This window comes from Falco biarmicus, chromosome 8, assembly GCF_023638135.1.
Source record: "Falco biarmicus isolate bFalBia1 chromosome 8, bFalBia1.pri, whole genome shotgun sequence".
Taxonomy (NCBI): domain Eukaryota; kingdom Metazoa; phylum Chordata; class Aves; order Falconiformes; family Falconidae; genus Falco; species Falco biarmicus.
The window spans coordinates 34,332,810-34,393,757 of NC_079295.1; the positions used below are offsets into that span (position 1 = coordinate 34,332,810).

Genomic DNA, 60,948 nt, shown 5'->3' on the forward strand with positions numbered 1-60,948 from the left:
GCAGTGCTAGCCTGTCCTCCATGGGAGCGCTTCACGCAGTAATTTTTAATCAGCTCGATCGTTCACAACCCATACATTTTTAAGAATCCTATTTGGCTGCCGGCGTGCCCTGGCTCACTAAACGCAGCAGCAGAAGAGACAGGCAGAAGCCCACCCTGGGCTGGACGAGGTCCCACCAAAGCCTTCCTGGCAGTAGATCAGACCCCACAGATGTTTAATTCAAGTATTCCTTGAGGAAGAACCTATTTGCTGGAGCGCAAACCACCTCAAACTGGGGTTCCCCCTTCTGTGTATGGCTGCATCCCAGTGGCATCCAGTGGCTCCAGGCAGATGGGAAGAGGCAGGAGGAGAAGGGAAGAGCCCTGTCCTCTTCAATGGGCTCTGTGGAGATCGGTGGGAGCAGGAAATGCAGTAAGCTGATGGGTTCATGCTCATACAAGACAAGGCACCAGGCTGGTATGTTAATGATAACATGGTACAGATGATTTGTGTTAGTCAGGTTGAGTCGCTGGAGCAGAAATCCATAGTGAAGAATTCCTGGGGTCAGGCCTGGCTTTTTCACAGCTCCTGGGTGGCTGGGCTCAGGTACTTAAAATGGCTCCGAGCAAGAAAAAATGCCCCAGCTCCACATGCTGTCGGGCTGATGTCCCAGGAAAACTGCCTGTTCCACACGTGTTGGTGCATGGGCGAGAGCAGGGGAGCTGCACCCAGGAACCCAGCGCTGAGACATGGGCTTTAATTTCTTCCTTTATATATCCATCATCTATTAATTCCATAAAAAGAGCTGTGCTCTTGGGAGATAGCAAATGTAAAGTATTATTGCTAAAAACGAGCTACTTAAAAAAATAGTGCTGGAACTTCAGCACAAATCAAATATCCACCTAGATTTCAGTGAAGGTGTGCTGATTTGCACACACAGAAGCCCCTGTCCCTTATGTTTAGGCTTACTGTATTTCAGAGAGAAGAGATGGCAAAATAATTACTGACTGTTTTCCAGAAAAAACACATTGAATCATCATATGGAAGCAGTTCCTAACTTCAGCCGTACGCCTGACGTTCTGGCGCTGGAGCTTGCTGAAGGTACTGTGCTTCTCCTGTTACCACTGAGCAGCTCCGCTGGTTCAACGCAGAAGCCAAAGCAGGAAAACAGATAAAAAAAAGAAATCTGAGTTATTACCTGTAAAAACATTGCATGGGGAAATGAAGAAAAAATGAAAACACACATCTCTGCTCTTCAAATATTATGCAGAGCACCCCCTGTTTAGCTGAAACCTGAAAATTACAGATACATGTATTGATTTTTTTACTAATACACTGCATAGCTGTGATTCCCTTATTATAAATCTTTTCCTAAGCACAAAAGTGAGCAAAGGGAGGGGGAAGGGGTTGTAGGGTAACGAGACTAATCAGGACTTCACCATCAAAGCAAATACATCCAATTAACAGCTATTAAAGAAGAATTTTATGGCACCGTGCACAGTGAAGGCCATTATATCCAGTGGAATTAATCTTAATTATTTGTACCTGTGTACATACATGCAAAGGGAAGCATCTCACATTAATCTACATTAAACTTAATACACAGTTGGTATATTATGCTCTGAGTCAAAATTGACTGCTGGTTCTGTATATGTATCTGTGATGCTATCTTCAGTATTTACAGTGTGACTAAAGGCACAATTTGCTCCATACAGAGCAACTCAGCAGTTAAAATCTTTCCTGTGATTTTTAAAAAGCCAAAAAACAGACTGGTATAGGCAGATAATATCTTCTCAGAAGTCTTTCTTAAAAAAAAAAAAAAAAAAAAAGACCCACAAAAAGCCCAGAAGAAGCTGTACAGATTTATTGTTCAGCTTAAAGGGAAACCGAACAAATATAAATCTGCAGCTTTCTGAGGTTTAAATAACAGCAATTACTACCCCCAAAATATTGCATTTCATGCACTGTGGACAATTTTGTTAAAACTACCCACAATGTTTTGGACTGCGGGGATTTTTTTTTCCAGGTTTTTACAGAAGTTGACAGTAAATTATGTTGGTTGGTTGTTCACTTGGTTTGCATTATTTGATAGGGCTAGCTGTAGAGGTCTGTGCTGCGGTAACAATAATGAATGATGTGCTTTTTGCTTTAAATTCCTGCCTAATGAATATAGACATAGGCAAACAGCTACCTAGGATTGCAAAATATAACTAACCACAAAGCAGAGCTCCAGCTGGTGTTCCCTCCTACTGCATGTTCAAGGGCATTTTCCTTATGAAGAAATAGCTTTGGAGTCCTGAGAAGCAACAAGAGAAACTGATGTTCATTGTGCCCAGAAAAAGCGCTTCTGCTGTGGTGGTGATCAAGTACGCAACTGCTTAATAGCCTTATAATTGTCTATGCCTAACAGTGGGGTTTATTCAGTTCATAATATGCAAAACCCTGACTGTGCAGAAGCCAGTAGGTCCCAGTTTCACGCTGTGTCTCAGGTGAGGATCCCCAGAGCAGCTGTTACCTACTTTAGTAAACACTTGTCCTGTGTCAAAGCCTAAGTGCTGGATTTGGGTGATGTTTTAATATATGTTATTAACCTTCAATATCTATCAAGATTTTAAAATCCCATGGAGACACTATACAAAATATTTCTCTTTGGGCTAATCATAGCTAGCAGCAAGTTAAAGCCCTTTCCACTCCAGCATTTGCAGATGTGCCAAAATATGCATTGAAGTACTATTGTGCACTTCAGTTGTCATTAGTGAGGATTTTGAGTTAACATTTGTAACTATGAATCTCTGGTAGTAAAACTGGTAGATTCACAAAAATTTAAAGAAAAGGCTTGAAAATGTCTCATGCAGTCAGGCTACTTTTACTCCTTCACAATATTTAGTCTGTTCTTGAACGGTTTAGGAGGTGTTATATTTCACTTTGTGCTTCTTAAAGGTTGATGCATTTTTACCAGATATTAAACCATCACAGCTGAAGTGGTTTCTTCTGCCTGGGCCGCTCCTGGGGGTTGCTGCAAGTAGACCTGCACAGGACACACAGCGCTCCTGAACTGCAGTCTGGCATTTTAGTATGCAATCAAATTCAGATGTCAATTTAGGTTTTGCACTGTCAGGGAATATCAAAAGGGGTGGTGTCACTGCATTTGCTTTAATTCAGATGCTTACTGAAGTCTGAAGTTACTATCTTTTACTCTGCTTGTACAACAAACCTGTGGCTTTTCCCCCAAGTCCACGCTACTTTGCTGTCTTTGCACATTAACCATAAATCCAGAGATTATGTTGCTTCTGGGTTTCTCCGTCAGGAAAGGGTGACACTATAACACAACAAACTAGAAAGTCTCCCAGCCCAGGGGCATCCAAGCAGAAAGGAAACGAAATGGAGAAGCTCCTGCAAAGGTGGGAACAGAAGATTAATGGGGATGAAAGAACACAAGCTTAGAAGAAAAAATGGGAGAGTTGTCTGCCAAAGACCAACGTGCTCAGAATGATCTCAGTGACCCTTTTTGAGAGGCTATCAGAAAATACACCACCCCCCACTGTAAAACAGTAAGATCAGAGCCGTGATGCTCTTCAGAGCAGTTCTGCACTAGGATAAGCTTGCAAGTTAAGATGATGCAGGTGGTGATGAACCTCTGAGAAGGCCAGTGGGCTCTGTGAAGGAATGCAAGCTGGAGGCAGATGAGGTATGCATCAGTACAAATACCATCATCAGCTACATTTCTGAGGTCTGCAAAGTATAACAGAGATGTCTGTTTGTGCGAAAAGTTGTTAGCAAGCCTCAAACCACCAAATACACGGGTGGGGATGGAGAAAAGATTTGTATACAAAGCTGTGACTTTGTAAGTAAAGAAAAAAATAAACCACAAATGGATGTTTCTGAAAATATCTCAATCCTAAAAGATTAGCCTCAGCAGAAGTGTCACTGCAGAAACCATCTGCATGTTGAAGAGGTTGCCTAGCAAAGGGTTTTTTCCTCATTATTATTTTCTACTTAGATTGCTAAGAAAAGATGTCTCAGGAGAAATAACAGTAGGGTCTTAAAAATAGTTCCAAATCTGCCATTAAAAATTCAGCACAGATATTGTCTAAGCCATCTGTACTCGTGTCGCTTTGACGCCACCACATTGAACATGCTGAGATTCTCTGCTGAGGCTGAGTTTAATGCTGAGCCCCTGCTGAAGTATTTGATGGAATCAGTGGGCCAGCGGGCAGCGCGGTGCTGGGGGAGCAGCTACCTGGTGTCGGGCGCGCTGCGGCGTGCTGGTGCGGTGAGCCCGCCAGGTCCTCCTGGCAAGGTGGAACAGGGCAAGGAACAGTGCTAGAGAGAGGTGATCCATAGGGGTGGCCACAAGGATGAGGAATTGCACTGAAGCTGGACGAAGCAACCCAGAGGGGTTCGCATGAGGAACTCCAGCAATAACAGTGACAAGGGGGTGGGCTGAAACCTAATGTTTTCTGTGCTTCTCCTCCGTGCTGTGGTACGTGTGTTGTTATGCTGTGACCGCCACTGCTGCATTTTGCCCTTTTCTGAAATCGGACAGATAGTCTTCGCTGTGTGCTATTTTTCCTTTCATGTTTTCCCCTCTGGAAACTGGGTGCTCCTGCTGCAAACACGTTCTCTCCCCACCTAGTCTTCCTCTCCAGCTATTTTCCTTTCTCACTGCTTGTCCCATCAAAGGCCTCCACTGCTGCCTTCCCCTCCCCTGGACCTGCTGCTTCTCACCTCACAGGATCTGAAGAACACAAAGAGCTTGACGAAGAGCACCCTCTTGGAAACAGGGATGGAACCAGCTAGCAAGTTTTGTAGGCTGTTGCTGTATTACACAGTTTGCATATTCGGCATTATTCTGCTGTGATTTGCGTGCCTGGACCATGGCAGAAACACCCTCTGAATCTGTTCCTGCAGTGCCATGTCCAGCCAACACTTGGCTGATCCTCAGCCATCACACTTCTGCAGAGTAGGACGCAGCACTTCTGTGGTGCAGTTGTTTATTTATATTTGTATTATTTACTGAAGCAAATGTTGTTTCGATACATTTAGTGGGGGTGAAGGAAGCAAGCAGAAACCTGTGTTAAATTATGAATGTCTACATTTGGAGGAAAGCGAGTAAAATATTGACATTGGTTAAGAATTTTCATAATTCATCTTATTGTGTAGAATATAAATGGACGTGGGTAAAACCTCAGCCCTGGTGAAGCCAATGCAAAACTACTACTGACTCCTTAAGATACCCAGCAGAAGCTATAATTTTAGGTGGATAGAAAGCACGGCAAAGATTTATTGTGTCCTAAATTCTCCATCACTATGGTCTCTAAGCACTTCTCAAATAATATGACTCATTGTTTCTCTTGACCTTCCCCTGGGGAAAGCAGAGAATGCACCATGAAATGGTTTCTTCTGCCACCAGCTGTATTTCAGGGTGGAGCTGCTGCACATCCTATTTGTTTCTGTGAGAGAGAAGGCAAGTTGCAGACGTCTACGCCTTGCACCTTTGGAAGGGCAGGTATTTGCGCCTTTGATGTCCATCCATTCCCAGAGGAGTTCACTTCCCAGGCTCAGGCTGGCCCTGCCAACACTCGTCCTGGCAAAGAGAGAGCCAGGAGGCTGCCTGGATATGAATTCCAGCCTGCCAGAGGCGCGGGGTGGGCAGGCACTGCCTCCGTCTCCAGCCTTGGGCCGGTCTGTTGTATACCCTGGTCACAAGCCACCGAGCACTTTAAAGTCTCGGGCCTGTTTAATAACATCAGCGAGTGCGTAAAATCTTTTTGTGGTCCCGCAGAATAATTAAACTTCCATCAGTGCTGCTGATCTTGCCAATACAACAATACCAGCTACTGCATGCCAAAACAATAAAATAGCTGTTTCCATGAGCAGCCAGATATAATTTGAACTCTTCGGTTCTTTCCAGTTATTTACAAGTATTGTATTTCACAAACAGACCACCTCTTTCGTAATGTTCTTTAGGAAAGCTGTGTATTATATTGGCATAACAGCTTTCTTCAGGGAGAGCATTTTGTTTTAATAAAATGTGTGCCACCATATTTAATCAATCAGATTGATTGACACCAGCACTAGCTGCGTCTCCCAGCAGATGCTGCTGCTACCTCATTCTTATTCCAGTTTCATTTCTCAATCAAATCCATGTGTAAAAAACATAATGTGCTGCCAACATAATGTAATAAAACTTCAACTGAAATGCGCACCACCACAACTGAAACTGATAAGTCAAAGTATGGGGAAAGTTAACTTTTGCAAAATCATTTTTGACATGAAAATATTAAAGTTTTACAGTTCAGATATGCTTAGACTAACCCTAACATGAACACAAAAGTTTCACAAGTGTTAAAAAAATCCTATAGAAAGAATCCTTTCTAAAAGTTTGCAGCTTTTAGCTCATTCCCAGTGCATTCTACTCTTTGGAGTTAGTGTCATTCCAGTTGGATTTAAGCATGGGTTGCCCAAGTGAGATGATTTGCAACTTTTACCTGAACAGCTCCGGTGCCTGTGTTGGGGTGACACTGGTTAGCGCTGATGCACGGCTCTGTGTCAAAGGCTGAACGAGCAGGTTTGGAAGTTAATGATTCATACAAGCATAGGGGCCACCCTAACCGGTAGATGTCACACACAGGATGAAACTACTCTCAACTCTAACAGGGTTCGTGCTAAATAACCTGCACACCTCACGTTACCCACATGGTAGGTATGGCTCACAGAGCAGTTTCCTGGGGAATTTATCTTCACTGTACTCACAGGAGCTGGTTTCAGACCACTGGTGTTGAGACTCCTCTTGATACAGATGGGTCCCCCAAATTCCTGTGGAGGTTACACCTCAAACCTCCACAGTTGGCCTTCAGCCTGCCAGCAATCCCCTGAAGCCTAGACGGGGAATTACAGGTAAGTATGTGATTGCTTGGCTGATTATATACTATGTGTACAATTTTTTCATGTGTAATTGCTGAAGGAGGTATGAAAAGAGGTCCAGACCAGATTTTTAAGGCCCTAAAATAAATGACTTCCCCCTCATTGGTTTTATACTTCTCCCAGTGATGATATGATAGGAAACACATGCCATAAATTCATGTGCCACCACTTTCCATACTTCTGCTCAAAAGAACAGAGGTTTTAATCTGAGAAAATGCCTGGTGCTTCAGAACCTCCTTCAGTCAAGTTCAGATTGAAAGGTTTCATTAAATGCTGTCCTGCTGGACAGTGCTGTGGACAGCCCATGTAGCAACTGTGTTTACAGACAGAGGGAGAGATGGGGAAATTTTAGGCTGCAAGGAAATTGCCACAGCTGAAAGTATATTCCAACTGTTCCTTTAGGAAAAATGGTAAATATATAGATACAAATAACACTTGGAGAAATTGCAGGTCTCCAATATTATCAGCCTCTCGGGTTTTATCTCCCCAGAACACAGTGAACCCAGTTGGCAAGTGGGTTGGGTGATGCCCACCAGCAGCACCGTGGGTTGTACTGAGCCGTGCCAGCCAGTTGAGATCCTGCCTTTATTCCCGTTGGATTCAGCACATTATGCTGCTGAATCAGCCCATTTCGCTTACAGATAATGTTTCCAAAGAAGGTTCCTTCAATATGGCCAAATGTCTGGAGGTGCTCCAGCCTCACAGCACACTGGCAGTCACACACAGGCTCCATCAAATGGGGGTGAGGATGGTGGCAGGTGTTGTTCAAGCTGACCTCAAACCCAAGGCTGAGACTGGTGGGGTTTGACCACTTGATGCTTGAGATGGGTTGACGTTTTCCCTTGAAGCCCAGCAGTGCCAGAGCTGCCATCCCACCACCGTTCTCCTCCTCCTCCTGTGCCTTCCCAGAGAGGGGCTGGGGCTCCCTGCCTGCCAGACACATGGGCAGCCTTGAATCGATTCCAAAAGAGAGCCATGGGAATGATTCAGTGTTAGGAAAATCCTGGTTTGCCGTGCAAAGTTCAGACCATGTAATTTAGTAAAATGCAAATTCAGCAATAGTTTAGTTATTGTCTACACATAATACAGGGGGAGGAAATTTCTGATGGTAGAGGGCTCTTCAAGGTAACAGGCTGAAGTACAGAAGTATCTGGTAGCTGCAACCTGAAGCTAAACATATTTGGACTAGAAATAAACTGAAATTTTAGTTTAGTTTAGTTTAGTTTAGTGAAGAAAAAACCTAATCCCCGGGACTTCCTTGTTTTAGAAATGAGTTGGATCCCATAGCCCTCAGCAGCAGAATAAATCAGGGTAGAAAGGATTGGGCCATTCCAATTGGATTGTAAAGAACTTCATTTAAATGAGATACACTTTTTTTAAAAAAATAAACTTGTTTGAAACAAGCTATAGTAAAACCTTTGTTTTGGAGTAATTCAGTAAACAGTAAAAAACTGTTGTCTTGGAGTAATTCAGATACATAAAATAACACACTGCATCAATGAGATAAAAGTGGTTTAAATTTCATAAACCTGCTTTTTAACATGTAGTCCGAGGAAGCAACTTGAACTTCCGAAAACAGCTCAAGCTGTAGAGACATGTCACAAAACCATGCAAGGCACTGCCTGCATCCTTTTTTTGAAAGCTTAGAAGTCCTCAAAAGTCCATTATTTACTCCCAGCTGAGTTCCGGACCTCTAGGACATCTCACCCCACCATCGAGACCCCGTTGGAGGGTACTGACCAGACATCCTTTGGTTCCCTCTCCCCTTGCACAATGAGCACCCTGAGTTGGACCCCTTTTGCCCATGGACAGTTCACGACTTGCTGCCTCCCCCAGCCCACTGGCTCTGCAGCATTGGAGTGCTCAGCTCTGAAGACCTCGTCCCTATTCATCAGATCCAAGCAGACATTTCTGCCAGGAAAAACAAAGAAAACTGCCCATTTTGTGAACAAGACACCCTGAAGCGGGTGATGTATCGCATGTTTGAGGAAAGGTAGAGCTAATGGAGCCAGAGCAGAGCTTTCCTGGAGATGGTACAGTTAAAACACTCCCATGTGGAAAAAAGAAGAAACCTTTCTAAGAAGTTTTCCTCGGCACTGCTGCTGAAAGGAGCGTTGTGCCTCCACGTTACCAAGTGTAGCTGCTGGAGCAGGGTTTTTCATGGCATTTGGAGTGTGCCTGAAGCAGAACCTGGCTCTCGGCATGGCGTCAGGAGACAGAACTGATGGCCAGGTCCCAGGGAGAAATGGCTCTATTAAAAGTTGGATTAGAAAGAGAACATAGCAACGTGGCCCTTGAGCCCAAAATATTTAGATTAAATTTTATCCAAATCTGTGCTAAGCCTTTTTCTGGCACAGCCCCGGCAATGTCATTCCAGGTAGTCACATTACATATTATTCCAGATAGTACCAATGGAATATAATTACATTTGGACTCAATACTGCCATTTTCTGATAAGCAAGGCAGCCACTTATCTTAGTATCTGAGCGTGTTATCTTCTCCTAAGGGTGGCAATTTGCACCAGAAACCATAAAGCCTGTCCCCACCCTTACTGAATTACCCCTTCCAGAAGCATTCCAAACGAGGCACAGTTTGCCAACGTGTATGTGGAGGAATTAAACCCCAGAGGATGAAGTTCAGCGGTTGAAACACAGGTCTTCATTGCTAGGTGGGATGCTCTCGGGAACATCAGACATGGGTATGGGGTCGGCAGGTAGGAGAGGTGACCTCCATGAGACCCCACCTTCTGCAGCGGAGGCCAGGGCTGGCAGCTGAGTGAGTCCAACGGAGCATGACACACCTGTGTTACAGCAACTGGATCCCCTTAAAAGTGACTAAAGCTTGCTTGAACTCTTCTCCAGTATGAGAACTGTTTATGCAGCATGAGGCTGCTCTGCAGCAGCCTTCCAGAGCAGAAGCTGGACATGGACCCTGCTTATGGTCTTCATCTACGCCAAAGCACCTTTGGTACTGATGGACCCTTTAAAAAGGGAGTGAGAATCGGCATCCTTTGCAGGAGGGATGGACATTGCTTGCCTGACCCTGACACTGCAGTCTCTGCCACCTCTTCATAAGGATGCTTGTTTGACTAATACCTTTTCCATTAATGTCTCTGTGACCTTTTCTGGATTTTGTTTAACATATAGTTCAAGCTTGCCAAAGACAAGCATATTTTCATGTGTACCTTTGTTGCTGAACAACAAAGCCCGTGCATCTTAGTTTGCTGCTGCTGCTACCTGTTGCTTCTTGGTCTTTTTATATGCAATTTTTTAAAAAAAATTATGCTTCCTTTTTGCCAACTTTTTTTTTTAGTATACATAGAGGCAACAGCACTTCTGCTTTCCACGAGCTTCTAAGCCCTGAAGCAGTGCTACCACTGCACTAATGGCCATGTTTTCTGGTGGAAGTGGGGGGATGCTCTGCTGAGGGAGAGCAGATCTGTGCTCTGGATGCCCGTGGTCAAACTGAGGAGGACACATTTTTCCTGTCTTGTGCTCCCTCTCACTGCCCTTCCCTGCCCTTCCCCAGTGCTGGGCCACAGGCGGTGACTCCTCCCCAAGAGCTGGAGAGCTGTGACCCCATGATTTGACTCTGGATGACAGAGAGGAAAAAAAAAGAGCCATAGGAGTGGGTGCTGAGGGCAGAGGGAATGGTGCTGCTGCTCCTCTCCCTGTGGCCGGCCAGCACCGTGCCTGCCCCGGCGGCCCCAGGCCTTCCCGGCACACTCTGTTCCCGCTGCCTCCCCTCCACTGCTCTGCCACAGGATTTTTGTGTTCAATTGGTTTTGGCCACTTTCCAAGATTTCCCTCAGGAATGCAACTGGAAGGAGGGAAACGGCAGTTTTTAACACTTCATATTTCAGCCTCAGCAAAATGAAATTTTAGTGGAGCACAAACATGGTGGCTGAGCACCTCTGTGGCCTGAGGGCTGCCTGCTCAGCAGACACAGCAGGCACACCACGAGCCCAGTGTCAACATCATGAAGGGAAGAGACATAGGACAGTTTTGTGAGGGGACATGTTGCAAAGCCTGGAAAAAATATTTCATCACACACTCTCCTCTAATACGCATGAGAGAAGTCCAAAAAAAATGTGGACATTAATGTTTCAGAAAGTTTTGAAAGCTCAGACTAATAGAAATATCCCCACGTTCTGGAAACTTTTCAGTTCCTACTCAGGATCCGTGGCCTGACTCCACTTCTAATACATTTGTTACTGCACAGACATTAAACGTCCTGGCCTTTTGCCTTCCTCACTGAGCGTCTCCTTGGCACGGTGGTGTTCTGCAGTTGGGTTGCAGAGCCTTACGCACACAGTGCTCACCCAAAATCTGGCTGCTGGGTTGTTTACAGCCCTCCCCATTCTACAAGGCAGGGTGACAGTTGCTAGCTGTGCTGGTGGCTTTTGTGATGAGCAAACTGCTCTGAATTTGGCTGGAAATGTAGAATTCACACACACTAAAACCCCTGAACAACATCAGATGTGAACACTCCTTTTAAATGCCCTGCAGCTTGGCATGGGTTTCTCCTACATCTGCATGAAGAAGTTGCTGCATGGCCCAGGACTAGGGGGGAGCTGGGATGGCAGCCGTGCTGCAGTCATCGTTTTGGAATATTGCTGGATTTGAGGGTGAATTTACAAAGACTTTGGCAAAGTATGGAAAGAAGGAAACTTTGAGGTATCTGGCCAATTTTGGGAATGTCCCACCAAGGAGAAGCCCTTCAGACTGAGGTGTTGGTGTTGAATTATGTTGGTTTTATGCAGATTTACACTTTCCCAAATAACTTGAGGAGCAGTTGAGTAATACCAGGAGAGGGCAGGGAGGTGGAGGTTAGACTAAAGTATCCTCATCCCTGCTCACGGACAGACGTGAATTGCATGGCCAGCTTATACTAAAGACTTTTTTATATTAAAAGTTTTGTTTTCTCCTACCCAAGGTATCTTTCCTGATGTTTTTCTTGCTTCATCCAGTTGTTATGGCTTATCATTTATGTCAAAAAACTGTGTGAGACTTACATATTCATAAGAATGGAAGTGTAACAGAGCCATGAGTTGGATAAAATTATAGGTGCTATATGGCATAAGCCAGAAATTTTCTCATTCACATCTACGACAGGAGAGTATTTTGGCCAGCAAACCTCTGTATCAAATAGAAGTTCCTTGCCATGATGCTACAATCTGTAGAATAACCCAACCAATCTGATTTCTTCACAAGAGAAATCATACAGACTGGGACTTGATAAGAGCCATTCAAAGGGCTGATGTTATCCCAAAGTCTGAATAACATCTCCTGGAGAATGTGAGGCAGAGGGATCAACACTTAATCAAATTCAGAAATTCATTTGCCTCAGACTAACAGCTAAGGAAACTGGCTTAATTTCTTCTGTGAGAAAAGTGAGATAAATGATGTGTACATGTGTCTCAGGTAAAAGATTTGATCGCTTACCTTCTTAGTCATCGCTGGTCTTTAATCGCATATTATGTAACATTACACCCAGTACAGATTACATCGGGAGGGGGAAAATCACAACCACGCAGCCTGCAGAAACTAGAAAGCAATTTGTCTACAGGAGGAAGGATGCTCTTTTCTGCACAGTCCGTGTACAGCATCATTTATCATCCGGGAGTCGCCCAGAGGCAGCGGAACAATGCTCAGCTACAGTCACATCAGGCCAACTGTCCTCCGAGAGGCTCCTCTCCTGATAGCAGCCAAACCCTGCAACTTTCCCAGGGCAAAGGCCTAAAAAGTGATGCCAAATCAGTCAGACCAAATAGGTTTATAAGACTTTTTAAACTCTAAGGCGCTGCTGTAATGAAGTATGGTCTTTTCCAGGCTACCTCTGTGACAGTGCTGTATTCAGAGACCTATTGTATTTGCAGATCGAAGACAGATCTATTTGCTAATAACAAAGAAAATAAGGAAAGAAAAAAGAAAGAAAAATAATCCCAAAGCCAAGCCCTCCAAACAAATTATTTCTACTGAAGAAACTTTTCTAATCCTATGAAACCTAACTATATTTTGGCATGCTTTCCCAAACACAGCATGCAGAAGTAGTAATATTTTATGTTGTGATTATAGGACATCGTGGGCTGCAGCCATCTGCTAAGAGAGGGACATTTTGCTCCCTGAACATCCTGGCTGTAATTTGAACAATATTTGAGTTTCTGAGAGACACCAGGAGCTCTAATATGGTGTGGAAACCCGTCAGGACTAACAGCGCATAAAACATGGGAGAGCTGACTCAGGGGTGACAGTGGATTTTGGCACCTCGGGATTTTCCCCCGGGCAGTGGAAAATGTTCCAGCATGAACCAAACATGTCAAAAGGCTTCCCTGCAGCACATGCTGCCCCTATGGCAAAGAGAAAGCACGAGGCAGTGTCTCATGCAATAGCATCAGCTCCCTTTTTCAGAGTTACAGTTGGGTTCAATTTTCTATTATTGCAGATCTTTGGGGTGGGATTTTTTTGAAGCGTTCAGCCTTGGCCTCGATCCCCTCCCATTGGAAACAATGAGCCCCAGGACCCCCCCTCCCCCCCTCCCCACTGTTTTAATGGCAGCAGAGCTCAGCGCCACAGAGCACTTCAGGAAATCCTCCCCTGGCGCCCAGTCCTGCACAATGGGCCAAGCGTTTCATCCCTGCGAGACGCCTGAACAAACAGGCATTGCACAAGGAATCATGGTGGGGAAGCAAAGCCACCGTGCCAAAGGCAGGCGCTGGCACTGCAGCTGCTCTGCGTTAACCATTACAGCTCACAGACCGGGACCATTCCTGGGAATGCTCCTGGAGGAGGCTGCAGCCCCCTCGCTGGTCGTTTGACTGACGTCTGTCAAACTGTGAGCCACGGCTGGCAGGAGCAGGCTGGCCGTGACATGGTTCATCCTGCCATATCCTTCTACAGATGGCAAAGATGGTAATTTCCGAGTTTGAGGGCTATTTACTGTAAGGTCAGTTTTGGTCTCCTGGTTGCAAACTTGGATGCAAGTTAGTATTGTTGAAAACCAACCTGTTTCATTCATTAATGAAAGTATAATGTGGCCACAGATCATTACAGAATGACTGTAAATCTGCAGAAGGAGAAGGAGAATTTACTGTTGGTTTGAAACAGCTGACAAAGCCGTATTTATCACTCAAAGACAAACTAAACTTGGAGGTAAGACTGGGGTGAAGGGGATGACTATTTTCTGCACCAGCTGCACCCAGTAGTTTCTTCACAAAACGTGTGTGCGTGCCAGCTCAGCTTCACCCAGGCATCAGAGACAATCTGTGCTGGAAGATCTGCAAAGTTCAGATCACATTTTTCTCCTTGGGCCTCACAAGCAGGGATCATGGATGGAAACGTACATCCCGCAGCGGATGGGAGCTTCCTCACCCATGGGCTACCTCGCAGAAGAAGGTGGCATGGTGGACTAAATATGGGCTGAACACCCAGAGCCTGTGCCTACAGCACCCCAGCCAGAAGGCTAAGCTTGTATTGGGCAAAGAGCATTAATTTGCTGCTAGCGCACACTTTTACACCCTTATTCCTTCCTCATCTGGGATGTTCCTGGTGTGGTTCAACGCTTCACCCTGAGTCTCAGGATGTGTTCCTATAGGCCAAAAGTAATAAACAGCTATTTCTTCTGTATTAGGAGAACAGGCACCGTGAATGGACTCCCCCAGTTTACGTTATTTGAGGATCTGTCCCATCATCTTCAATGCCAAGCATTTTCTATCATCCTTCTGCTGAGACGGCTACAGCAAAAGCAGAAAATGCTTTCCTCAGGCAGCCCCACGAATATTGTGCTCGTTGAAGAGGTAAATAAAGAAGACATCACTGGATGTGTGTCCTCTGGTAGCAATCAATGCACAGCATACACTCTTGATGAGGTTAGATAACAAGCATCACACGGAGTGAGGAGTACCGTGCACGCACAACCTTCCGAATATGCGTCAGCAGTAAAACAGGAACTACAAAGGCGCGCGGTAGCTGCCCGCTGCAGGACACCTCATCCAGTTCAAGTTCAGCTGTGCAATACAAGCCCAGCTCTTTGTAGTTTGAAAAAAACCAAACCCACCCTAAAACAAAAACAAAACCCCCATATACTGCTCTGAAGGATTAACACAAGGATCTATCTTTGTTCACGGAGCCCTTTTTGGGTTTGAAAAAGGAGATTCTTACATCAAAAATAGAGAATTCTTTCATGTTACTGTCAGCTCTGCAGCCCACCTAAAATCGCATTATTACCACTGACAGAAAGACAGGTGTTAACAGCTGGAGAGAAAACAAATGCAGGGCGCTGTGGCAAAATTTGAGGAGAAACAGATGTGTGAGTAACTTTGCCTTTGATATTTATTTTAATAGCGCTTCTCAAATGTGTTTAATATTTATGCGGCTGCAGTCTCAGCTTTCACCGGCATGCTAGAGCTGGCGCGGTGCATTATCCACCTCTGCCACCACTTCTTCTTTTCTTTCCCTCCCTCCTAACCGTCATAAAGCAGCATCTGTAAATCTCTCAGGAAATGCCAGTTTATTCCTCCTCCCCTCCCCCAGTATGAAATGGATAGAGTTTTTTAGCAGTGGGAGTTCAGTGTGATTAGTATGCTAATATAGGAGAGAGAAAAGGAAATGGAGATGAGAGATACGGTCCTGTAGCGAAGAAAAGCAGGAACTACTGAAAGGAGGATCTCTGCTAATCAATTAACCTACAACGGACCTAATGCCATGAGAAGCTATTGTGCATAAAGGGACAAAATTCTCAGTGACAGATGGCACTTGGGCTCACGGTATTAGGAGGTTGCTGCTCGAGAGCTTGTTTACCTCCCATACAGGGGTAAGCAATAAAGCAATAAAATTGCTTATTTATTTTAAAGGGAGAAGTTGAAATGCTTATTTACCAAATCAATCAAGGTTTACTAAGGCAGAACAGCCACAATCCTCACAGCCCTAAAATGCTGGATACTTCACTGATTTCGAAGAGCAATTATCTATTGCAGTTTCTTGAACCCGTTCTGACTGCAGAGAGACATTTAATTTGCAAATTTTGAAGAAAATTGTCATTTTTTTTTAATTGCCTATTTCACCAATTTGAATTTTAAAACAAACGATTAACTAGAAGCTCATTTTTACTTGCCTTGGGCAAGCCCGGAAAATATTTGTCAAGACCCAAGCCTGTCTGCTTAGCATTTGAGTCGAGAAATGCACAACTGCCTTCAAGTCAACATTAGCTATGACAGAAGAAAGACTATTATTTAACAGTAGCTGAAAATGTCAAAAACAAGCGGCGTCTGGCATTTTGACAAGACGGCATTGAAAAGAAACCACTTCTTTTTTTTTCTTTTTTTTTTTTTTCTTCAACACACTGTTAACTGTAAAGCAAAACTGTACAATTATCACTTGGCTCCAAGTATGGCTTTGGCGGGTCCCTTTGACCTGGTGGGGATGAAGGACAGCAGGTGGGTCTCCATCTTCTGCTCGCAGCCACTTTTAAGGTCCAGCCATGGGCCAGACCCTTCATGCTTCAAACCAACCCATGCTCTGCTCCCGGGAACGGAGACGGCATCATCTAACAGCTCGTGTCAGGCCTCAGGCGCATCAGCTGGATGAAGACATCCTGAGAACTAAGGACACCTGTAAATGTTTAGGGGTAAATGTTTTAGATGTTAACTGGCTGTCAGGATAAAATGCAGTAGAAGTAGGTATTGTGCCTTTTTTACATTAGAATTCATAGCAAAGGGTCGGCAGATCTAATTAAAAATAGCATTGTGATGAAGAGAAGCCTGATAATGAAGAACTGCAGGAAAGTGAATATCTAAAATATTTTCTTTCCAGGGGAAGATTAAGTTGGAAGTTACTGTTTTAATCAATGGTAAGATGCGACAGTGCTTACGATAAACAATATTGTGAACATCTCTGGGCAACAGCGCAATGGGTGATATTGTTTTCAAGAATTTTAGATAGCAGAATAAATAGGCCTTAATAATTTAAGAGATGCCAAAGTGATGACCCTATGTTCATCTTCATTGCACACACCAGACACTCTGCACCACTTATCCGAGCTCAAGCAGAACAATTTTCTAGCAGTTTTTCCTGCCCGTTGAGCCCCTTTATCAAACGGCATTAGGTAGGGTATCAAATCCCATAAAGATTTTGTCTATACAAGTGTCAGTTGTTTGTTCATGGCCTTCCTCAGCGAAATCTCAGCATGCACCTCGCAGCAGCTGTGCAAGAGACATCAGATGTGCTGCATGGTCCCTTTTCTAGGTCATATCCCTTAGTAATCTGCCGGCTGGCAGCTACACAACCAACCACACCACCTCTCTCTGGGTTTCATTAATTACTGTGACCTTAGAAATCACAGATCATTAAAAGTCTGACAGTTCATCAAAGCATAAGTATTCCACAAAAAGCTGATTCAGAGGATGCTGGAAGGCATATACTGTCACCCATAGCTTTGAAACTTCTCTGATATCAAAGTTTGGGGGTTTCTGGCAGCAACTGAGTCCCTTCCTGGTTGGGCAGCACCTCTGGTGCCTCGCTTTTACAACCGGTGGAAGGCAGGAGGAGCCAATACTGCTCCAGGCAGAGGCTTTCCCTTTGCACTGACCTGTGCATTGGTGCTGTGATGGAGAGGACTGGAGAATTGCTCCTGCTTCAACTAAGTTTATTTTATTCCCTGCGATCAGATTAAGGGACCACGTTTGCCAAGTCACAAGTTGCGGGAGCAACACAATCATCCTCATTTACCAGTGAGCTGATCCAGAATGGTGAAACCTAGTATTTTTTGAATCCCAAGAAGCACTCCAAATCCAGGGACTTGGGGGTTCAAAAAAGCATCTTAAAATGGCACCAACTCTCCCTCTCACCTTTAGGTATACTCCTACGGAGGTTAAGGTTTAAATGCAACTTGTGAGATCTCTGTCTGTCCCTTGGTATTTAAAGGTCATCCTCCTTTATAAATTTACATTTGAAAAAAAAAATCAAAAAGCCAGTGTGTGTGTGCTATACTAATACCACTGGTATTTGTCTTCATGCTGGGCACTTTGACCTGACATATACACTGCGCTCCTTTCTGCGTCTACCCAGCTTACCAAGTGACCCCTCGTCTCGCTGCTCTTCACTGTCCCAGAGTTCATCCCCTGGATCAGTGCAACGACCAAAATCTGCAGAACAACCCCCCAAAAAATGTTTCCAGGAATGGGTACATGTCTCACTTCCTACCAGCTACATCATTTCTTAACACTGCACATCTGCATTTATTACTTACATAATACTGCATGTCTATTGTTTCTTGTACCACTTGCCACCACAGTGGATACTACATCAGTTCACGTCCTTGAAACATCAGTCTCCAGGATCTTTCAATTCATCCTCCTCAAGCCACTACTCCAGCCGCATTTTTGCTTGTTACACTGATTTGAGGAAACTGATTGGTAAGAGGAGTCTGAAGCCACACAAAGCAGTATTATTTCTCTCTCTCCAGTTTAATCAGAACAGGCACAGGTCCAAGACAAATCCTCAGCTGAATTTCCTACAAGCAAAATACTGGACACAAAAAAAAATGCAAGACCGTGGCAAGCATTTATGACAACAAGCTCATCAGCGGCCAACATTTTGCATTTGCATCATTATTAATCTGATCTGCCAGATCTGATTCTTACAAGCCAGTCGTCCTGAAGAGCTGATACACCATACCAAGAGCACACACTGTAAATCACAGAGAATGATGACAGTTTTCATCAGTGGTGAAAGAAGGAAAGGCCGACTCTGCAGCGTGCTGCTCTTACTTGTTGCACAATACAGGAAATTTTTGACCTGTACCACATTAGAAAAGAAGCGAGGTCTAAACAATTTCATCCCTTTCAAACACAGTAGGCCAAATTCCCAACCAGCATGAAATACTGCATATCCACTGGAATCGATGGAGCTATGCCAGTTCAGCTGAGAACTTGGCTTTGCATGTCAGTTCATTCAGCAATGATTGCACTTGACGTGCAGCACAGAACAAGCATTTGTTTTTGAAAAGAAAACAGTGGAGTCTTTCAGTGCTAACCCAGCCTATACATAGTCCCGGTTCCAAGAACAGGATTAACTGTCCATAGCTCAGGCTCCTATGTATTTGTGCAAAGGAAGAGTAAGGAGGAGGAAAAAAGCATATTCCTTCCTCTCGGGCACACTGATGGCAGGTCTCGCCACTCATGACAAGAAATGAGGGTCCAGAGCAGGGCAACTTTGCTTTTCTTTAGAACCTGTAATTGATGTATGCACTTAATGGCCTTACAGGGACCGTCACCCCCACCTGAACACCGTGCAGTCACATCCCTCACCTTCACCTCACCATCACCATCCAAAGCGCCCAGGGCCAGATCACCATTTTCCCACAAAGTTCAAAAAGTCTGTGTCAATCTCAGCAAGAAGTTGCTAAAGCCATTTCCCCACAAACTGTCCTGTGGCATAGCCAGGCTTACCCCGGGCATCCCTAGTCACTGAGAAAACAACTGGCACAGCTGGGTTAGAGCAAAACAGACGAGCCCAAACACGCTCTGGTGAGCACGGCCAGTAAAGTGATGCTTTGGAGAACTGCTGAAGATCAGAACAAGTCAATACAAAGGCACTGCACTTGTAAGGCTCCCCTCCCCCTAGTTTCGAAACCCAGATGAACTCAGAACCATCACTTATTGTCTTTTTCTTTCTTGCAACATTATGCAAAATGTTGGAGCTTCTACTTGCATCATTTCTACCTGGTAAATTAAGTTGCAACCCTATTTCTCCCAGCTGTCTCTTCAGTTCACACATTCTCCCTGAATAATTGCATGAAACAAATCTTGCTTTGAGGCTTGATTACCAAAAAAGTATGAAATATCTGAAATACTGGGTTATCTCACATAACACAAGGCATACATTTAACTAATTAGAGAACGGAAATAGCAGAACTACACTGTGAATTCAGACAGTAACATATTTATAAATACAGATTTTCTTTCAACAAATATTTTGCCGTATTTGCTTAAAAGGCACAATTTCAGGATTTCTACCAACAAAGTCACGAGAAGCAGACCCTACGGCTATACCTGTGGCCTTTGCCATTGCAAAGACTCTGCAAGGAGCGCACATACCCCTGTGTAACCACAGCACCACGGGTCACTCCCTGCACAGAGGGTAAGTGCAAAAGCCAAGGCAGAGCTGCTGCCAGCGCACAAAGCGAATCCTATGAACTCAGTCTGGGGACGCTGTAGGTTGTGCATCTGACACTGATGTACGTGGCACACTGGACACCGCTGAGCTCTCAACCTCTTGTCCTGGGGAAACTCAGTAGCAGCCCTTTCCCTTTATATTCTTCCTCATTTTTCTATTTCCCACCTGCTATAATGCTGGGCAGGCTTAAAAAATTAAGTGTGAAAGTGCAACAGGAGCTGCTAAAGTCCTGCGCTTCAGAAATGAAGAGCAAGAAAGGAAAATCTCAAGAAAATGCAAAACTACATTGCAACCTGGATTTCGGTTGCAATCAGATCAGGAAACAATCCTACCTCTCCCGCAGCATGACTTTTAAGCATTCACAGCACAAATTCCCAGTATGCTGCCTGAAAAGCTCAGGCATAAAGTTTATCCTTTAATTTGAGGCTTTGTCATTTGACCGGGGGGAGGTAATCAGGACAAGGCTCTGGACCATGCTGCTCAAAACATGACAAATACACCAAAAATCCGAGCTGGCTGCACGAGGCAATTAAAGTAGTGTTTACTATTCCATGACAGTTCACATGTTGGACTGACCTTTCATTTACTATTTAGTACTGAACATTAAGCTGCAAAATTACTCATGCTTTGCATTTAGTACTGGCATCAAACCTAACAGCATTAGATAGCTATTCCCACGGTGAGACACGCATTGCCCCTGCCCAGCTGTGCATGTACCTTTATAAACACTGTATTTGCTATTTAACATCGCTTACACAGGTTATATTCATCCGTTACCATTAGGAATTATTGGTAACACTGCTCCAAAATGTAAAAAGCATATGCAAAATGTCAGGGGTGACACAGCTGGTAAAATTACGTCCCTTCCTTCCACGCTGGGAGAGATAAAAAGGAAGGCTGGTGCACGCCCATAGGTCCCTGCAGCAGCTCCCAGACAGATGGCAGAAGGGAAGGGCAGAAGCTACGGAGGAAAAGTTTGTCTACTCCCCTCCTAGCTGCTTACAACAGCCACGCTACAAAAGGAGGCACGAGATGCGTTTTGCAAGAGCCTGGCAGCCCGGCGTTTGGAATATTCTGTCCGAAATGGGCAACTTTCCATTTGACACCCTTGGGCTGAGCTTGGGCAGGAAGGGCCTGCAGTTTCCATTCCCCAGGGCAACGCTCTCCCGGAGAGGCTGCAGGTGAAAGGGAGAGGTTCAGTCTCCAGCAAAGCACCTTTGCCAGCGTGCTTTTGACCAAGCATTATTGTACCTGGTTGCAGCACTAAGGTTATTTCTGTCCTTGGCTGCGATTTGCCTGGTCAGACGCTGGGCATGCCCAGGCCTCCGCATGCTGACAGCAGAGTTCGGATTTTTGGGTCACAGGTTGCCAACACAAACACAGACCTTTCCCGTTCACTCCCCGCGTGCTTTCCAGCTTTCACTCATGGTGCTACCCTGCTGAGGGCACTGCTTCCCAAATACTGATGAAACTCTCCTCCCACCCTTTCTTCACCTCTGCCTGAAGGCTTTTTCATTACGCATTTCTAAACCTCCGTTATGTCTTTTTTTGACAAGAGTGATGGGCACTATGAATGGACAGCCTGTGAATACTAGAATAACATGCAGGTCATATCCAGATCGGCACATTAATAAATACAAACATATTAAGGGATTCCCTGCCATTCGTGGGTTGGTGGTTTGGTTGGTTTTTTTTCATATTCACAGCAGCTATTTATATCCAAATCTCTATTTTCTGCATTGTGACTGAAGTTATCTGGCTTATTTCCCCCCAGCTCAAATATTCCCATTGCAGATTCAAAAGGGCAAATTTTCAAAGGCTGCTCAGCATGCTAATTAAGATAGAATCGCTGCCAATTTGATCTTGCCTGCTTCTTTTTTAGTATTTCCAGACAGGTGTTTTGTGCAACCAATATGCCAGCTCAATGGTCAAAATGATTATGAGATTGCTGATAGGAGGCAACTTAGCGTACTTTAAGAATCAGTATCATTTTTTAAAAGAAAGAAGAAACCTATCAAGCAAGGTTGTAATTGTATTTAATGCACATTTTGCTTTTAACAGCAATTCGCCAGTTTAAACAGCATAGACCTTACAATGTTTAATTAGTGAAGAGGTTACAGTGCTTATAAAGTTGTATCTAAAATATACCTTATTCATTCTCTATTGAACAAGATTTTTAAGACAGTCTAATGTTTTAATTACATGCTATACAGTAGCAGCATGTTCACACCACTACAGTTAAGGCCGTGTCAGCATTCTCATCATGAACCTTTTTCAGAGTTTGAACACACCAGCCACAAAATTACAATGCAATTTGAAAAAAAAAATCATGTCCGCGATGTGAATCCTCTGTTGACTTCAGTCAAATAATAAAAATAGTAAAACACATGTAATAAAGGACCCCGCTCAAATTATTTTGGATGATTGCTGCCTTTGCACATCACGCTCAAAATTTCCAAAATGAAATTTAAAAGAAGTTAGTGAACAGCACAGTCTGATCAGGTTTAGATGAATCTGAGTGCAAAGTGTTGTAAAGTGGGTGCCACAGATGCACAATAACCACTTCTCACATACTGCACATTTTAACATACACAAGGCTTCCGTGTAGGTATTTAGACTGGCAGGTAAAAGTAGTTTTACCAACAAGCAAACAACGAAAGCTACTCATCTCCATTTGTATACACTAAATGATCATGATGAAACTAAACTGTTTACCGAGTCAGCACGCTGGCTACTAAGGTACCATGTTATTCCCTACAGTTAGAATAAAAATTCAGATTTTTCTTATGCCACTCATGCCCTGATAATTCAAGAGGGACTCATCACACTACCCACCAAGCTGAAGCCACTTGTTTAAGTAAATAAGGCAGATGAGGCGAAATACTGTACGGAAAGGGGCCCAACAGCTTCTTCAGTGAAATGCCAGAGCCTGCCTGAAGAAACTTACCCTTAGTTTATGCCCTAACAGTTTCTTGGTTTTGTTAATAAAATGCTTCTTATTGCCACATGGTTTGATTAAAAGAAAATCTCTATAGTCAGGGATCTACTTAAACATGTTCTACCTCTGCTTAAAGCAAAGTGCATCTGTAACGTGCTTTCCTGAAACACTACCCAATGAAAGCGTGCCTCAAGTGCTGAACTGTCATGGAACCGTGACAAGCTGATGAAACTTTGTGGAGCTGCAGAACCAAGCTCTTTATACATAATTTGCTTATTTTATTACTTTTACACTTCCCCGTTCAGAAATCTTCCATTTGTGACCACCTCTTTCATTACAGCGCTTCTGGAAGCACTTCATTGTGTACTCTTCAGACTTAGAGATAAGCACCTAAGACAGAGTTGCCTATTTCAAGCTTTGTGTACAACACACAAACATTTATTAATGAAAACTTGTCTAAACATCTATTTGTTCTTTGGACCAACTCCAGCCTCCCTAGGTGACTGTAACATGTCTTAGAAACCTTCACAGAATATTTAAAAAAAATAGTACTTCAAGACAAAAAAAGGAAAACAAATACATTAAAGTATCATCAACACAGAAACAGAAGAGGGAAAACAAAGCGGAGACATCCCATGCCAAATTCACTGCTGGCACGGGTTAGCAGTGTCCTCTTGAAGTCTGCTTTCTGCCTTCTTGCACAAGTTCATTTATCTCATGGTCTTAAAAGGGAGCTGCAAAGCCAAGAGAAAATTCCACATATGCCCCCAAATATGGGTCACACTAAAATCCTTCTCTGTAAGAAGGGAACCAATTAGCACACAGCCTATTTCAGCTCTGTCCTATCAGATTTTCTGTGCACAGGCACCTATAAAATAGGGATAACAGTATTCCTCTACCTCAAAAAACGCTGTAAGAACGAACACATTTATGGTTGCCTGGACCATATTCACAGCAATAAGGGCTACATCAGTACCTAAAATACAGCCTCGCCTTCTCCTGCTGATCCCTGCAAACAGAGCAGGTAGCGGACAAGAACTATCAAGAGTAACATTGGTAATGGAGGTTTTTATGACACTATATGGTAGTGACTGATTTAGTTCAGCAGAATTAAGTTTTGCAATAAAAATCCTGTAAGTTTTTTTTTTTTGTAAGGGATCAACACAAGTCAGTGTAAGGGACTGTACAAGAATGACCCGAATTGTATCCTGTTACTCAACACAACAAGTAATTTCAGAATCTGTCCACATCTGATGATGGTCCACATAAGTTTATATACAAGCATGTATACTGGTTGTACCAGGGGAAAAAACAGCAAATAATTTCTAGCCTCTATTTCCATTTCTCTATTCTGTGATACTGGGCACGTACCACAGACAAACAAAATGCTAAGGCAATAACCCATACAACCCATATCAAAGTTTCCTCAGCTGAAGAATGATACAGTGTGTTAATAGCCAGAAAACAGTTACTTATTGCAGCAAAGATCACCTGTAATCCATGAATTTCATAAAGATATTACAGGTTATTGTCATGGAAAGAGAAGGTCTTCATTCCTAAATTTGAATCCCCTGTCTTTCGCTGAGCTATTAAGAACACATTCCTCAAAACTTTCAAGATAAAGTGAAGCAAGAAGTTTCAGCTACAGAAATGTAGTGCAAAGGTTCAGTTTGGCACTGCAACATTATGGACAGACAAGAATTTATGGTAAACTGTTTAGATTTGGAAAAAAGAATCCTATAATTGAACCAATGTTGTCAGATGTATTGCATACTATTGTAACTTCACAGTAATCAAAATCAGACATCAAGGTTTCTATAGAAGCAGCAATCACAGATTGCAGTAAAATATACCACTCAAGGGAAAAAAATTGCATTTTGGCAATTTCATAATCAAGTGTTCCTTATGCTCCTCCAACAGTCATTTGTCAGGTATTTTCCTGTTTAAAAGGTGTATGCTGTCTCTTCTCAGTCCTCATGAGACTTCTCTGCAATGACTTTGCATTCATACTGAAAAACAGAAGTTGACAAAATTAGTAACATTAGTTTGCATAACTAATGACGAAGACTACTATGAGAGGGATTTTTCTACCAAGTGGGTCATAAAATAGCTTAGCTTAGACTTCACTCAGGTAAGTTTGGTCTCCCTAGGTCCCGTGCATGCACTGCTGGCTGCAATTTCTGTCTCCTTGAGCAGCAGAAAGAACAGTAGAGACTTAGGGGACGCCTGACCCCTCCCCAAATGCGGGAGCTCTTACACAGCAACTTGTCCTGAAAGGACTGATGTATGCAACTGAGAGTGTGCAGAGCAAAGTCATGGGCTGTGCTTTGAATAACAGCATTAACCACTCACTAGCTAGATCAAAAAAAGCAATGATTACTGATGTCTACCTTACTGCACATCCACAAGTCAAAGAGCTGCTTGGTACATACGATGGAAGGAATGACAAGTAGATTAAAACTTGTACTAGAAAACAGTCGACTCCCCCTGCAAACCTACCATTGCCAGCTGCCTGCCGATATTGCCCATAGTTATTCCACCAGCAAAAAAAATACACGGCAACCACGAACGAACATAAAGGAAATCTGGAGATGTGTATCTGGAAAAGAACACATATTTTTGAGCTCAACACTGTGCAATACACAGAGCCCTCCAATCACATGAAACAAATCCACAAACTTAAACATTAGGACATTTCAACTCCGAAAGACCCAAATTACAGAAATTTCATTCCTTGCAGCAAATAACAAAGGGGGCTTATTGATTATAATCCCATTTGTTCAACCAAAAAAAGCAAGTTACATTATTGGTAAGGTAGCAATTTTATTGAAATAAATAACTTCCAACTAAAAGTCTCACAAACACCTACAAGCTTTTACGAACAGTCCAATTTACGTTATACTCAAGATAAAGTGCTGACAGCTTTGGAAATCATGTCAAACTCTACCCTTTCAGTTACTCTGATTTTATGTTATAGCTTCAGGAGACGAGCCTATTGTTTAATCTTGAAAGAGTAAATACTTACTGATAAACTCCATTGTAGACGAGAAGTTGTGACACCAATGTGGCTAAGAAAGCAATTCCTACTCCAAGACCAAAGCCACTTCGTGATCTATCAAACGTCCACCACAGACCAATTGACAGGGCTGCTAATGTGAGAGACAACTGGATATTGTTGGCAAAATCCACTTTCTGTGTTGATTGTTAAGGATAAGCTTGGAAATTCATATCATATACAAAGTGTAAAGCAGTTTTCTTCATTCTGTTTATCATATTTTGACGCAACAGAAAAAAACATCATAAAAATACAGCACTAGCTGTTTCAGCTATCACACAGCTATCAGGTAGAAGGAAATAAGCCTTGTAAGTGTTGCCAATATATCAGGAAACGAAAAACCTATGACATTTTTTCACAGTTTTAGGGTCTTGGCACTGTACAAGAGGGAAGCAACTACACACCTACCAGGAATGCAGGTGTTTTATACAGACATAAAATGCACATGTCACTGTTGAGACTAAGGACACTACATCCTTACCTGGCCCTTTATTACACTAAGCATCAAATCTTAAATCTAGCATGAGACTCCTCCAAATGACAGAGATTTACCCAAAAAAAGGTACTTATCACTCTTAACTGCAATTTTGTTTAATTTATATGCTAGTTTACATTCAGCAAAACATAAAAAATGTTGGTTTTCTATAAACCAAAACGTAAATAATATTATTGTGAAAGTATTCATGTAAATAAACATTGAAAATCAGTTCTGTCAACTCTCTGATAAAAGTGCAAAGTCACTCCATATATCTTTATAATATTTCATTCTTCAAAATGTTTTGGAAATTCTAACTCATCCTCACTCCTCCTGTCCACAACAGATTATTAAAAAGGAGGCTGTCAAGTTTCATAATCCTGAAGGAAAATTTATGGGATGACAACATAAAAACACCGCCCTATTATCTCACAAAGACCTAGAGAGTGACCTAGAGGAAACGAGAAAGAAGTTCAACTACCTGGAATAAATAATTACAGGATAAAAATCAATAGCATCAGAAAAAATGTCGAACAAGACCTAAACCCACACCAAATAATGGCAACGGGCAGAACTGGCAATAAGCTGAAAAGAAAGCAGTCTGTAAAGCGGTCAAGGAGGAAATACAGACAGTACATTAATGATGTCCTGGGATACGTGTAAGAGCTGTTAGAAAACTGCAAGAGGTTTGCTGTACATAATCTGACCCAGGCAGACAGAAGGTGCCAATTCTATTGTATTTCTTAAAAGCAGCGAAGTTGCACGTGCTTACACAACAGCTACAGCACAGGTCAGTGAGAAGCACAGGACCAGATTAATGCATCTTTGGCAAGGACAGCAAGGTTTGCAAGGGACAGTGGGAATGGCCCCGAACCTTGGCAGCTCCAGCTCATTTGGCCATTCTGGACAGAGAACCAAACCAGACAACCACAAAACTCATCCAAGGGCCAAGCCACCTCAGTAAGAATTCAGCCAGCTCTCACATAGCTCTCACATACTTCAGTTAACTTGCCCTCTTTTCCTGGAAATACAGAGATTCAGTGGCATGCAATCAGCACTTCTTAGCAGTTTCTGGAAACTGTGTTGGAGCCCATGCTGAAGGAGATGAGACTTCCAGAGGCGATTTGCATTCTTTCTAATTAGTTTGCAAGAACCCAATTTTCACAGACAGATCCTGGTTTTACCTGACAGAGAAGGTATTAGGCATGACTACGTGAAACCACTAAGCCTCACAGCACTGCCAGTAAGGTGTGCCAGTCCACATGAAAAGCACCCTGTCACCCAGCATGTCCCCAGCTGCTTCAGAGGGAAGGGATGCCAGTTTTGAGCACACTTGTGCAAGGATGTATCTGCATAGCTACACAGTTAGGAGGAGTACAACGTACTGCAACACGCTGACTGACTTCTAATTGCCCTTGCTAAATGACCACAGGAATGGTAACTACTCTCCCAGCATCAAAGCATCACTTGCAGAATGGGGTAACAATGCTTACTTGCTCTCTGTAGTCCTGGGTACTACCTGGTCCTGAGGTTTCCTCAATCTTCACAAAGTGCATGCGCTTCACTGATGACCTCAGGACTGGCCTGCAGCCTCTTACTGCAATGTTAAAAGGACATCAACCCCCGCAACATCTTAAAGCACTTGTACATAATACCTATCACACAAATTTCCCCACACTTACCTTTAATTATTCAAAGAAAATAACAACTATAAGTAAGACAAAGCCCAATACTGAGACATTTCTATTGAAAACATTTTTCAGAATGAAAAGACGTGAGACTCGTCACCTCCAACACCACTACAACAGTTTAACACATATTCTGCACATCCATTGCAAAAATGCTGCACATCTTAACAATTCCTCATGACTATGTGAGCTTTGTTTTAGTGGAAACCCATTTGTTATCGCCAATTTCATTAGAATATAGGATACAGCGCTGGCATGATTTATTCCCACAAAGACTGCTACACATCGCATTACACTGGACCATTCTCTCTTAAATTTATGTGGCTCTCCCAGATGTCTGTCCATGCACGGGTACAATAACCCAATCACAGCTGCGGAGACAGGAAAGAAAAAAGCCCCAGAAGTTAAAGCACTGGCAATATTTAGCTAAAATAAAGACTATCTAGACTTTGACAATTATTGTCACTACTAAAACGGGTCTTTTAAGGATACACAGTACAAAACATACACGAATTTCAAACAAATTCGTTGTTTTAAAAAGCCCTGTAAAACTTCAGCAGCATCTTCAACCACTGCAGCAGTGACTTGGCAGAAGCAGCAAAACAGAGACAATTTGAACTAGCGGTGGAGGATGAAAGAACTCTGTACCCTATTAAAATCTGCAGTCTCACACTGTAGTTCAAAAAGAGCAGTAATAGCTTGCAGGCTGACACTTGAAAATCCCACCTATCAAATATACATGTTTAAATAACTGCAAAACACACACACCACAGTAAGGGCAGAGTATGGGGTTTATAACACCAATATTTTGTCTTCCTGTGGTGGTGTTACAAGCAGGTTTTGTTTGGATAATGTTTTTCCTCTTCTTCAATACTACTACAAAGGCTCACAGAGAAAAAGGGAAAGCCCAGAGCCCACAGTAGCTGTTGAATACAGAAAGCAAACAGGACTTTCAACCCCAGGGAACTGCTACGCTCTTTAAACATTTCTTCATGTGTTCTCTGCTGCAATTGCAGCTAAAATGACTGTTCCCAACACTGCTGAGGAATAACACTGCTTCTTAATGCTGAACTGGGGCTGCAGGAGCGGGCAGTGCCTGAGCCAGTGCCCTCAGACTGGCATGCTGTTGGAGGTATGTTATAGCAAATGCTCATTGTTCTGTCAGAGAGGGAACTGATCTCCAGGACTCAGGACAACAAATCACCAGTAAAACTGGAGAAGGAAAAAAAAAACCTCCCCGAGCACTTTTCTTGCCAAAGGTATTGGGCCAAACTGATGACTAGCAACAGTGACAGAGGAAAGGACTTCTCTGAAAGCAGCCTCGAACACCACTGCTTGTAAATATGCAAAATACCTTCATTCTGTTCATGAAAAATACTCATGTCAATTCCCGGAATGCTGTGCCAGTACTAAATGGTAAGGAAATGGGTCAATTACCAGCATTTACCACAGAGGTTCCCTGTATGTATGCTAGCAGAGAAGACAAGGAAAGAACATGGAGAAGACCGATAATGAAAAAGAAGGAACTCAAACACCTTAACAGAGGTCACTCCTGCTGGGAAAAGCCAATTAAGGCAGTCGTATCTTTAGATCCAGTGGCTTAAAATGAAGTAGTGCAAAAGCCTAGCAGGTGACTGACTATACTTTACAAGCCATAACCAGTCTTTCCATCAAAACATCCAACCCATCAGAACCAGAGAGGCCCACAAGTTTCTTCTGAGATGATGGCAAGATCTAGCCTTCATGACTACCCCAAACACAGCTGCAGACAATGTTCTCAGATGATCCAAGAGAGCATAAAGTGCAGCCTGATGCAAACAGTTGACAGTGCAAGCTTCACAGCAAACACTGCAAACATTTTGTGTTGCTGCTGCAGGTTGGGATTCTGTCATTTCAACCTCCACTACTCCATATATGAGATCAAACCTTTACCAGACACGTTTGTCAAGACAATCAGTTTGAAGTATGAAAGAAAACTGCAGCAAATGCAGGCTACAAACCAAAACCTAATCAACAATCTCAGCAAGACAACAGAAAGAGGGCTAAGACAACTAGCAGATAAAGCAGGTATACAACTGCCACCATAACACGGCAAATGCACTTCCACAGGAGAACAAAACTGACATATTCAGCGAGATATATGGAGGGTTTCCTTTCCAATCAAGCTCCTCTATGACATCTGGGTTGTAGTATTTCAACAAGGTATCAAAAAGAAAGCAATCAGACAAATAGGAAAAAAATAGGCTTACGTATTATCATTAGCAAAACAGCGATATCAACACAAAAGCTAGTTTATTGACTCATATTAATATTCAGAAACGTGAGCTTCTCAGTCTTATTAAAACTGACCTCTAGGACAATACCACCTTTACTGTAAATGTTCAGTAAAGCACAGTCCTCCAGTACTGGCTGCTAAGAACACTCCCTTAGTAAAGCATAAAACTGGCCCATGGGATCAGTGATCTTCAGAGCCAAGTAAAAAGTCAAATTCCATCAGGCTTGTAACATGGAACATGCCTTGACACTTGTAGATGAAAGAAATGAAAAAAAAAGGATATTTCTTACTATCTACAGCAGACATCTCACTTAAACTAGCTAAACACACAAAAGCCTCAACTCCCTACGTGGTCATGGGAGAAATGGAGCATGTTCACATCATCTGACTTGATACACGAAAGTAACCAAGGTGCTGTTCTGCAACATGCCTCTATGACCGCAAACTGTGTGTTTGGTCTCAACTCCAGTCAGGCCTCCCAGCTTTATGGAGCTACAGCTATACCTAAAACTGGACTGAGGAACAAATGGAAAGATGGGTCACAAAAGGAAGCATTGCTCAGGGTGGTTTCCTGTGCTCAAAACAAGGTTGCATGTGGCACCACCCTCTAAAGGCTTAAACTTAGCAGAACATGCATACATATCTGCGTGTACACGGGGAGATCAGAAGGTTAGTAATAGCTCAAAAAGGGCAGTGATGCTGGAAGAGAAATTTTTATTTTCTACACCTTTCAGGTAGTTTTTTATAACTGTACAACTACCTCTCCACCCTTTCATCTCCATGCCAGGCATGCGTACACGACTGAACTTACCTGACGCTGTGCCACAGCAAGGTGGTACCCACCAAGCTGAGGAGAAGATGCTTGTGATCACATCAGGGGGGAAGAGAGTAACGTTTCTCTGGATCTGAAGCAAGTTTAATACTAATGCAAGAAATACACCAATAAAAAACAGCACTATACCACGAATTACCAAATTCATGCCACGACTGGTTACAGATGAAATGTATGGGCCACACTTTTTTGTTAAGATTGGCATTGCATCATTTTCTGCCATGACTTCTTATGTTCTCAGAGACATCCAACAGGCTGACTGAGGAGGATTCACTTGAAATCAGTATTTTGACTCTCCTCAATTAGGAGATATCCAAACCCTGCAAAATAATTTAAAAAAAGGTGAAAAATGCAGATATAAGAAACATTAACTACATTTTTGTTAAATAAGTTGGGGACCGGTTTAAAAAAATACGGCTATTACATTTTTCTGAATTTTCTGAGGCGGCAACTAGTCATTTGAGAGCAGAACCAACCACAGCTGCAAAAATGCCTTACAAAGAAAACAGGTTTTATGAATAGCTTTGTCTACTAGGAGACAGAGGAGGAGGAAACATGATAGGAATGTGAAACCACAGAGAAGAGGTGAAGAAATGAAACCAATATCAGATGGAAGAGAGGCTTGCTTTGCAGTAACAATAAATTGTTTTTCTCCTCTCCTTTAAGCAACAACTGGAGATTATGTAATTCAGAAGCAAGTAAACAAAGCCCTTGGTTTCAAGCCAGCCAAAGAGGTTCACAGTTCTCTCTTCTTGAAGAGATGCCAGAAAATATTTCTCAACTGGGAAGGGAAATTTGAGAAATATTTTTCAGGATGGAGCCATATTTTCAGCAGTCCTGCAATGTACCCATTCTTGTAACCCCAGGTAAGAGCAAAACAACTCAGCAAGCCAGAGAAGTAATCTCAATGCAGAGAAATATTTACTGAAGTAACACACTTTTGGTGAAAAGTGCCACACATTACTACAAACTGTAATTGTAATCAGGAACAAAAGAATCTGAGAGTGAAGGGAAAAGGAGCTCCCCCTGCCCGCGCACTAGGTAACGTCCTACATGAGTAACTGCTGGCACTACAGGAATGGCAGAGTTCCCATCCCAATCACTCTTTTTAAAAAAACCTGTCCATCAAGAGTCTTGTTATACATGGATTCAGTGCCACACTCATGTATAACAACGATTCTGATCGACAGCTTAGCCACCTGGAACTTAAGAAAAAAAGCCCTGACATTGTTTTTAAATTTGAAACTGCCAACTGGTGGCGGCTTTTGTTAACTCTTATTTACGGCCACGCGGGCACAAGGGAAGCCAAACCAGTGCATCCATCCCCCTTTTCTCCCTGGCTTCAGCAGATCCTGAGGAAGCTCTCTGAAGACGTAGCAGCAGTGCAGAGGACGTGCCATTCGTTTCTGCTGACTGAAAGCCAAAAGGGAAGTGAAATACATCCAGGCTAGTTAATATACTACAGGTAACTGCACGTAAAATGCGACGCCACGCTGTGGCATCCTCCATCATGCACAAAAAAGTCCAAGAGGTAAAACAAAAGGTAAAAAACCAAGTTCTGGTCACATGTAATTTCCCACTGTCAGTTTGGGGAGGCAGCACAGTCCCCGTTAGAATGCAGCATCTCTTCTACACGGCCAATTCTCCACATTATTTGTAATCACAAACCCATCTTGAGGGGAAAGAGGGCAACCACGCTGTTTGGCTTCTTAAGTCAGCTTCCTGACTCACACTGAACCGACGTCTGCATCAAGGCTGGCACTGGCGCTGCAACATGCATCCCTCAAGCAAAAAGGAGGTGCTCCAGATAATTTTTTTTCCCCTCCTTTGGATGGCATGGCAGTAGAGCTTGCATAATACATTTAGCCTCCAAGAAAGAAACCACAGTCACAAATACATCCCTATTTTAGCTGAGAGTCTCCCCTGTCCCTGGGGGCTTTACCCACAAGGTGATCACAGGAATTCCCAGAATATACAGAAGTCTTTTCAATACACAGCATTCGAGACTGTAGGTCCTAATCACAAACTCCACAGGAATAACATACTTAATGAGGGGTTTTAAACTGTTAGGTCCCTTCTTAGTCTTAGCTTGCCTAGGAAAACAAGTTAAACTCTTGACTCTCCGCTTACTTCCCCATCCAAACAGCTCTTGGCGCTTCCTGAAGTCTGCACATCCCTTATTTTTTTTAATGCATGACCAGAGGTGATATATATGACCCCTGGGTTGATTCTCACAGCCTTACACGAGGAAGCTCACACTTCTGGGTCTCTCTTTAAGTGAGCTCTTTTGCTGCACACAGAGGATCAGAATTTCTTTTTTCACTGCCATACAGCTGTTGCTCACACCCTGTGATCAATTAGTACATTCCAGTCTCTCTCTCCTGTTACTGAATTCCTTGTTCCTTGGTACCAACCCCAAACCTTGCATGTTGAATTTCAGTCCATAGGTACTATTTACTCCGATGCTCAACATCACCCCATTTTTCCTGTAAGATATCTCTATCCTCTTCAGCCCTGCAAACGGTTCCCAGCTTTAGGTCATCAGCAAACACCATGACTACACCCTATTTTGCACACCCAGGACATCAACTAAAATACTGAGCGACACCAGCCCAAGTCCCTGTCTTTGATGAAATCTATTAATAATCTCCACGCACCCATTATTTCCCCATGTTATATTATTTCCCGATATCCCTCTAACAAGACTGCTTCTTGTAACTTCAAATACAACAATCTCCAACTTAATAAGAAGCATCAGCTGTCTCATGCAGCAATACTGATGTACACACCAACTGGATCTTACTTTCTTCTAGAAAAGACGACGAAATGGAAGCACAATTTTATTTGGCATAAACCAGTTTCAAAACATAAAGCCTGCATTTACTCAATTTCCATTTATTTAATATATCATTCAGCAAATATATGATACTTACTTGTGAAGGTTATCAAAATGTACTGGGACTTTGCTACATAAGGAAATCACTTACTGCTTTTATACAACCCCTGCAGCTACAAGTCATTTGAGGGACCAGCAGCAGATTTTCACTACAAAGTAAACAGCCTGACCACAGCAAAGGCACTTGGGTGGGTACAAGTCAGTGAATGTTTACAAGTAATGCAAGGTCCCAAGTTGGCACGATCCAGTAGTTTCCATCCTGGTTTCTCACCCTGTGCACGTTGTTCCTACTTGTTTTATCCTGGTTTCCAAGTTTTCTCCGCTCGTTGGCTCTGAAGCCTTTTGGCACGCCACAGAGAGCAACAGGGAAATGGAGCAAAGCGGCCAATGCTCATGTAAAGATTCTTCAGGGCCTTGGGCAGCCTGGGGTCATGATGCTCAGGCACGGCATCTTACTTTTGTCTTACTTACTATTGTCACCTTTTGTGAAAATGGAAACTAAGAGCCCTAAAGAAGGCATCGCCTCCTTCTTCTGGACCAGGAGGCTAGCGCATCTGCAGGCAGCGAAGACGATGTCTCTCTCCTTTTAAGCCTTGTGTTTCACCAAGCGCTTCTACTCAGACGGGAACAGTGCAAATATTGAACCAACACCACTGCTGAGCCTCCATCCCTTGGGAATGCATGTTCCAAACAGTAACATGGCACCAAGAGTTGCGGCAGCTGCGCGTCCCCCTCAGCAGCACACAGCTGAAACACACCGCAGCACAGCGCGACACGCAAGGCAGCCCACGCACAGCGGGCATTGTGCAAAAGGTTAACAACTACATTATCACCACAGGCATTTTCAAAACACTTAGTCACTTAACTGTCTTCTAATTGGAAGATCCATCCCGCAAGTGCTCCCCAGCACTCCCCATGCTCGTCAAGAGCCGCCTTGTGCGGGTCGCAGCTCCCTAGGCCGCACAGGCCCACCAGGAGGGACACAGCATGGCGAGGGTCAAGGGAGAGAAGATCTATTTAAGCGAGATGGCGGGGAGGGTGAAATGACAAGAAGCCACCTGTCTTCTGCGGGGCAACGCCGCAGGCCGGCAGCCCCCTCCTCGGCGCACCAGGTGCGGGGACCGGGCGGCCGCCCCGAGGGCTCCCGGCGGCTGCGGGCCAGCGCCTCCGGCCCCGGCCGGGCCCGCTAAGCACCGCCGGCGGAGGGGCCGCGGCACCGGCCGCGCAGAGCCCGGCCCGCAGGCGGCCGGCCCGGCCCCCCTGCCCGGGGGAGCCTCGTCTGGCAGAAGGTTCTACCCCGCCGGGCCGAACGGCTCCCGCCGCCCCCTCCGCCGCCGCGGCCCGCCCGGCGCCCCCAGCAGCTCGGCCGCGGCGGGGCCCGGCGCCAACCCCCGCCCCGGGGCAGCGCTCCGTCGGCGGCGCTGCCGGGCGCTCGGCCGCCCGCGGGGAGGACGGGACCGGGAGGTGCCGCCGCCGGCCCGACTCAGCCCCCCGCGCCCCGCACGGCCCAGGCCGCCCCCGCCCGGCCCCTCCGCGGCCCCAGCACTCACTCGGCCTCCGCCATCTTCTCCCTCCCCGCGCCAGTCCCCGCCCCGCGCAGCCTCCGCAGCGCCCCGCCGGGCCCGGCCGAGCAGCTGACGGGGCGGCCGCGGGGCGGGCTGGGCGCCGAGCGGGGCCGGGCACGTCCCCTCGGGCCGGCCGTGCCGACGGGGACTGCCGCCGCGCCTGGGCCCGCAAGCCTGCGGGGGGCAGGGGAGCTCGGCGGTGGGAGCCCGTCCGGCCCGCACGGGGCTGCTGCCCCTCGGAAAGGGCTTTGAGCCGGAGCGAGGAGGGAAGGAGACGTGTTTCGTACCGCGCCTGTGCGTCCCGCGGAGCTGGGTGTAGCGGTCAGGGCAGCGCGATAGCCCTGTGACACCTGTCGGTCACAGAGGCGGGGGTTCCCGGTGAAATCCGGGCTCCCCGGCCGAAACGGAGCGCCTAGCCCCGGGGCGGGGCGGCACAGCTCGGGGCCGCGGCTCCACCGGCCCGGCCGGGCTGCGGGACGCGGGGACCGGCCGCTCCCACCCGGCCGAACCAGCACGCCAGGCACCGCCGTAAACAAACACCGTATACTGCGTGTGTGTGGGGAGAGGTATAGGCGAGTGCTGCTGCTGCGTATCCATTGCAGCAGCGTAGTCCTTGTTCTTCCATCAATGAGCTTTTTTCCTTTCTCATCGCACCGATAACGAACACAATTTATTAAAAATGTTTACACATTGCATTCCCTCCAAGCTTAGTATTTCATTGCAAAGATTTGGACAGAGCTTCCTGTATTGCGAGGACCACTGATGCCGTGTAGATCCTATTGCAGCTCCCAGAAGAACGGCTGGGTAGGACGGGATTTATAACTTACCTTCAGCGGTAACTGTGGTTCCTTTGTGCTGGTGTGTTGTGAACAACGGTGTCATCAAACATGTAAACTCAGGGGAGAGTGTATGGGTATATAATAGACACATTAAGAATGGAAAAGGGGGAGATTTACAGCAGCAGAAATGCGTTGTGGTTTAGATGAGTAATAAATGAATTTTCAGGTCGTTCAGCTTTTTTTTCCGTCGCACAGAAACAAAGGTTTTTTTACTCTCAGTAATTCCTGCCGAGCTGCCTTGCCCTGTCTGTGGTTTAGGTAGTTACTTTGCTGTACTTGAACTCCAAGTTTTGTCTCGAGAAAGACAAGAAGCATTTTTTAATCAAATAAAATAGCTTTCCCTAACGTCAGAAGGACACCTTTGGCCAGCCCCGTGCCCAAGGGGGAGCAGAGTGCCCTATCTCTTCATGCCTTAAAGACCAGGACTGTCAGAATGCCTGAAAGCAAAACTTTGCAAACATACAGTGTGCGCATTAGAGGAAAGTGTGGCATCAGTAGATGGAGTTTGTAAATGATTGATGGATCTTTCCTTCTCTAGACACGTGTATATATAGTCAGGTAATGATTTGTCTCTAAATAAACAGTTACATATATATATAGTTACAGTTATATAAATAGTTACAGTCAGGTCTGCTGCTGTGTTTGGTACTATAAAACTTCAAGAGCTTAATTCCTACAAAAAATAAACCGATCATATGACAAATACTAACTATATTAGTAAAGAGGTACTGAGGCTAATACGTGAGAAAATAAATAACCCAACTCCAATAACTTTATTGGCATTGACCATTTACACCATCTGAAGATTCGGTCCTTACATCCATTTGGTTATCGTAGAGAGTACAATGTCCTGTTGCACAAAAATGGGAGGAGCATGAGGGAAGAGCATATGAAAACATATCTGAATTGGAAATTGCCAAAATAAATACATCAGCAAATAGTTTTGCAGATGAAGGAGGCAGGCATATGACCTACAGAGAAATGGCACTTGCTCTGACTTTGACTGGAACCGATATGAAACCTCATGGGCAAAGTGTATTTTTTTTTTAAAGCAACAAGGAGTTGTACCATTGCACTGGCAGCAGAACGAGACAATACAGAATATTCTGCATTTAGTTTGGGGATGTAAGTATTGCTCTGGATGTTTTAAATCTGGCAATGAAAATCTCAGCAAAGTTCATACAAAGCAGAGGAGTCTAGAGCAGCCACATACCTATAGAAAAAGTGGGATTGCTTTCGTGTCCATAACAATGAGTTTTTTAAAGTTGTATTTTGTGAAGGCCTTCATAGCTGCCTGATACCCTGGTTGAATGAGCCAAGGCCAGTCAGCTTAGCTGAAGGTGTGTCCATAGCAGGACAATAAAGGAAGGGTGAGAAGGCGATGGATGGATGGATGGATGGATGGATGGATGGATGGATGGATGGATGGATGGATGGATGAGAGAGAGAGAGAGAGTAAGAGAGTTGGTAGAAAAACCTAACTTAAGTCTTTCTTGTGGTGATCCATGATAAAATGGCCAGGAGTTTCTGGAACTGTATGCATGTGTAACTTGGGGAAAAGCCTACATGTATGACAAGCAAAAGCCTTCTGTACAAGTCTGGAGCTGATTCCTGGTAGGGCTTCCAGAGTTTATATAGATAAGGAAACATCAGGCCAAACGTCCTGTTCTTTCCCTAAGCATGACTTTGCCATGTGGAGTAGTGGGGCAACCACAGAGTGCATTCAGTATAAGAGACCATCTGGGCAGGGGTCTTGTTCTCAGGGATGAGGCCAGGTTTGCTTTCTGTTAGGTGTACAAGTGAATGTCAGTAGAGCTCTTCAAGCATGGTCCACAGATCCCAAGTATCTCTGGCATCCCTTTAGCAGGAGTTCTGAAGAAGCCTGTTTGTGAGCTGTGCAGAAGCATGGCCGGTGACCACCAGCAGTTTCACAAGAAGGAATGCTTGTCCCTTCCTCATTCCATGTTCCAGACAGCCACATCAAGTACTGATGTTAGTTTGGGGTCTTTAGCTAGGACTGTGAAAAAAATATTGTAAATTATAGAATTTTATCAAAATACTCTTCAGGAATATAAATCTCCTTCAAAGCCTTCTTGAAAGTTCTCCATGCATACAGAAGGCTTCTGGAAGGCCTTCAGAAATGAAGAATTACAGAACTGGACACAATTTCCACAAATGCCTTTTATTTCACCAGCTGGGGCTGCTGTCTTGTCTCTTATTATCTGCAAAATAAGGTGTAGTAGCCATCCTAGTCAGCACACAGCTGGGTCACAGGCAAAGATCAGCATAGCTGATGAGTCCTGCGACATATGGGGAGCTTGTTAGGCACAAAGAGGCAGCGTACTGTGAACTAGTCTGGGGTCTTGGCAAGAGCATAGTGTGCAGTAGGTAAGTTCTATAAAATTGATTTTCCAATAGGGTTGGCATTTTAGAGGGGGAAGGAAAAAGAGACAGTAGCAATGCGAAACCAACGGATCACATGCATTCTTACATGTGAAAAGGGCTCGTGCTTATCTCAGGTTAGCAACAGGATACACAATTCTAGGGCTGATACCAAAGGCGGTTTTATTTATTTAGCCACTTGCAAAAGATGCTGGATTTTCAGTCCAGAGGCTAAAGTCCCGTATTTATTTACTGAAAGGTTGCTGCATGGACAAATGCAGCATGAGTTTCCCTATATCACTCTGCCAGTGTGGCTCAGCCCTGGTTTCCATACTCATTCAGCACTTGCTGAAATAGTTACCTAGGGACTAAACACTGCCAGCCACGGTCGTGGTTTCTGAGATATGGAGTCCAGCCCAGTCAGAAGTTTGCCAAGATAACCTCATTGCATCACATGCCAAAGAGTCATAAACAGCTGCAGTGCTGAAGGACTGTGACATTTAAATAAAGTATTGAAAATGCAAGGTGATCATCAGCATGTTAGAATACATCCAAATATGGGATTTAGAAATTAAAGACTTCCTATGGTATTTTGTAGTGCCATACAACATCTAGATTCAATGCACAGACTAAATAGCTGGGACACTGAGCTTCACCGGGGCATATTTTTTTCAGTGACAAATTCTGGTGGGAAGCAGAGACAGTACAGAGCCTGAAGATACGCGGAGAATGTATATGAATGCGTTACAGCGCTAGGTGTGTGTGCATGTGTCATAAGTGTGTCACTTGCTAAGAGTTAAAATAAGGTCAGTGCAGATGAATAAGTAGATGTGAAAAGGGCAGAAAGGAAATTCATGTCAAATCAAGCTAAAAATAGGTGGCTGAGTGGATGAGGAGAATGGCATAAGAAATGCTAACAGAAAAACCAGTGGCTGAGGAGGAAAACAGTCTTGCACAAGAATTTAAAATACCTTCTGAACTTAATTGAAAATATTTTAAGTGTGTGCCATTGAAGATAGCAGGAAGTGGTTTCTCTATTAATATGTTTAAGGTTTGGAGGTTTCTAATTTCTCTGCAGCCATAAAATTCAGATTCCCTTCCTTCCTTCCTTTCTTTCTCCCTTTCTTTTTCTCTCTCTTTCATTCCATTTGTGATATCTCAAATCCACAAGGAAGGAAAAGTTTCTAGCAATTGCATTTGAAAAGCTCCTGCCCAGTATCACAAGGCTTGCCATGTAGTCATTAGCAAGCAATTGCAATGCCAATTGCATTTGGCAGTACTGTTGACTGAACTTATTTCAGTTGGTATTATATTTGTAGAGACACAGGCCTTACTTATATTTATGCCTACAAAAAATGTCAACAACTCATTGTAACTTCTTTTGAGATAGGGCAATAACCCACCCCTGTTTGGCTAGTCACTTGTACAAATACAGAGTGCAGATCAGTCTACTCCAGCGGAGTTTACAGTCTAGAGAGAGCAGCAGATTCCTCTGCAGGTGGTAGGGAGAAATAGCACAAACAAAGTGATCCTTCTGCTCATTTGATGTATCTATTTTAAGTTTTAAAAATTGTCCTCTGGAGAGGCTGTTTCTTTCCTTCACTTGTTGCAGATGGAAAAGATGCCAAACTCCATAGACATCTAAGTTTTAGGCCTCAGAATAAGGAGATAATGATGTTATCCTGTGTAATTTGTTCAACAGCACAGGTTATCTGGGTCACTATTGAGGAATGTTTGTGTTGCAACGAGTTGCAGGCATAGCTGTGTCAGACAGCAATCACTGCTGGCATTAACATTGCTGGGAAGGACACATAACAGAGCAGTTTGAAAAATGTCTATTTCTCTTAGCCAACAGAAGTCTGCAAATGTACAATGACAATTCAAATACCAGAAGTTCTTGTTTCCAACAAATATTTCCATTTTGCAGCATTCAACATCCTCTCAAATTTGACCTTTGCTCAGAAAGCACACAGTGCAAAATGCAAAAATAAAGGAACCAAGAACTCTCTTAGAAACACAATTCTCCATTAAAAGCAGTTTTAATGAAATATATTCCATCAGCCTTAGTTGCTTTTGACAGTCATTAAGTGATTCAGATGCCTAAACATAGGATTCAGGGTCCATCTTAGAAACACTTTAAGGCATCCAGGACACCTGCATGGAGATGGGATGTGGCAGCCACGTGCAAGACCTGCACCTTCCCAAGGCTGCAGCGGGGCTGGGGAAGGATGCTCTAGGGCATCTGGAATAGCATTACACACCCTTAGTTAGGTGGTTCGTCTCCAAATCTCTACAATTTCAAACCATAAAACATGTCACCCGGTATTGTTATTAATGGGCTGTCAGAGCCTGATAAAGGAGAGAGGTCAGCGGCACTGCGCCTCACCCTCTGTTCGTGACACTCTTTTGGCCCCTCTGGGCTATTTTATACCACAGCGGCCAGAAAGCCCTGCGCGGGCTGCTCCATGCCGTGAGCTCCCCAATCGCTGAGCACCGAGTAGGTGGCTCACCCACGGAGTGCCCAGCCCGGGAGCAGGGCTGCAGCCCCAGGGACCCGGGCTCTCCTGGGACGCGCATCCCAAAGGGACAAGGCAAGTGGTGTTTGGCAACCGGATTGTGCAAGGAACACGGAGGAACAGCTAGCAACCAGCTCCACGTAAGTCTTCCTGAAGCTATAAAAAGACAAGAAGGATTAATAATTGTCTGAGTCAGCTTTTTTTTTAACTTTTTTTTGAGTCTTGGTATCGCAGAGACAACGCTGGAGGGCCACGTGCCAGAGAAGGGAAGAAGACGGAAGAACGTAATATAAAATAATATACCTGGCATTTGTAAGGTAGAGTTCTCAGGCCTGAAAAATGGAAAGCCTTTTCCTCCTTCCTAATTATTTTACTGTTTTGGCTAAATCTTTGTGAAAATATAAAGAATTGTCCCTTCTACAGCGACCCAGCCAGCAGAGCTGTTGGGCTGCCCTGGATTTCTGAGCTACTTTGGGCTGTAGCCGGCTTGGGAAAGGTTTGATGTTACAACCAGAACTGGGGGATGAACTTTTTGAGCTTACATCTCAATGCGATGGCACATGGATCTGTTAACAGCATTAGTTATCTTCTCTTCCACATATTTTTTAAGGTTTAATGAGGAAGGTTTAAGAAGGTTTAATGAGGAAGATATGGGGTTTTTAATCCTTACCTCTTTAATAGAATTATTACACGCAACTTGAACCAAAGTACGCAGGACTCTACACATACTGGAAAATACGTACCCAGCTGCATTGCTGATGTGGATCACTGAACTACAACCAGCCTAAACCGGCTCCTGGATTTCGTCTTATCCCTTTAGTCCTAGGCTACACGTTTCAGACCTGAATTTCTGCTGGCATTGTCAATTTACCCCGGTGAAGAATTTGGCCTTCACATCACAGAGAGACAAATAAAACCTCAGTTTTGTGTTTGTGTTTGGCTTGTTCCTAGTGGTATTTTTTGTGGGGTTTTTTTTTCCTCTTTCTGCTCTACTGATCCATTTATGAAAAAAAGATGATGAGATTCAGGCTTCTGATGGTATTTCTATTACCCAGGAATTGAATTACTCTGAGCAGGCCAGGACATGCATAAAGTTAAACACACGTACCCAAAGTGAACACAAACACTTTAGATACAAGAAAATATTATAACTCGCGCCCCATGCTACTTACCCAGCAGACCTTCTGCTGTGGATTTATGGCTGTTGTCACAATACTTTTTCCTCTAGCTTTTCTTGGAAGAAAGCTTTTTCAAGAACTAAATTAATAAAAGTCATAGAGAAGGTTAAAGTAAAAATATTGTCCATAGAGATACGCACATATATATATGCATATACATATAATTATCAATCAGTTTTTACAGAGATTTGATCTAAATGCAGCGGATTAGGTTATCTGATAATTAGTTTGATTTGAGTTTGGATCACCAGGGTAGATGCTGGACTCCAAATAAGATAATTAGTTTTCAAAAGGGCACCAGCTTCTCAGCAGTTCACTGTCATTTTCTCAAATGTGCTTCATGAAAGCTGTGTGAAGATCTTCCATCCCAAATTCAAAGCCATTTGTCAGTTGCCAAATATGTTATAAAAAACAAGGGAATTTAATGTACCAGTCTTTTTGCGAGTAATCTGCTTGCACAATTTCTTGACTTTTAGCTCAATATTTTCTAGCATTTCTGCTGCAGCAGAATAAAAATGTTTTATTCTAGTTATGAAATTTTAGTGATACATTATTAGTGATATTAGAAGTAGTTTGATGTGCTTGTAACCAGAACATGGGCCAAAATGAGTAATGATTCGTAGTCAGTGAATTTCTGCTGCTTCAGAAAAAGTGATCTTACCTTCATAACCAGCAATGATCTTAGGTCTTACATCTTCAGATGAAACTTGGTCTTTTGTGGCTGTGCTAGAAAAGTGATACATTTTCTCTTTGCTCTATAAGCAGAATTCCAGTTGCCCTGGCTTTCTGTTTTGCTGCATAATAAATAAGGACTGTAGTTCAAGTCTTATTTTTTCTATTCATAAATTAAAAAATCTCATTCTCATTTGGTGTAGGGATGCTTCAGATGCTTTACTAACATTTTATTGTCTGTCTGTAACAAATACACTGTCTGTCTTGAAACACTGTGGCTTCCATTAGACCGTTCTATTCATCTGATCCAAGTGGACAATACAACATGCTGAATGACAGCATGTCACTGATGACGATAAAGCTTTAAAGAGAAACCATTCTGCCTCCTGCCTTTTCAGCAGTTTTCCTATATCTGAATGTATACCCCCACCCCCTCCATATTTTAATGGAGGCATGGCCTTGTTGATATATATCTATTAATTTTTAGTGATTAGCCCAGCGTAAAGCCTTGTCAGATAAAAGTGATTACATCATTTTTTCCTCCCAAGGGGAAAGCGAGTACCAAGATTTCAAAGATTAGTAAGTACCCTGCTGTTGGGAAATATGGATTAAACCTATTTTTGGTAAATTATTCTGCAGTACTTGAAAAACATTGGGAAACTGGGTGAGGTCCTTTAAACAAAAGTATATAGAGGTCCATGTGCTCCGGGCATAGATGGAAGAGATGACTGAGAATCAGTGCTAAAAATGGCTAGTCTGGGGCTCATATTAGGGGTGTGAATTGGTGGAGTATCTGGTATGGTAACAAAAGATATTTCTTCCACTCAGGTTGAAGTTTACCGTGTTGCAGAAGCAACAAAGCTGGCACCACTTATGTTCCCATTTAGCTTACATGGTGCATAGGTCTCATGCTGCACAGGGATGAAGTGTTCTTTGTATTTACATTTTTCTTAGTCCTCCTAATCAAGCAGAAGTGTAAGTGGCTGTAATTCTTCTCTCTGTTAACTAGATAAGATGCTTCAGCAGCTCCTGTCTGACATACATCTGGTTTTCTGGAGTCCATCAGAGGTCTCTCATCCTGAGGGATCAACTGGACCTTCAGATATTAGGCAGATATCAATATGTGATTTTCAAGGTAACCCAGGAAATATTTTTTTTCTTTCTGAAATGCAGGAAGGTTTATTTTCCCCTGTTGATTACATATTTCTTTTGTGGGGAAGAAATATTTCAAAGTGTATTGGTGCGGCATATGAAGGCACAGATCCCAGGTGAGATCCTTTATTGCATACATAGGTGCTGGTCATAGGCAATCCCTTATCCACCCAAGTTCTGCCTCGGAACGTGCCTACCTGCAGCAAAGCACCTTTGCAGCCAGTTCACCTTCCACCAAGCTGCTTGCTTTCTCCATGCTCATCTGAGGAGGTCTCTTCTTCCCCCATCAGGATTTAAGCTGTGGGAGGCTCTGGGCAGCCCCTCGTTGCAGGCAGGTGTGCACAGAACTGATTTGCAGGTGAGCTCGGGGAGCCAGATTTAGTGCTCGGTGCTTCCTCACTACATTTTAAGGTATAATCACTCTGCAACCTGGCACCCAGACAGCAAACAAAGCCTTTTCTCAGAAAGGGCCCTTACATATTGGAAATACCTGCTCCCTTTCCAAACGCTTACATTTTATTCCTTTATTAGAGAGTGGCTAGAGGCTGCAACTTGGATGCACTGGCCTTCTTTCAAGAAACTGTTTTTTGAAAACTTGGCCACAGTCAATCAGCTAGGAGGGTTTTCATGCGTATGCTTTTTAAGATGGAAGACCTAACACGACATCATTACAGAAACACACAGTGCTCCAGGAAACACATCCCATGTACTCGAAGTGATGTCCTACCTCGTGTGCAGCTGTGCAGACCCCAGCCGTACCTTGTGGAGATAAGTTCTATGGGACAGCAAGCTCTGTGGGAGAGGGAGCATCTTTTCATTATGTGTGAGCACAAGGTGTAGCTTAATTGTGACATCTAGAAGGCACTGCAACTTTTCTAGGACCAGACTGTGAATCTCTGTTGTAATAAACCTTCACTTACCCAAATGACCTCTGTGAAACCAGTCCTTGCAATATGGACTGCAATAAACTATAGTGACAGAAATAATAATAATAACAATGCATTTCTGTGGCTGCCTCCCTTTTCTGTTACATGGGAGACATTCAGGTACTACAAGATGGATATGGTGTAAAATACAGATGTGTTGCATTTGGAAGTAGTAATAATGGCAGCACACGCGAGGTAACGAAATGAACTATCTTGGAGAATGATGATGGTGTGTGCTCAGAATGTTACATCTCCCCACCTCTTAAAACTGCGTGCATTATTTACAACACCTCTGGCTTGAGTGGGGCTTTATTTACGTTGCTCCTTGTCTGACGAAATGTTAAATATGACGTCATGCCGTACTGCTTCATCTCTGGGTGAAGGTACGGATGGAAAGACCTACAGAACTTTCTTCTGTGACATTCCCATCTACAGATACATATGAATTGATAGAAATAACCTTTTGTAATACCCACAATTTTCTGTAGTTCTAATTTTTATTGTGCCTGCTGCCTGAAAGATGATAAGACTTATTCATAAATTCACGCTCCAGTGGTTTGATAAATACATAACAGTCTGAAAAGGAGTTTCTTGGTGCAGCACATGTTATTCATCAGGTCTCGGTTTTCCTTGGTTTTGGTCCTAAGCTTTATTGGTTTTGTTGTTGTTTTCTGTTTATTTGACATTTTTGGCTGACTTCTCTGATCCTCTTCCTACCAATAGCCGCAAGGAAAAATAGCACTTGGAACAACTAAAACTAAATACGGCATGATGAAAAATATGTTTATATACCTTTATTATATTATCTCTTATTCCCTATCTGACAAATGTGGAGACGAGAATACTGTAAAGTGATATTCTATAGCAGGCACAATGCTTATCAGTTATTTTCTTTTGACCTTCTGCCTTCGAAAATTAATTCACTTGAGCTGTTCGTACACTAGAACATTAGGGAAAAAATAATGTTAGCACTAGTGAATATAATCTCTGCAGGAAAGCTGGGCAATTATTCAACGGTCTAATCTTATCTCTTGTTTCATTTTTATATGGCAAGTCTACATTTAAAGTATTAGCTATACTGTGCTTCTGCTCGGTACCATCAAACCACAGTAAATAAATGCCGCTAAGTGCCACCATGAGTGAAGGAGCTTATAATGAGAAGTGTGAGTAGACATGTGTGCCATTCATCATTCTGTTCAGTCCGATATTGGGGCTCTTTTTATCAGCAGTATTCGTAGTGGTGTCATCACCTCTGGTATAAATCTTCTGTCAGTGTCTGTCGTCCCCGTGCCCTATTAAACTCATGCTCTCACATAATCACTGGATGACCTTTGGATGTCTTTCATTAACCTCTGACCTGAACCCCGCTGGCTTCTTGTTGGTAGGTAAATCTATAACATGACATTTGCTTATGATTCAACCTTTATCCTTGCTTAATAGTCATGCCTTTCAATTTTTTTTGTTCTGGAGCAAAAAGATAGTTACAATCTTAAAGCACAGCTTGGCTTTCAAAGGTTGGAACACAATATTCACCTAAGTGCCTCCTAATAGATCTTCTAATATTGTGCCACTGCTGCTTACTGAATCTTATAAATTGTAAATTGATGCAGGATGTTAGCCTCACAAATAACATTTTTGTTTCCGACAGAGGTTTGTTTTCTGTCAGATATTTTCTTCTTGCTGTGTTTCCCTAATCAGGAATTAGAGACTGATTAATTCAAATTCAATTGTGCAGCTGTGCCACAGCTCGGCTAAATTTCTGGTGCTAGCTATTACACAGCAATAACAATAATAATAAAAATGTTGCAGGGTTTTGTTCTCATGAGGATCAAGTAGGCTGGGAAGTAGTTACTCCGGTGCTCTGTGTTGCCAATGTCTTACTGCAAAGCCTTGGTCAAGCTACTTGCTTTTTCTATGACTCATTTACCTCACTTGTAAAACAGGCCATGGTAAAACTGTACGCTGCAGGATAAAACATGAAAAATGGCTTCTATTTACCTCTTGTGTGCCTGGGAACCAGACTGATGCTCTTATTAACCCTGCTCAGCTAAGTGTGTGTACAGAGTTGAGAGCACGCTGAATTATATTTCTTCTCCTTCAGCCCTACCTCCCCCCTGTGAATGTGCCCCTAATTACAGTTAACTATAATTAGTACCAATTAAATAAAATTCCTAGCAGTTGTATTCCTGCAAACCCATTGATGAAAGGGGCTCTCGGCAGCGAACAGGAAAGTAAGCGGTTAGGATTTGTGTGGGCATCAGAAGCAAGGGGTCGCGGAAAACTGCAGGACTGGCTGGTGCTCCCTTGGCGAGGGGGTGCCGGAATGGGCTCGGTCCCTGCAGGGAAATGGTAGAGAGGAGACGGATACAGCACCGGAGGGACCCCAGGAACATGGAATGCGGGTATTAACTGTGAGGGAGGTTGTGGGGAGAGAACAGGGTGGATAGGTTTGATGTGGGTCTGTCGCAAGGTGCTGTGGTCCTGGCTCAATCTCTTGAGTGACGACAGAAAAGAGCACGAGGGTTGCTGCAGGAAAATTAAGGTGAAAATCTGAGTGAATATACATGGAACGGCTTTTGCATTTTCTGCTAAGTGCTGTAAATCATCCTGAAGTAATGTTAAAATACAAAAAGACCATATGACATTATCTCCTCTTTAACTTTATATATGCCTTTAATAAGGGTATTTTAGCAGACCTGTGTACTTATAAAAATTTCAACTAACTTGTGTACTGGCAACATTGTTTCCTGAGCCGTATAATGCACACACACTCATTAACTCCATATCTTGATGATTTTGCTATGTAGAAAGCTAAAGCAAAATGTCAGCAGTTTGGTTTTCCCTCTCCATTTCTTTTTACTGTGTTCAGGAATGGCAAGCGGGTTGTACTTCTCTTTCCTGTTGCAGTATGAGGCTGTCTCCTCACAGCTGGAGGGCCCATCTCTTCTCAGCTTGTGATCAAGCACCATCAAAATGGGGAAAATTTCAGGGAATTGGGAATGGACAGATAAGCAGTTTGTCTTTTCTTTAACTTCCTGTGTTTTGATACAGCACTGCTCCCTGGTTTTATCAGTGTTGTCCTCAGTTCTCCTTTTTCTTCCATTTTCTTCTATGCCTGGGCATGTCTCTTGGTATCAAGGGCAAAAAAACCCCTAGTTTTGATATTTTGTCCTTCATAAAATACCTAGAACAAGTTATAAGGATAGCAAAGGAACCTGTAACAAACCACAGATGTCAACACATACCCATGCCTGGTGTTGGCTGACCGCGGTAACTCTTCCACCTCTCTGGAAAGAGAGGTGGTTCTAGGCATCAGCCATCTCCACTAGAAGGTGACAACACCACATGTGCTTGGGACCAGTGTCTTGTGGATGACTTGGACATCATCTGAAACAACAGCAGCTTCTTTGTGGTGTCTGAACTCTGGATACGGGAGATATCGAGGGATGTGGCTGCAGCCCTTTGGTGGGAAGCAGAGTTGGCAGCATTGGTGTCTGCTCCAGTCCTTAGAACCATCTTCCTCATTTTCAGGTCACCGCAGAGAAATCATGTCGTATGGACGTGAAGCAACTAAGAATTCATTTCATGACCTCAGGCTTATTACATGGATGGTATTATCAAACACAATACAACTTTCATGTTGATAGTTTGATAACACTATGCCTTTACTCAACATGCGTGTACTTTTTTTTTAATCTTAAATCAAAGTGAGAAATGATAACGATAGGGTAAGGACAGAAAAGACTTCCAGCCACATGTGATAGCCCATACTTCCTAGCTCATTTCTAAGCACCTTGCCCATCCCAGTTTAACATACCTCTGCTTCGGAGCTCACAGACAGCACGTGGGGTAAACACTGAGCAGTTCGATGGGGTTGATGGTAAGTTAAACCAAGAGCTGGTTAGATGACAGTTCCAAGAAAGAGCGTACACAATTGTCCGGGTAAGAGGCTGTTGCCAGCAGTCTCCTTTCATTGGCAAAAGGGGAAAATACAGGGCAACACACTGTTACACTAATGCCCTGGCCATTAAGGCCTATTGGTGCCCTCAGGGTGCTGACACTAAGTCCTGCAGTGGCAGGGAGATAGGGGCAGACAGCAGGGAACCCTGGAAAATGTAATTGAAAGGTCATTTCCCCTCGAAGCGCTTAGTGCCAGTCTTTGCTTGGGCTCCAGCATCCCAGGTGGTGTCCGGGATGTGACCTGGTACCTGGGCACATGTTTGTCATGTTCCTGGACAGGGATCCATTATGTCAGGTTTCATTGGAAATTAATGTTATAATTATGAATAATGCTAACAATAATAATAACAATAAGATACTAGAGTGGCCTGGAGCTCTAGCTATGGATCATAAAAATATTGTGTTACACACAGCAAAGCCCTTTCCATCGCCACCGGAGAGTGAGACGAATGAAGTCACAAAAGCATGGGAACAGAATGAGAAAGGATTGTATCTCTCTACTTTTGATTTGGATTTACAAATCCATTTGGAAAAGGTTGTCAGGGTGGGATTTGGTGAAGTGCAGTTGAGAATCTCTGCAAAAAAAAAGTGGATTTTGAGGAGAAACATGTACAGCAAGGACCCTGTCCCTTAGACGGTTCAGTCCCATGGACCTGAGTGGGCTTCTGAGCTGGCTGTGGCAAAGCAGATTTCCAACTGATGGCAACAACTGAGAGGACTTGGGATGACAGCAGCAAAGAAACACAAATGGGTGGTTAATTGTGTGACCCGTAGGGAGCACTGGAAGACATTAATGGGTATAAAGAGGCCATATTTCCATAAATGACCATTAGTCTTCTGCAAATGTTCCTTGAAATGTAAAGGAATTATTTTCTCTCTCCAATTAATCATCCTAGAAATCCTCCTTCGTGTAATCTTGAAAACACGGGAGAGGACTTAGTATCAGCAAAAGTTGCCAGATGTACAAAATGGCAGAGTAATGTGTTGTATAAAATCATTTTGGGTGGCAGAAACTGGATAGGAAGCCAAGAGTACTGCACCAACATTTGAGCTTTTCTGCAAGAGGCGTTGCCAGCCTCAGGAGGGAGCACTGGATAATTTATAGGTTAACATTTTCTTTTTATGTGAATAGCATTTTTTCTCATTTATAGTTAATTAGGTTAAGCATGCATGGGGAGCGAGGGAGGAAAGACTTTCAGAGAGAATCTAAACGATTAGTAATTTGAATTAAGTAAAAGAATCTGCTGAAAGATGTAGCTCTGGAATTAAATATGTTGCTATAACAAGTGTAAGTATCAGATAGGAATTTTAAAGGTTCTTACATTAATTATAGCAGCAGCATAAAAAGAGGCAGAGCGTATTTACAGATTTGGCACATGGATTCTTTTCACAAGTAGCTGCTGTTTCATTTTACTAAAGGAGGAGAAACTATTTGTCCCATCGTTTCACAGGTTTATATCTTTTGCACATATTTCTTGTCTCAGGGGGGCTGGCTCACATACAGGATCAGTTAAGGTGAATTACTAGGTAAAATGAACATTGACTTAATCACCGAGTTTCTTCAAAAATTTTTTTTCCTGTATAAAATAGTCTTGACACTTCCTGGTTGGCTGAACATTTTCTTGGCAGGTTCTGTGTGTCCATCCTTAACGCAGGGAGTGGAACAGTTTCACTAAGGCCCATCTGAAAATGTTGCACCGTACCTAGACCAGGACAAACTTTTATGCAGACATTCAGAATGGTTCAAGGTGTTAAAATCACATGGACTACAGCTACATTACTGGTATATGGGCTTGTCAAATTGCGTATGTTGAGGGTGAGGATCACACCGTGTGCTGTCATCTCCCACCACGAGGGTGGTGCATCCCTCCTTTGCAGCACTGCACCACGGGCTCTCTCCCATCCTGATGCCCCATTTGCCTGACACGACTGGCTGGTTTCTCCCACATGACCAGTTCTTCACTCTCTGCCTCCTCTGGGTGATCCAGCACACGGTTGTCATGGCCAGAGCTATCATGTTCCAGGTTATCTGTGAAGAGCAAGACAGAATTTTACAAGAAGGAAGATATTTATGAAAAATTAGAATGCATTTCCAGTTGGAATGCCTTTCGCTGTGTAAAATGCTCAGAATGTATTTAAAGTCATTTTCTGCTTCCTTTGCAGATTACCTTTAAGTGTTGGGTGGAGTTTTTAAATGTAAGTGTGAAAGTTCAAATTTAAGCGCTTCTATCCTAGGGATCTGATGTACAAGTTCTCCCAGCTGGAGAGCATGCAGTACTGCTGAAAATCAGGCAGGACTTTGAGTTAGATACTAAATATAGATTTAACAGTTTATCCCCTGACACCCAAATAATTCAAGAAGTGAATGATTTATGATTTCAACAAATGAATGATTATTTGTACTAGAAAATGCTGCCATTTTTATTGCACACGAGCAGTTCCACATGGAGAGTTATTCAAAGTAGCTATAATGTTTGTGCTGCGCCCATAAAAGCCAGTTTCTGTTCCTAGACAGGAGTCTTTAAAATAGCTTAGAGGAATTGATTGCTGAACCCCAGTGAAATTCAGGGAGAGGTGAGCACCTAATTCCCTTATGCCTTGCAGAAAATCCCAGTGTTTACTGGCTTACCCCCAGCTGTGAGTGAAGCCCAAGTGCTGCACCAGTTGTGCCACAGTGGTGGAGGCTGCAGTCCTCTCTATTAGGTGACTTGAAGGAAGATGCACCCTGGGTTGCTCAGATTTACACTGGCTGCATGCTTTTGTGTTTTTAAAAAGAAAATAGAGTATGCACAAGTTGTGCACAGCTGCTTCGTGTGTGGGATGTGGTTGAGGGATGCCTGACTCTGGCCAGAAGTAGAGCAAAGCTCAGTGGAGCACAAAGCCCAGATCAGGGAATGCAAGTCTGGAGCCAGCCAGGAGCAAATGAGCACAGCCCTGAACTGCCCTGCCCTGCCCCAACCACGTTTTAGAAGCAGTTTGGGGTTCTTTCAACATGATGTGTGCGGTGCAATGAGTTTAAATGCCTTGCCTTAGGTCACGCAGGGAAGCAGTAGCGACATGGTTGAAGAACAGAGGCACCTGACTTGGAGCCGTCAGCTCTTGAACTGCAGCCAAAGGGACTGCTTTCACACAGGCAAGGAGAAACGTCAGAGAAAACAACAGTTCATCCAAGCTCATAGTGAGCTTGGAAAAACAGGTTTTGGTCGGGCAGCCAAGGCTGAGGACCAGAACCCAGAAGTTTGAGTTTGGTTCCTGGCTAACTGCATCTGTGCCTCTGGTGACTCTTATAAGTCCTTCGCTTCCCCACCAGCCTGCAAAGCCGGGGCAGAAATGATTTATGGAGTGGTTGTGAGAATTAGCTAATTAACACTATGCAAAAGCTCTGCCGTAGAGCTGCTCTGCCCTCAGTGGAAGAGACTGCCATGTGTGCTCTGTCTGGGGGTTATAGACTGCTCTTACAGAGTAGGATTTAATTGCGCAAGGGCTCATCTGTTGCTGCTGTGATCACTGGAAGGTATTTTCATCAACCCCCTAGCCCATGTACATGCTTCAGCTGCCCCATATACTGAGGCTGTAACTGGTGCAGCAGGAGATGCATTTAGGCATTTTGGGCATCATCCAGGCCCCACAGAGCAGCTCCTAGAAGGAGCTATGTGGAGCTGTGCTGAAGCAGCAAGGGATGGAGCTGTGCCAGCATCCAGGTCTGGATGTGCAGCATCAGCTCTGCCATACCTAATTGCTGCACCTCCAAAGCACATCCACAGCTCTCCGTGTAGCGATTCCAACACAGCTAGAAAGCTAACAGGGCTTGTACCTCTGCCCACATGTTGGTTCCCACATGTGGCAGGAAGGGCCACAGCAGAAGAATCCAGGTGAGAAACCACAAGACTATTCATTCCCCAACATCTCTTCTGCTTAGAGTCCGGCCGGTTCACGGGGGGACAGCTCTGGGGTTAGGCGGGCGGACTGTGTGCAGCTGCTGCTTTATTTGTCCCAGCAGTATCAAATGCCTTCTCTTCATCTGAGAGGAGGGAGGGAGGCAGGCACAATATTTTGTCACTGGTAAAAACTGCAATATCCAAGGAGAGGGATCAAGAAGGGTAAGAAGGTCTGATGTGACATCTCTTCCTTTAAAGACCTGGATCACACCATTGACAGGTGAAACGCTTCCCCTTGGACCAGCTATATTTTCATCTTTGGGGAGGGCTCCTTCCCTTGCACCTGGACTGTGTCTCTTCTCCTCTCCTATTCCTGACCGTCAGGGCAGTGGGACATGCTGGGGGTGCACTAACATGCTGCCTGGAGAACTGCATAGCTCTGTACAGCTTTTGCTGTTTCTCTGTGGTGTCGACCCTGGAGCTTGTGCCAGTGCATGTTCCAAGGCTTGGCTTCTAGTAACGTTCCCTTGAGAAATAATGATTTCACTGGAAGAAGTTGCCAGTATGTTAAAAATGTAAGAAGGACAGCATTTTTTGTGCAAACACTTGCTGTCTATAGATAATGAGCTATCTGCAGCTAGTTTCCTTCTTGGGGTGGGAGGCAAAGAGGGAAAAACGGGACTTCATGCTGGACGGATGTTTGTGAGAAGCCAGTACTCTGCAGTCACTTGTGAGCAGCTTGCAGACATCGGGAGTAAAGGTTCGTTACATTTCTAATATTTTTTTCTTCCTTTGGGCAGGTGGCCTAACAGCTCAACAGCTGATCCTACTTTTTAAATTTAATTTTAATTGAATGCACTGCTAGAGATGCCTTAAATTGACTCTTTTTGTTTGAATTTCCTAAGGGAGTTTGCCCCAAGACCTCTATCCTAGTGATAACTTATTCTGGCCAATGGAGCCAGCGTGTGTTTATTGTGTATCTCTCTGTCCCTTCTCTGGCTTCTGCTACCATGAACACAGCAATTGCTGATGACTAGAAAATTACTCAAGTGTGAAATGTTTCACTGTCTGTCACTTTCCTCATTAGGCTAGTGAGAAAATGTATCTACGACTCTGTCACACAGAGCCCTCATTAGGTTAGCAGCATATTGAGATCATTGCCTTTTTTAAAGATGGCTGCAGGAAAATGGCTGGGTAGTTTGATGCTCCTCAGTAATAAGTGGAAGTAGCAAACCAGGGCTCACTGCACTCTTCTCTGAAATAATTGCATTGTTTGCAGAGCCTGATCAATGGAACAAAGTGTTAGTGTTGGGGAAGTCAGATGGCAGTGCATAATTCCATTTCTTCCTCTGAGTGGAAGGGGCAGGAGGTGCTTGAGGGAAGATGAATTCATTGTGCAATAGAGATTTAGGATGAGAACAGTTTTGGCGTCTGCCTCTCCTTGTGCCTGTTAAACTGGAGGAACTCTATCAGAGGTGGTGTATTTTCTTTCGTGTGTCAGTATGAGCAAATTTAGGTCTATCAGCTATAGCTCTGACTGGTAGCAATGAGGACTACCAGTGTGTGCCTAATTCCTACCTCAAGCAGTTAGACAAAGTAGTACTAATCAATATAGACCCATTCCAGCCATTCCCAGAAGGCTGTATTTAGACACTATCACTGCCAAATGTCCATGCTGAGTTTCTGCTAGAAAAGATATGCTAAATGACTGCATGCCTTCGCTCTAACTAGTGCTACTTGCTTTTTAGTTCACTTCTTTTCCTAAACAAAGAGTGCCACTGCCTTCCACATTGGCATTTCCCCCGAAATTGGTCCATTAACTCCAATATGCTGTAGAAAGACAGGTAGCTATTTTCATGCCTGGATTTCTTTATTTGAAGAAAGAAAAAAAAAAAAAAGAGCAATAGTAGCAGTAGTAGCTACTGTTGAGCTGCAAAATACTCCAACCACCACAGCAACTACATAATCCTACTTGCAGTAGAGCCACAGTGTTGAACGGGTCAATTGTATTGCCAGAACTGCTGCTACTTGCTTTGCTGGAAAGGGTGTTTCTGAAAACTACTACAGCCCAGTCTGCTGTGGCTGTTCTGGTGCACTCCACTGGTGCACCAATTTGGTGCATAATTAGTCTACCTCACCTACTTACTAGATATTGTTACCATTGGTGGGTGAAGGTTTGCACGTCACGCTACATATAAAATTGCTCAGAAAAATCATTTTACATGAGGAAGTTCTTTTATGCTTTCATTACAGTGCATTTCTACTGATAATTGCTTCTCCGTTGTGGTCACAAACACCTGAAAGGCAGTTTACGCATAAACTTTTGTACCTACTACATCTTGATAGAAGCGTGTAGGGCAAAGTCTGGTTGCTATCAGACCTGCAGTGCTGATGATCCATCTGTGTTCTGCCACATAAATGTTCATTCATTAGCATTTGCATAAAGGATTAGCAAAGTACTTTAGTTGATTAGGTTCATAGCAGGTATGTATACCCTAAGGATAAGATGATGAAAAAAACTTATGGCCTTTTTGCTTATTTAAAGTTGATACCCAACTCCAAGTTAAATTGGATATCAAGCACTTGACTTGCTCTGCATATATTGCCTTCAATTCCTCACACATATGATTCTTCTCATTATCTGCATTCACAAATTCAAAGGCAATTAGCCCTGAAATAGCTAGAAATGTAGAGAAAGAAATGTTTGAATTTTTATATCCCATAAAGTTCATGTTTTCTTTTTCATTTAAGTGGGACTTTAATTCCTTTCGAAGAACAGAAGACAAATGTTAAAAAAAAAAAAAGTCCCTCACGGTACTAAAGGCTGAAAAGGACCATTATCATGAAATAGAAAATTTACTTCCTAGGCTGATGATTCAGATATTTTTTGAGAGGCTGAGCCTACACTGGTAGGTAGAAAGCAGCCCCTGATCTGTCTTCCACGTGGTGAGACTGCTGGTGCTGGGATGGCTGGGCTCTGGTATTTCAGTCATTCTTTTTCTCTTGGCAGCTGAAGCTCAGGCTGTGTGCAATGCTGAGTATTTCTAGAAGGTAGTCTGGTTTGTCTGCTCGACACCAGCCTGCAGTGTCACTACAAAGCACTGACAAACCTGCAGCACACCATCTGTTGTGTGCAGCCTGTCTCCGCGGTGGGCTGGCGTTCAGCTGGCTTTACAGCCACGAGTAGGAGCTCAAATTTTCATCTGAGCCAAGCTTTGGAGCTACCTATTGGAGCACTGTGTTCAGCCAGGTGCTGATGGATGTTAAGGAACATGTGAGCTCAAAAAAGGGCTCGAATCCATGTTTAAAACATACTCCTCGTGTAGCCTATGTGAAAGAAGCTGTTGCAGTTCCAAAGGTGTAGGTGTCCTCATACTAAGAATTAGCAGACTGAAAAGGGTTGGCTCTCTTAAAATCCAGTCACCAAGCAGCCATGGCATAGGAGCCAATTTCTTGGATTTTGTTCCTTCCTGTCAGAATCGCACCACTTTGGTCAAGAGGAAAGCCTGGGTTGTGACCGCAGTGCCTGGTGAGGAGGGCAGCTCTGGGAACCTCGCTGCGGCGCTCTCCATCGGTACGTGCTGCAGCCCAGGCTGGACACCCTTTTGCCCAAATCCAAGCGGTAATTCACACGGCTCATCCCAGATCACCAGGGTGAATAACAGGTTCACACTCTGTGTTAACTTCATAATTGCCTTCGGTTTTACATTAGCAATTAGGTTTCCTTTTCACACATAACTTGTCTTCAGGCGCACCAACTTTTCAGGAAAATAATTCATTTACAGCAATATTAGTTAGTCCATCCAGCTTTCTGGTTGTGCTTTATTAATGCCTAGATAGAGGACTGGGGTTTTTTCTTCATTCTGACAGGGATTCTTGGAGTCTCAATGAGCAATTAGTTTAAAAAAGCTGTCCTGGGAAGACAGAATTAATGCTAAAAAACCCCAAGCCCAAACCTGTAAATCTTCAACATGTCTAGAATTTGGCGTATTTTTTTTTATTCATTAAAGGATACGCTATTAACTAACAGTCTTCCCCAAAATACATATCAGCTATTTAAAAAAAAACCAACAACTTTTTCTTAAAGGTTTTAAAAGTTCATTTTAATAGCTTTCATTTTAAGTAAAAATATAACATCATATTCCAAGAGATCAGAGTGTCCTGTTTAACAGATGATGCTTCAAGAGTTGGGTTTTGTTTGTGTTGGTTGGGTTGGGTTTTTTTTGTAGAACAGTATTTTCATGAAGAAATTTCCCAAAGCATAATTATCACAGGAGTTTCCATTTGGACTTCCAAAGAACTGTTGGCAGCATCAGATTCTTCTTCTTTTTATTAGAGCTGGTGGGAGCCAAGACTAGATTATTGGGGTTTTGACGTCTGTAAACTCTGCAATACCTTCTGCAGTAGGAAAATAACTAACAGCAATGCATGAAGACATTCTACATAATGTGGCCCAAACCAGTATCTCACTAATGTGTATATAACCTGCTTTATAGAACCATATCTTAACCAGGCTAAGGGCTTAATTATTATTGATTAGTTCTGCCCACTGTTCCAATATCAGTCGTTATTGAAATAATTGCCATATCCCTCACTAAACATGCATCTGTTTCCATGGGAATGCATTTTTAAATAAGAAATGCTATTTGAATATTATTGGTTTCACTGGTTGTTCAGGCACTTGGTACTGTGGTCGCCCAATCTGTCATAGTTAATCAACTCTCATCTCTTAACACTGGCTGCAGTTATCAATGAGTTGAGGATTAATATTCTGGGCGAAGCAGATGATAAATCATTTGTATATAATTAGTGTACAGCAAGGTTACAGCTGACATGAATTTTTATCTTAATTATGAGAGAAATTTGTTCCATTAATTTAATTTAGTTTGCATGAGTGGCTAGACACCTAACAAAGTTAATCTTACACCTGTCATTACAACATTAAGGAGAGTCTCATTTTCAAGCTGTAGACACAGATACTTTAGCATATAAGGATAATGTTGCTCATACTGATGTGAAAATAGATGATCGTAGACAGAAGATATAGAGCCTGCTCTTTTTAAAGTCTTCCCAAAGGATTTATGTGCGAATATTACAGAGATTCAAACCCGGTTGCCACTGTACTGAGTAGACTAATTCGCCTTCAATCTTCCTTCTGTAATTTCTCATGAAAGAAGCATGCGATACTTACAAACAAAGGGAAATATTTTTTCCTTACTTTTATAGCTATGTATTTTAATTACTTTAACTATACACATATAGTAAACATGTGACAATGCCATAGCACTTGTATGACATGATATCTGCATTAATTGCAACGGGCGAGGAAATAAGTGCTGCCTTCAATCCAGCCTTCATATTTATGTGAAAAAGAATTATTTATAACTTCATCTACTACACAAATGACAATTACACAGGCATTTCTGAGGTTTCAGCACACAGAGTAAACCTAAATTCTGTGTTAATTATCCAAGCAATTATCAAGTCTGATAAATCATACATGATTGATAGATAAGGTGGGGCTGTTTGGGTAACAGGATATGGTGATAGTTATTTTGCTGATAATTAACCAAGCACCTAAATGAAAGAAGACTATTTGTGGCATCCCTTATAAAAATGTTTATCTTTATAGATTTGTTGATTATAGTTATTTTATTCTGGTAGGATGACTTCGAAAAAAGAAAAGCCAATACCCGAGTCTTTTTACAGCTAATGAGATGAGACTGAATACAGTGGAGACAGAAATATAACTGAAAATTGCATTCTGCACGAGCTCAAGTCCAAATACATATTTGTAACACAAGCCAGAGTCTCCTTCACATTTGCAGCATAAAAATAACCCTCGAACAGAAACATTAATTGAACAGTAACTCAGATTAATGTTTTGTAATATTAGTTCACAATTATTACTCTCAGCTAGGGTCAAGAAGTATATAGTCGGATATTCACAAAGAAATGACTGATTTAAAAACAAAGAGCTCTAATGGAATTCAATAGTGCTTTTCAGTCATTCCAGTTGGCATCTCTATTACCTGAAATGATTCACAGTCCATTATGGGAGCTTCCATGCTAATAGAATGTCTATCTTCTGTAATACAGACACATCAGGGCACTAACTGAGAATCTGTCACAATGAATTTCATCTAGATTTCACTTCATCTCTTCATGGACTGTAAAATTTGCTCTTGTACAATGCCTAAATTTACTGTGGGTAATTGAGAGAGATCTATAGATGCAGCACACAGTAAAAAGCAGTTTTCCAAAGATCTATTGTAAATTGTGCAGATTTGGTTCAGTTGGAAAAATATTGTGAAGTCCTGGACACCAGTCTCTGCTAATTAAATTTTTTTTTTTGTGCGCTCTGAAAATATTTTGAATGGATCACAGCGAACAGAAAAGTGCAAACAGCAGCCTGGTTAAAATGTCTCTCATGCAGCTAGGAAAGCAATGGCAAAACTTTTGAACTTTAAGAAACCCCAAAAAGAGGTAGGCAAATGAGTGAATGTAGGCTCCATTGCCCCTTGTAAGACTTATGGATCATATAAAGTAGACTGATGGTATTTTTTTTTTTTATCTGTCTTGTGTTTACATAGTGCAAAGTGGGATATTACCCATTTAATCTGACTTCCTCTAGTTCTTTAGAAAATCCTCCTTAAACAGGGCAGGCAACTCCATTTTATTTTTGCAACTAAGATTATTCATCCTAACTGAAAACGTTGCTGTTAAGTTCTATGCATGGTCTGTTGATAAAAAATTAAAATAACGTTAAATGCGTGGCTCATTTTTTTCCCAGCTGAATACTTACTGCTCTGCTCATGAAATAGATATGCTGAGCATTTTCAACCATTTCTGTTGTTTCCTTTTTTGAAAAAAATTTACTCATTTCCATTAACAGCTAAAGGAAATTATTGGTATCCTTACTGATCACAGACTTTAATATTTGTTAGCCAATTACAATTGTGATATATTCTATAGCTTTTTTCCTAAGCCACAAACAGAATAATAGCATCACGCTCCACTGCAAGTGAAGTGATCTCAGCCTTTACATTAGGAGAAAATCAGAATGGTATGACTGCAGTTCATTACTGAAATAGGTAACTGATGAACTGAAAAGACAAAGGGCATTGTTAAATGAAATGTCATTATTAGAGCTGCTCATGTTTAACAAATGTACTGTAAGTTAATTCAGTGGTGTTTTCTCCAAAGTTCTCTGTAGGATGTTCACCATTCATGCTTACGTTTTTCATATGTTCAAGGTATTTTTATTTTCTTGGTGGAAACAACACTGACTAAAGCTTAAACAAACACCAGTTAAACTCTTGCAAAAAATGATACATCAACTTCTGCACAGTTTACCTCCAGAGCTATTCCTCAGCCAGAGACCTCTGAAAGAGAAACCTTTTTGAATGTTTCTTTATATTATATTTGAATAAATGCCTTGTTTTCCTTGAAGGAAAATGGAAGGTAGATTCTGAGTTTCGTGGAGAAAAGATTTAGTCTTTAGGCTCCAATTCAGCAATCTCTGACTATGCAACAAAGCACTTTGGCACGTGTTTAATGTCAGGACCTGAAGCATCTGTTGTAATATGTTGCTGAATTGGGGCCTTAAAGCACAACCAGAATCTTGGACCTCATATTTTAAG

At 43.1% G+C, this 60,948-nt stretch overlaps 1 protein-coding gene across 4 annotated transcripts; it reads right to left on the bottom strand.

Moving 5' to 3' along the window:
* Positions 1-22,097: 22,097 nt before the first annotated feature.
* On the bottom strand, positions 22,098-36,199 carry INSIG2 (insulin induced gene 2). 4 transcript variants are annotated; one of them, XM_056348615.1, is made up of 6 exons: positions 36,090-36,199; positions 31,321-31,661; positions 28,481-28,605; positions 26,042-26,208; positions 25,516-25,615; positions 22,098-25,025 (listed from the first exon to the last, which is right to left on the bottom strand). In XM_056348615.1, the coding sequence occupies exons 2-6, from the start codon at positions 31,562-31,564 to the stop codon at positions 24,984-24,986; spliced, it is 678 nt and encodes a 225-aa protein (XP_056204590.1). In that variant the 5' UTR covers positions 31,565-31,661; positions 36,090-36,199; the 3' UTR covers positions 22,098-24,983. The 4 variants fall into 4 exon arrangements, with proteins under 4 accessions (XP_056204590.1, XP_056204589.1, XP_056204591.1 ...); XM_056348614.1 differs by lacking the exon at positions 36,090-36,199 and adding an exon at positions 35,788-35,923; XM_056348616.1 differs by lacking the exon at positions 36,090-36,199 and adding an exon at positions 35,104-35,531.
* Between the last annotated feature and the right edge of the window lie 24,749 nt (positions 36,200-60,948).

Bases quoted from the DNA above. Each gene is read 5' to 3' on its own strand.
- INSIG2 (XM_056348615.1), bottom strand. From the start codon at position 31,564: ATGGCAGAAAATGATGCAATGCCAATCTTAACAAAAAAGTGTGGCCCA. The intron at 25,616-26,041 runs GTAAGTATTTAC...GTTCTTTTCCAG, and splicing joins GTCTACAATGGAGTTTATCA to ATACACATCTCCAGATTTCC. The intron at 25,026-25,515 runs GTAGGTTTGCAG...TCTGTTTTTCAG, and splicing joins TCGGCAGGCAGCTGGCAATG to TATGAATGCAAAGTCATTGC.